Raw genomic sequence first — 65,979 nt, forward strand, 5'->3', positions numbered from 1 at the left:
GAGCCCCCCTCCCACAGAACCCCACGGCGGGACCTTTACATCCTCGGAGGACCTCCTACGCACCCTTCAAAATCCCTCTCCTCCATGCAGCCTCCTAAGTGGCGCTTTTATGTCTGGTGGTTTTTGAGATGGGGTCTCACTGTGCAGCCCAGACTGACCTCCAACTCACAATCCTCCTTCCTTGACCTCCCTGCACTGGGAGTACAGGCCCGCCTTGCCACACCCACGTACCGGTGCCCAGTCGGTCCATCGGGCTCTGCCGCAGCAGCCTGGTGATGAGGTCCTGGGCGTCCCCGGGCAGGGCCTCGTCCCCTTCTGGCCACAAGATTTCATCTGAGAACAAGGAAGGAGGGAGGTTCCTCTCGCGACCTCCGCGCGCCGGGACTACAGACGTGCTCTCCCGGCCCGGTCCGCGCCGAGGGACGACGTACCGCTGACCACCTGGCCGAACAGCTCCTCGGGGGTGTCCCCGAAGAAGGGCACGCAGCCCACCAGGAACTCGTAGAGGATGATGCCCATGGCCCACCAGTCCACCGGCTTCCCGTAGCCCTGGCGGAAGATGACCTCCGGAGCGATGTACTCGGGCGTGCCGCACACCTAAGGGCGGGATGGGGAAACTGAGGCAGCACCGCCACAGCCCCGGGCAAGCTCATTCTGTCTGTCTGCACCTCGTCCCCACGAAGGGGACACACGCAGGGCCACCAACGCCCCGCCCACCTGCTTGTCCACGAACTCCCGCGCGTCCTTCTCGATGTGGCCCTCGTACAGGTTGGTGGCCATGCTCATGAGCCCGATCTTGGACAGGCCGAAGTCGGTCAGCTTGATGTGGCCCAGGGACGTGATGAGCAGGCTGTGGGGACGGGCCGCCAGGGTCAGGGAGGACCCCAGGGTGCAGGGCCCCGCCCACCTCCGGCCCCGCCCACCAGACTCCAGTAAAGCCCCGCCCACACCAACAGCCACCCCACCTGGCCCTGTCCACAGCTAGCCCCGCCCACTCGGCACCACCAGCAACAGGTCCTGCCCACCAGGCCCCGCCCCCAGCCAAACCCCGCCCCCAGCCAGCCCCGCCCACCCTAGACTCCCCACATCAAAGCCCTGCCCACAAAGCCACGCCCAGCCCAGACCCCGCCCACAGCAGCAATCAACCTCCACCTCCCTGTGACTGACGCCACCTCAGCGTCTCTGTCCTCAGCCTCCAGGTTCTGCCCAGTGTCTTTAACTCCGCCCCCAGCAATCAGACTCCGCCCACCCCGTCCCTCCAGCCCCGCCCAGCACTTCAGGCCACGCCCACCCGCGGCATCTTCGGTCCCTCCCCTAGCCACTCTTGGCTCTGCCTGGTCTCTTTGGCCCCGCCCCATCTCTGGCCCCGCCCCGCATGCCAGGCCCCGCCCCGCCTCCCCAGCCCCGCCCCCGCTCACTTGTCCGGCTTGAGGTCGCGGTGCACGATCCCGTAGTTGTGCAGGTACTCCAGCGCCAGCACCGTCTCCGCGAAGTACATGCGCGCCATGTCCACGGGCAGCGGGCCCATGTTCTTGAGCAGCGTGGCACAGTCGCCCCCTGCAGGTGGTGGACAGAACACATGGGCTCGGCCTGGGCTCCTGCTGCCACCCGCCAGGCCACTGTCCCCTGCCACCTCTACAGTGTCCCCAGTGCGCCCTGCATCGGGGTGGGCAGGTGGCGGGCCGCTCTGCCCTGCTCTTTCCTGCAGTATACACAGCTGGCGGCAAATAAGTGCACACTCCCTTCCCTGGGCCACTGCTGCCAGCCGCACCTTCCACGTACTCCATGACCATGCATAGGTGGCGCCGGGTCTCGAAGGAGCAGAACATGCCGACCACGAACGGGTTCTCGGCGAAGGTGAGGATGTCGCGCTCCACGAACACCTGCTGGATCTGGTTCCGCAGGACCAGGTTCTGCTTGTTGATCTTCTTGATGGCGAAACGCTGCCGGGTGTCCCGGTGCCGCACCAGGTACACGGCCCTGTGCGGCGGGAGGGGGGGGGACCCGGGGTCCGTGTGGGGACACAGCCAGGGCCGCCACACCTGGCTCAAGTTTTGTTCGGCTTTGCACTGGCAAAGCAGGTGCTCTATGGCTTGAGCCACACCTCCAGCCCATTTTGCGCTGGTTATTTTGGAGATGGGGTCTCAAAATCCTCCCCATCTCAGCCTCCCAAGTGGCTGGGATTACAGGTGTGAGGCACCCAGCTCCGTCTCAAGTTTGTACTCATCTGAGTGTTTGGAGAACATCCAAGGTGAGTGTGAGTATTGCTCAGGAAACCCCTGCTGGGATAATGGCCACCAGGGCCTCAGCAAACCCCCAAACCCTGAGAAGTAGGTCTGGGGGTCCCCAGGACTCACCCATATGCCCCGTTACTGATCAGTTTGATGGTCTCAAAGTCACTCTCACATGGCTTCCTCCGGGATGGGCCAGCCAGGGCACGGCTCTAGGGGACAGGAAAGGCTCAGGCTCCAGCCTGAGTATACATTTGCCCCAAGTCCAGTCCTAGCCCTGATGACAACGCCCCCCCCCCAAGGTTCCAAAACCACTGTCTGAGTTTCGAGCTTTTGTTCCCACATCTTCGCAAACTCCTATACATCCTTCAAACCCCACATTTTCAGTGGCCTCTCTGGAACAGCTCTGCCCTGCAGGACCTGCCCACTTGAGCTCCCTTCTCCCCAAAGTCCTAGGTAAACACTGAGCACATGCAAACCCCACCACACTCAGCCCATCTTCGGGCCAATAGGACACGATAGCAGGGGTCACAGCACTGTCACTGACCTCTGGAGACTCGGGGGCTGGCAGCTGCCCTTCACTGAGATCACTCAGGGGCACAATCTCTGTAAGGTGACAGGAGAACTGTTTTTGCTTCTGTTTGAGGCAAGGTCTCACTATGCAGCCCAGGCTGCCCTGCAACTCGTGACCCTCCTGCCTGGGTCTCCCAAGCCGCCTGTCCCTTGGTGATGTGGCACTTGGGGACACTGAAGCTCAGGAGTCCCAGAAGCTGGGGGGACGCCCCCGCGGGTGGAGGCTGTGGGTCTGTTTCCCCCACGACTCACCCTCCAGCGGGTCCTTGGCCAGCCCCAGCTGCCCGATGATGTACTGGGGCAGGTCGGCCTTGATGCCCTGGTCCTCACGGGCCTGGCCCTCGGCTGCCTCCAGCAGATGGTAAAACTCCTCGGGGTCGAACTCCTGCGGGACAGGGGACCGGTGAGGCGCAGCCGCATGCCACTCCAGCCCAGCCCCGGGCAGCCCACGTCCCCCCTGCCCCGTGTGCTGGACACGCGTCCGTCCAGGCAGACTGTCCGTCCAGGGCCGCACCAGGCACTCGAGGAGCCGCGCCGGCCGCGAGATGATGATCAGCAGCTTCCGGACCAGCTGGATGATGAAACCCACCTCCTCGCTGTCCGAGCGCTCGTGAGCCTGTCGAGGGGCGTGGCGTCACCGAGACCCGCCCACAGTGGGCGTGGTCTCCGCACCAGGCCAGGCTCACCCAGAGGCTCCACCCCGGGTGGGCGTGACACCATGCAAAAGCCACGCCCCCGCGTCAGAGGAAACGGGCGTGGCGTTTCGCCGAGGCCCCGCCCCTCCCGCCGCAGGCCCCGCCCCCACGCACGTCCTGCAGCAGCCGCTCCAGCTTGTCCTGCATCTCCAGGAAGTAGCGCGAAGTGACCAGGGCTTCGCAGGACTTGGCCAGGCAGTCCCGGGCCAGCTCCACGATCTGGTGGTGGATGAAACCCAGGACGCCATCGGCCAGCGCCAGGCGGCCACCGGGCGCATAGGTGGCCAGGAAGTCCTGCAAGCGACCCTCCATCTGGGCGGTGGCCTGGGGGCGGGGGTGGGGGTGGGAGGACACAGGTCAGGGCCAGGCAGGCACAGTGGGGACACAGGTAGGGTCATCGGGGGACACCTCCGGGAGGCCACACCTGTCCCCTTCCCCCCCCACCCCCGCACTGCCCACCTTGGGGAACCGCTCCCGGTACACGTGGTTCATCATGACGATCTCGTTGTCAAAGGTCCCGGATGTGCGGCCCGGGCTGCAAGGGACACCTGGCCTGGTGACAAGGGACGAGGGCCCCGAGACCGAGGGCTGGGGCAGCAGGGGCGGGGAGGCGGAGGAGCAGGGAGCAGCCCCTGGGGTCAGAGGTCGGGGGTCAGAGGTCGGCGCACCTGAGGCTGCGGGAGCGGGGCCGCAGGCGGGGTGACCGGCCCCCGTCCTCGTCCACCACGCTCTCCGAGCTGCGGAAGTGCTTGGACAGGAAGCGCAGCTCGTCCGCCGTGGGTTGGAAGGGAAGCTGGTGGAGGCGCTCCCGGGAGGACGAGCTTGACTGGTGGGATGGGGGGGTCAGCACCCCCGCCGAGGGACCCCCAGCACCACCCTTCAACCCTCAGCCTGTCTCCTCTGCAACCCTGCAACCCCACTAGCAATGCCCCTCCTTCAGTGCTCGGTTCAGGTCCCGCCCTCCCCTTGTGTCCTCAGACTGCCCCATGGGGGCAGCGGGAACACCGACCTGACACCCCACAAAGCACCAAAGATGGGTCCTCCCACTCCCCACCCACCCACCCACAATCGCCTGTCCTCCCGCCCGCCCTGGGGCTGTGGGTACCGAGACAGTGGAGCTGGGTGTGTTGGTGCCATAGCCAGAAGACGGGAGAGAGGCCAGGGACCATCTTCTGCCGTCTGCCCTGCAGGAGGGGACAGAAGACATAGAAAGACAGCCCACCCGGTCCTCAGGGTTTGTGGGGACCTGGGCAGGAAGTGTGACCAACAGATCCCTGCCCGGTTGAAGGGAAGACCTGCTGTGAGGGCCGCATGGGGACTCAAGCCAACCCGTGCAGTGTGTGCGTCCTGACCTGCAGACGCCTCCTCCAGGCAGCCCTCCCGGTGTGTCCCCGACCAAGCTTTGACCTGTGAGTTGCAGCTGCTGTGGGGGAGGGGGGACACACTGGCCACCTCCACTGGACCCAGGGCTTCTGTTCCCAGGTGTGCTGTGTCCTCAGTCCCCAGCGTGGGGTAGGTACTTAATAAATGTAGCTGAGTGAATATGTGAAGTAAGGTGCCTGGTCCACCACGGCAGCTTTTAATGAGGGATTTTGTTAGTGGGGCCACGGTTCCCATGTCCCCACCTCCCCCGGGGGGTCTTTGTGATTACCTGTCCACGCGGGGGGCCTGACTGCAGAAGGCCGTGTGGGTAGGGACCACCGCCGGGTAGGCAGGGGCCGGGGAGGGGAGAGACAGTGAGGAGGGCGGTCCTGCCACCAAGCCACCAAGCCACTAGGCCACTGAGCCACCAAATTGCACGCCACCCCCACGGGCCACTCACCTCCGGGCGAAGGGGAAGTTGATGCCGGCCGCAGCCGCGAAGTTTCGAGGACTCTCAAGGGGACTGCTGCCTGCTGAGGGATAAGTGGGGAAACTGAGTCAGGGCAGAGACGTGGACACAGCCGCCCAACTGTGGCTCCCACACTCACCGGTGGGGACAGACAGGGGCGACAGGGGCCGGGAGAGGGTGGGCGATGGCGTCCCTACCACCAGGCTTTTACGGTTCCCGCTTCGGCAGCTGTGGGGGGAAGGAGGGAGGGGTTAGAGGGTCAGAGTGGCCCAGGCCACCTGAGCACCTCACACAGAGGTGGAGGACATCAGTCCGTAGCCCCCAGCCGGGTGACAAGTCCCTTCTATCCTGCCTAAGGCCAAGGCCCCAGTCCACCATCGAAATGCTGACCGGTGACAGGAAAGTCACCTACTTCTTCTTGCTCAGCTAACTTGGACCCCAGGTCCCTTCCGGACCTGGAGAAGGGGGAAGTCGGGCTTTGTGGCTCCTGTCCCCTCCCTCCTCGCCCGTCCCCCCCCCCACCAGCAGTCGCCTGGCAACAGCTCCTCCACTCGGTGACAAGTGCAGCCCACACTGTCCCAGCCACCCGCCGCCGACGCAGGAAGAATGAAATGACAACCCTGCGAAGGGAGTGATGCCAGGCACAGAGGGGCCAGGGTGGTGTCCCCAGCCGGGTGCAGGGGGGACTCGACTTGCAGGACAAGGTGTTAGCCTGGTCACCCGAGAGCACAAGTGACAAGGTGGCAAGGGAAAAGGGGGGGTGAGCCCAGCTTGTGTGCAGTGACACCTCCAGCCTCAGTTTCCCCATCCAATGCCTCAAAGGAACACAGCACACACCTTCCCGGGAGCTGGTCACCCACATGGGCCTGTCCCCAACCAGCCAACGCAGGACACCGGGAGCCCTCGGTCGGTGCCACCCATTCCCCAGCCTGGGCAACCGAGGCCTCAGATGTCTCCAGCATTGTCATCTTAGCCTCGGTCGGGTACAGAAGCAAAAGTGAAACGCTCGAGTTCCTTCACGACTTCCTGCTCCCCAGGGCCCCGAAGCCACCGAAGTCACCACCATATCCTCTCCCCGCCCCCACCTGGCTGCCACCAAGGACCTTGAAAGAAGCCATGCTTCTCCCAAGCCAGGCCTTTCACACGGCCATACATTCATTGGGTGCCAACTGCATACAAATATACCCGAGGGCTTGGCATCGGAGCATTTATTGAGCGCCGACTGCATACACACCACACACACAGTGTGTCACCCCTTGGGTCTTGGGGACCCTGGACTCAACTCCCCTTCAGCTGCTGATCCAAACCAAAGGTCAGAGAGGCCAGGGACCTGCTTGAGGTCACACAGCCTGGCAGTGGCTGAAGTGGCGTTTGGGGACATCCACCCCCACACCAGACCCCATTTTCTGGACTCTGGATTTGCCACCCACGCGCCACCTCGTGCATAAATATTTGCATCTGAGGCAGGGCTGGCCACGGGGACAGATGGCTTCAGTGTTCCCGAGGTTCCCTCCTCCCTCCTCCTCCTTGTGTCCGACGGAGTCCGGGGTTCGAATCCCGCCCGGGTCCCCAGTGTCTGCGGGCCCCGTGTCACCACCGCGGCGGCGAAGGGACAGACAGGAAGGGGCAGGGGACAGCAGGGGACACTACCTCTTGGAGCGCTGCAGCAGGGCGCCCTTGGCCAGGCGGCTGCGATGACCGGGGGCGGCCACCGCCGTCCAGTAGCTGGGGTCGGACATGCTGCTTCCCTTTGTGCCACCGCCACCACCGCCACCACCCGAGGCCCGGGACGCGCGGGGGCGCAGCCGGCGGCGGCGGCGGGATCGACCCCGGGAACCCCGCGGAGCTGGGCCGGGCCGGGCCGGGCCGGGTCGGGGAGGTGGGGGGTGGGGGGGGCGGCGCGGGGCCGCGGGCGGGGGGCGCGCGAGGAGGAAGCGCGCGGCCCGGAACCCCGCCCAGGAGTGCGCGGGGGCGGGGCTCGCGCGGGGGCGGGGCTCGCGACCAGGAAACCCAGCAGTCGAGTGGGCGTGGCGTTGCTATGGCTGAGGGCGGCCCGGGCGGGGCGTTGCTAGCGCTACGTACGGGGCAGAGGCGGGGCGTAGCTAGGGAATCGGGTGGAGGGGCGGGGCGTCGCTAGGGCTGCACGAGGCAGGGACGGGGCGTCGCTAAGGCTGCATGGGGCGGGGAGCTGGCCATCGCTGGAGACCCGGATGGTGGCGAGGGGAGTCGCTAGGGACCTGGGAGGCGGGGCGGGGCGTCGCTAGGGCTGCGGGCTGAAGGGCCGGGCGTTGCTATGATTGTGTGGCCGTGGGCGGGGCGTTGCTAGGACTGTGGAGCGGGGGCGAGGCGTTGCTAGGACCGCGGGGCCGGGGGCGGGGCGTTGCTAGGGTAGCGGGCGGCGGGGGCGGGGCGTTGCTAGGGGAGCGGGGGCGGGGCCTTGGCGCACTCCACAGCCCCCTCCCCTCGGGGCGTTCCCCCGTCCCCTCCCGGTGCGCTGTCCCCTACTGGGGCGAGTTCAAGCGGGGACATGGGGACGTCCTCCGCCTGTGCTGGGGGGACGACACCGACCCGGATGCAGCCCGGCTTCCTGCGCCAGCCTCAGTCTCCCCTCCCCCCGCCCCCGCCCCCAATGCAAAATGGGGCCCATGACTCATCTCGCAGCCTCAGTTTCCCCATCCGCACCACGCTGCATGGGAGACCCCAAGAATGCAGTGGGCTGGGGTGCTGCACGCCGTCGCCATGGAGACCGCTATGGAAGGAGAACCGACGCACACAGTAGGCACCGACTGCATGCCCCAAGAAGCCAGGTGGGGTGTCATCCGGAGGTCGGCCCCTTTCCTAAGCCAAATGACACTTGGGGACCCTCCTTGGCCCGCCTCCGAAATGCAGACCCCCAAATACAAGCAAAGGACATAGTTGAGGAAGCAGGCTGCAAAACTCTGAGTCAGCCCAAGTGTCTCCCCAGGTTCCCCAGACCCGGAGCTCAAACACCCGTATACAGTCGCTCATTCACTCGACAAACACTTATCAAGCACAGCTGTTTGCCTGCTCCTGCAGCAAGGACCATGGAGTCACAGGAAGAGCAAGAGGCATGTGATGGCATGTGAGCAGGGGAGGGACGTGATCTGTCAGCTATGGACAGCAGGGACATTAGGAAGATGGAGGTGGCCCTAGAGAAAAGTGAATGGACTTGGGTCTCCGTACCAGGCCGTGACCCCAGGGTGCAGCATGACCAGAGCAGATTGAGGCCTGGTCTCCTGGGGCTCCTAAGCTCTGGACAAGAAAACCAGAGGACCTAGATAGATATCAACTGGACACAGTGTCCAAGCCTGTGAGGCTCAGGAGGCCGAGGTCGGGAGGATTGAGGCGCTTATCCAGCCAGGGCAAAGAAGACCCCATCTCAAACAGCAAGCTAGGCATGGTTGAGCACGCCTGTAATCCCAAGTACAGGGACGCATAGGTCGGAGGAATGAGGTCTGAAGCTAGCCCCAAGGCAAAAGCATGAGACTCCCCCCAGACCCCGCCCCTGCCCAGTGTGAAAAATGACCTCAAGTAAAAAGGGGCTGGAAACCCAACTCAGGGGTCCAGCCCTGCACAAAAGTAAAATAAAGTAAAAGGACTGTGTGAACAGGCCTGAAGGAAAGGGCTGTCAGAAAAAGTGTCCCCGTCCGGGAGCTTGCAGATCTGGCAGAAAGAAAGGACCGAGGGGACAGGGCCTGACCGGTGTGGGGGGGAGGCAGGAGGACAAATGAGCTGACCACTCAGACTACAGTGTAAATGACTGCCATACGGATCCCGGGAGAAGTCCACACTGGTCAGGCTCCTGGGGACCCAGATCCTCCCCTGTGCGGTGGCAATGTGACTCTGCTGCCCCCTGGTGGTGAGTGTGGTGACCGCCACTGGCACCCCAAACCCTATTTGCTCAGCAACCCCCTCCCCAACACAACGGTCCCTCCCTGTCCTCCTGTCCTCTCTCCAGCTGGGACCACGTGCCATGGCCTCTCTCCCAGTCCGACCCCGGCCAGCCACAATCTCCTTCCTGCCGCAGGACCTTGGCACGTGCTACTGCCAGGGCCGGGTGTCCCTCTTCCCCAGCTGAGTCCACACTTTGTCACCAGTGTCACCTCCCCGACACACCTGTTGTCGGCATCCATTAAAAGAAGGCCTCTCTGGGTAGCCGTGAGCAGCTTGTTCATACTACAGTGTAAATGATTGCCAAACAAACCCTGAGAGTCAACAGTACAGGGTTGGGACTCCGGGACCTGCCCTGTCACAGAGGGTCCCACGGACCCGAAAACGGCCCTGGGCCACACCAAATGAGAACAGGCATGTCCTGTGAGCCTCAGTTTCCTTTCTGGGAAACCGGGGTGGGGGGAGCAGGGACCTGGCAGCCTGGGAACGCGACACCTGTGTGGGGGAGTCCAATGGGTCGAGTGGTGGCCTTGCCTGTCCACCTGTCACAAGCTGGGCCTGGAATGGAATTTTCCCGCGGGGCCGGGGGAGGGGGGGCGACTTCCCCATGGACACGCAGCCATATATCCAGGAGGGGTAAACTGAGGCCAGAGGGGCGATGCGGTCAGTCAGTCAGTCAGTTACTTACCTCCAAGGGCGCAGACCCAGGCTGGGGCTGCCCGGGCTGCAGGGACTGCGGGGGCTGCCGGGGCTCCGCAAGGCCGGACACTGGCCACCAGGGGACAGGCTGCAAAGAAGGCGGGGTGACCGGCGGCCCCGAGGGGGGCGCAAGCCGGGCGGGCTCCCCGGAGGTGGCGGACACTCACTCGAGGGTCAGCGCGGGGATGCGCAGCCGGTCCCGGCGGGATTTCATGGCGAGGAGGTCAGGGTGGAGGGCGGACAGGCGCGGGGCGGACAGACCGAAGGACGGAGGCTCCGCCCCGGGGCGGGACCCGCACCTGCGCAGCCGCCATGTGGACGCGGACTGGGCCAGGAGAGCCGGGAGTGCAGAGACCCACCGCCATGGTCACTGTCGTGGTCACTGTCCTCTGAAAATACCTAACCCACCCCCCACTGCACATCTGGGGCGGCGCCTCCTGTGTCCACTTCGAGGGTCCACCCCGGTCATGGTCACCGTCATAGCCACTAGTCAGGGACCCTGCACACTGCGGGCTGTCGCTGTCCAGGATGGAGCCAAGCCAGGTGCAGGACAGGTGGCCGGCGCTGGGTCACGCTCAGGCACCGCCCAGTGGACTTTGTCCTCCCCGTGGATCCCCTGTCCACCTCCTGCCCCCAGCTCAGCCACAGGCCAGGGACACCCGGCCTGGCCTCTGGTCCCTGGGTGTCCAGCACTCAGCTGAGGCCATTCCCACAGCGACAGGACCAGACGGCCTGGGCTTGGGGTCCACTCTGACCCCCTCCCTGTCCTGGCCATGCCGGGTCCCCGCTGTCCCCTGCATAGCACCCCCTGGCCAGTCCTTTTCTCTTTTTAGGGCTCAGCTAATTATCAAATAAATTGACAATTCCGTCCACCCCGGCCACCAGCCCCAGGTCAACTCACCCTCGTCCCCGCCGTGGCAGACTCAACTCCTTCTGAAATGACAAAAAAAAAAAAAAACAGAAAAAGAAAAAAGTGGGGCTCAGCCTCTGGAAGACGGGAAGTCTCGACCCTAGACACCCCAAAGTTAGCCCTTTGTGCCCGCTGCTCCACCAATGTCCGCTCGTGCCCGGCCCCAGGGCCTTTGCACCGGCTGCGACCACTGTGACCCCCCTCCCCCCAGAGTCCACCCCTGACCCTGGCCTGCCCACTGGGAATTTTTTCTTAAATAAACATTCTGAAAGTTTAAAATCTGGGGGTCACTCAGCCCTGCGTCCCCTTCTATCATCTAATGTCCCTTCCTGCCCATGCGGAAGGGGGTCTGCGACTCCGTGCCTCAGTTTCCCCGTCTGGACCACGAGATGCTCTCAGGAGGATGACGTCATCATGACCAACCAAGCCGGCTATAGGATTGCTGAGCTCCGCAAGGGCCTAAGTGGGCGTGTGCTGGGGGCTGAGGTGGGGAACCCCCATAGTTGAGTGCCCACTGTCTACCAGGCATGGGGTTCTTACACAAACTGGGAAACTGAGGCCCAAGATGGGGATGATGAGTTGTGGGTGTGGGGGAAGCTCAGCAGAAGACCTGGAAAAGTGGATCTCGGGACACCCCCAAGCACACACATTGGGGGCGACAGCTTTGGGGACACAAGGCTATTTTTACTCCGGTGGGCTCCAGGCTGCCCACGTCCTCATGCGGGGTGTTCGCCATGGCAACCGATGACGTCAGCGGCCCCCGCAGCCAATTGGAGGCGGCCGGAAACAGCCAGGCGCTGGACCGCGTGGTGGGGAGGGGGAGGGGGCGGTGGGGGTGAGGACAGCGGGTGGGGTAGGGGTCCCCAGCCACCCTTGATCCCCCAAAAAACCTTTGCCTTTTAGGCCAAGCCAGGAGTGACCACCTCGCAGGCCTCCCTGTCTTGCACAGGACAGGGACCTCACTACTGTCCAGAGCCAGCGGCCATAGATCAGGAACTATTGGGGTGTCCCTTGTGCACCCTCCCATCGCTGGGGGGGATCCTATGTGACTCAGTGACAGAGATGGATTTGAATCTGGGGGCCCCTCGAACTGCCTGCTCCCCCACCCTGGCCATTGGTGGGTTCCCTACACCTGCGCTGTGTGACCCCCGCACAGCAACTTAACCTCTCTGTGCCTCATTTGGAAATGGCCCCGGGTGCAGACGACCTGGGGTCTGGGAGGAGAGACCTCACCTTTTTGCTAAGGTAGTGGTGACAGCCACCAGCTTCCAAAATGCACAGGGACAGAGGCGACAGAAGTCCACAGCCTTGCAGGAAGTGGACCCACGCACACAGAGCTCCCTGTCACCATCTGCTTCCGCCCCCATCCTGCTGTCACCGGCTGTTCCCACGGAGTGACTCCCACCAGACAAATGTGACCCCCTTGCCACTGCCTCTTTTTATTTGTTTTTTTTGGCTTTTTGAGACAGGGGCTCCCTATGCAGCCCAGGCTGGCCTTGAACTTGCAAGTCTACACACCTGGCTGGATCTGCCCTTTAAGGGAACATTTAGGGACCTCTGTCCTGCCCTGATCCCCCAGGTTGGAGGAGACAGAGCAGGGCCTGGGTCACTCTATACTGAAGGGAGAGGGACCGACACGAGGGGACCACAGACCAGGATAGAGCGGACCACACTGCTGCACGGAGGGCTTCCTGGAGGAGGAGGTGAACATGTGGGACTGGGTGAGCCACCAGGACACAGAGTGGCAGCAAATGACAACCTTTCAGGGAGCCTCCCCAGCCCCCACGCAATCTCAGGTCACCCTCTCTGGTGACAATGATGGTCTTAGTAGGAAACGCTTGACCCACCCTGAGGAAGACCTGTCCCCAACCCTAAGCTAATGCAAACTGGTGGTTCGAGGGAGAACTGGTGCAGCACGTGACCCCGCCACAATCTGATTGGACAGGATGTCCACGGCTATTGTTTGACTGGCCAATCAGCGCCTGACTTGAGGCCCCTGCTAATTCTCCAGCTTTTATGAATTGACTCTTTGACCTCCAGCAACAGGCAGCCTCCAGGAAATCTGATTGGCTGGCAGAGGCAGCCTGGCCGCTGATTGGCTGGAGCGCTCCCCCAGCCCTTCAGAACTGGAGACCTTGCGTCATTTAATGCTCAAAAACGGAGGCTCTGGGCTGACGGGGTGGCTCAGGCTGTAGAGCGCCAGCGTAGCAAGCGTGAGGCCCTGAGTTCAAATCCCGGTACTGACAAAAAGAAGAAAACAAAACAAAAGAAAACTCCGAGGCCCTAGGCCTTTGTACACATCAAGGCTCCAGACTGGGCTCCAGAGCTGTCTTTCCAGGCCCCAGATATGGGAATGACCTCCCCTGCTCCAGCACCTTCCATGGCTCCCCACTGCCCTAGGGAGAAGTGTAAACTCTTCAAAATGGCACCAGCCAATCACTCCCTCTCACTCTTGCTCAATCGCTAAGAAACTTTGTTTCCACTAAGAAAGACTTTGCTTCCCTCACCACAGGATAGCTGCGTGCCCCCCGGCCTTTGCACCCACCCTACACCTCCCAGGATGCATGCCAGAGCCGGGGTGGACTCTAATCCTGACAGTCACCCACCATGTGAGATTTGGGACGGGTCTGTGATTCTCAGAGCCTCAGTTTCCCCTTTCACACCGCAGGACTTTTTCATCTGGGAATATCTGTCCCCTCCATGGAACAGGGCCCACTTCCTGACGTCAGCAGCGCCCCCATTCGCCTCCCCGGGGGCGGTTTGTCTATTTTAAGAGGCCGAGGCGGGGCTCGCATCTAACTGGGGCTCCAGGCAGGCCTGTCCCCCCACCACAGCCACCCAACAACACCCCAGTCCTCGCCAGGCCTGCTGCACCCCCCTTGCTCACCCACCAGGCCCCCCCACCCTTGCCTATGGTTCCCACTATCCATCTCTCCCAGCCTGGCCCTGGGAGGGGGGGGTCACTGTCCCTGTCCACCCCCACGTGGCTGCCCAGGACCCTTCCCCAAGACCACCGTCCTGGCCCTGCAGCTGGAGTTGGGGACCCTCCAGTGTCCCCCCTCCTCCTCCCCAGCCAGCCCCTCAGCCCCCCACTGGCTCCATCTTCTCTATCCGGGTTCCGGCTGGCTGTTTCATTTCCCCAAACACCACTCCTTCCCCCGCCTTGTCACCCGCAGCTGCCTCCTGTGTCCCAAGGTCAACCCACAAGGCCAGGGTCAGGCCACACCCGCCATGTCTCCTCCCCAGCCGATTGGGAGACCCCAGAGGACGGACACCCCCAAGAGGCTGGAGCACCCCGCTTCCCCTGCAGAGCCCTGCACACAGTAAGCGCTCAATAGATGTTGGGTAACCCGTGCACGCCAGGTCCCCACCCTCCAACCTGGTGGCTTCCTCAGGGTGTGGTGTAAGCGGAGAGACCCAGGCCAGTACTCAACGCCCATTCTGCAGAGGTCACACAGGGGTAAACTGAGGCTGGGAGTGACTTCCTTCCCTTTCCCCAGGTCACACACCTTGTGCCCCGAGGGGCTGACTCTCTCCGCTGAGCTGCATCACTTCCCCAGGCTCAGTTTCCCTATCTGACACCTGGACGCCTGCCCTGCCCAGACCTTGGCAGGTCGCTGCAGAAGTGACCTGAGCAGTGACACTTCGGGTGTCACTTGCGACCTGGTCAACCTGTCACAGCTGCAAGATTTGCACCGCTCTGCACAGATGGCGAGCTCAGCTTGCAGCCTACTGTGGTGGTATCATTAGAGGACCAGGTGAGGAGGGGAAACCCCGGCCCCTTCCTCTCCCCGTCCCCACACCCCCACCCCAAGGCGATCGCTCCCAGCCTCAGTTTCCCCATATGTCAAACTGGCAGGGCACACTCCCTTTCACATAGGTGAGAAGCAGGGGACCTGAGCACAGCCGGCCCTCTGCCTCAGTTTCCCCGCGGGGACCCCACCCCCACCCCTGCGACCCTGTGCACCGGGCCGCGCCGCCCCCCGCCCGTGCGCGCCAAGGCCTCACCTGGAGCCCGCGGCGCCGCAAGAGGCTCGGCTCGTCCATGGCCAGCGAGTCCCAGCCGCTGGCCCCGCCCTCGGCCCCGCCCCAGTCTCCGGGCCCCGCCCCCGCACGCTATTGGCTAGGACGTTCGGATGACGTAGAAGCCACGCCCCCTACCAAAAGAGCCTGGCTGGGGCAGGAAGACCCCGCCCCCAGAACGCAGCGCGTCCACTCAGAGCGGAGGGAAATATTTTGTGCGGTCAGGGAGTGTAATTGAGTCCCATTCGCAGTTAGGGAGTGGAGGGTCAGAGAGGTCAATCCACCTCCCCCCCGGCACACAGCATGACTGGCCAGCGAGGCGCTCACCTCTGCAAAATTCAAGGAGCTCAGCCATCAACAGAACACAAATGATTCTTGCTTAATTGTATTTGAGACGGGGTTTCAATATGCAATCCAGGACTCACGATACGCCTGCCTTAGCCTCCCAAGTGCTGGGCTTACAGGCGTGACCACTGAACCCTTGCGATCTTTTAGCATAATTTAAAAAAAAAATCAGCATTAATGAAGATAATCGTGATAAGCAAAACACTGATTTTTTTGTTTCTTTTTTTGTAGAGAGGATCTCACAGTGGAGACAAGGGTGGCGTCAGACCCTCCATTCCTCTGACTTCAGCTCCTCAGTGCTAGGATGGAAAAGTTAAAGGCAGGGTCAGACCCCAGCCTCACCTGCCTCACCCTAATCGTGGCCCTGGTGCCAATAAAACTTTATTTACAAAGACAGGGGCCACTCAGGTTGCCAGGTTCTGTCTTCAGGACGGTTGTCTTTGCTGAATGCTGACCCTATCCCTGCGTCATGGCCTCCACCTCTCTCACAGGTGTCTGAAGATGATTCTTGCACCCACTTTGCAGATGGGGAAAGCGAGGCAGGGAGCAACCCAAAGTCCCGAGGTCACTCCCACTTTCTCCCTCTGGCTGGTCTCCCCGCTGCTCCCGGGCGGCGCCTGGCTTTTATGCATCCCACCCACTGTGATTGGCTCACACTGGCCACGTGACCCCAGCCCGCAGCCAATCAGAGCCTTCCTTGGGACTTTGGTTGGAGTCCTGGGGGAAAACCGGTTCCCTGAACCACAGGTGGCCATGGGTTCACAGTTTCAGAGGTTTCAGTCCATGCTGGCTTTGCCCCGAGTGCTTTGGGCACAGGACGTCCTGGTAGAAGCCAGTGGTAGAAGCAAAGTGACAGGAAGGAGACATGTCACCCTTAAGGGCCACCACCAGTGACCCTGTCTCCTATAAGTCAATCACCTCCCAACAGGAGCACAGCCTGCATTCTTGGGGGACATTGAAAATCCAGTCCGGGACCAGGCATGGGGGGACCCGCCTGTAATCCCAGCCACCTGAGAGTCTGTAGGTCGAAGGATCAAGGATGAAGACCGGCCCCAGGGAAATAACTAAAGCAGAAGGGCTGGCGGTGTCTCAAGGGATAGACACCTTGCAGCTGCCTGGAGAACCCAATCCCACCCCCCCAAAAAAATCCAGTCCATGAAGCAGCAAAGTTATCCTGAAATGACCCTCGTGGAGTCGCGGTTACATGTTTAAAAATGTTCTTTGGCGACACATGCCTCTAAGTGTATTCATGAAGTGAATAAACCGAACTCCTCCTCATCCTTCAATGCCCTCCTTGGACGCCCCTCAGGAGCATTTTAGAATCTGGGGCACAGGAAGGGAAGCTCAGCCTCTCGCAGAAGCTCGGGGTGTGGGGGGGCGGGTGGCGAGGACATTCTGTGGTTTCTTCTGTCACGGTTTCCGGCCCCTGTGACTTGTTCCTTCCTGCTTCCCCTCCACCCAACCCACAGCCATCAGAACGTGGGGCAGGCCTGGGTGATGATCACACTTTGAGGGGCCCGGGGGGCGCCCAGATGTGACACCCAGCAATCAGCCTGTGGTGAGTCTTGGGGTGCCTCACGTGAACCTGGGTCCTCCCCACCGTCCCACTCACACACCCACCATGGCGCCCCAGTGCCCTTGGAGACGGGCCTCCCCTCGTAAGGCCTGGGGCTCAAAGCCCTGCCCATGTGGCCGGCTGCACGGCCCCTAACACAGCGCCAGGACCACCTGGTGTCCCCAGTACTGAGCTAGGGGGCTTGGTGGGGGGGAGACGCCCTACAAATAATCCCACTTCATTCTCTGCCCAGCTGGAGTGTCCACTTCTCCACCAATGTCCACCTGTCTTTCCCCCCAGCCCTCCCTTCCTTCCTCACTCCCAGGCAGTGACCCTGGGCACAGATGGTGGCCCTGCTGGTGACAATCACGGTGGCTGACTGTGGGGGTGATGTCTCCCCTCAAACAGTCCACTCTGAAGGTGGGGAGCCCCTGGCCTGGGCCCCATGGCCACAGAAGGCCACTCTGTGTGGGGTCACGGGGTCCGGTCCCCACTGTGCCAGGCCGGGGACACTGCCTCTTTGTCCTCGAGACGCTGACCTCACAGTCTTGGGACGCCTGACCCCGGCCAGCCCAGCTGCCCCTGAGGGGGGAGGAGCCACCACCCTGGCCTCAGTTTCCCCCGAAGTCCACAACACAAGCCCCCCACCCTGTCCCCTCCATGGTGCCTTTAGGGGAAATCCCTGAGATAAAATTCACCTTTGATGTCACTTAGGGTTTTCCTGATGGGTCGCTCAGTGGCCTCAGCTGGCCTGGAGCTGACAACCCCGCTTCGGCTTTGAAACTTAAGAAAATGACCTTTAGGGGCTCGAGGTTGGGGGACACAGGGGGTCACCCTGAACTTGGGGACACGTGGTTGGACGAGTGAATATGTGACCTTCCCGGACACCAGCTCCTGGTCACCTCCGGGGTCTCATAGGTTGCTGAGGTCACTGAGGTCCAGTTCCAGTCCTGACCCAAAACCAGAGGTACCCAGCCTCCGAGGCCACCACCCCCGAGCTGACTTCCTGGGTTTCTTTTTCACTTTGACTTGTCCTAGGAGGGGATGTGACACTTTTTTTTTTCCTTTGTCTTTTTTTTTTCATACTCAGCTACAACGTGTTCCGGGGAGGGGACAAGGTGACCGTGTCCTATGTCAATGGGGCTGAGGGCTCCACGTGGACCCGGTGATGAGGTGGCTGATGACCAGGCTGTGTGTCCTCCTTCTGCTGTCCTGGCTGAGTGGTGAGTCCCCCCCCTAACGTGGAATGTGGGGTGCAGACTGGGGTCCAGGGTCACAGCCACCTGTCTGTCCCTTAGCCTTTCTGTCTGCAAAATGTCACATGGGTGATGAGGGTTTCTGGGGTTGAATCTGGGTCATGGATGACCTGACAGACATGGTGACACCATGCAATGCGTGTGTCCCAACGACGGGGACACGGAGAGGACGGGGCGTCCACACTCCTGTGTCTCTCTCCGGCTTAGAGCGTGGGGTCAGTCCACTCTAGTCCCAGGAAGGACAACGGCTTCAGGCCTGGCCCCCTGTGGCCTAGGAACACGTGCGGAAGAGCACAGACGCTGGCAGAACTGGGGATCCCATAGCTGAGGGGGACACTGAACATGGGGAATGTCCCTAGTTGTCACTGCTGGACAGCCAGGCCAACAGAGTGGCCGCAAAACTGCCACTCGAACCCTACCATCTTTCCAAGCCGGGGTTTTCTGGCATCTCAACCTATCCCTGACTCCCAGCACTGGGTCTCAATGCTGAGTCTGCCTGGGGAAGTCGCCACGGGGACCCCAAAGTGCAACTCAGTGTCCACCAGGGGATATCTGCCCAGTGTCCAGGAGTTAATGGGGTAGATGGATGGATGGATGGGTGGATGGATGGATGGATGGGTGGATGGATGGATGGATGGGTGGATGGATGGATGGGTGGATGGATGGATGGATGGGTGGATGGGTGGGTGGATGGGTGGATGGATGGGTGGATGGGTGGATGGGTGGATGGATGGATGGGTGGATGGATGGATGGGTGGATGGATGGATGGATGGATGGGTGGATGGGTGGATGGGTGGATGGGTGGGTGGATGGGTGGATGGGTGGATGGATGGGTGGATGGATGGGTGGATGGATGGATGGATGGATTGGTGGATGGATGGATGGATGGATGGATGGGTGGATGGATGGATGGATGGGTGGATGGGTGGATGGATGGATGGGTGGATGGATGGATGGGTGGATGGATGGATGGATGGATGGGTGGATGGGTGGATGGGTGGATGGGTGGGTGGATGGGTGGATGGGTGGGTGGATGGGTGGGTGGATGGGTGGATGGATGGATGGATGGATGGGTGGATGGATGGGTGGATGGGTGGGTGGATGGGTGGGTGGATGGGTGGATGGGTGGATGGATGGATGGGTGGATGGGTGGATGGGTGGATGGGTGGATGGGTGGATGGGTGGATGGGTGGATGGATGGATGGATGGGTGGATGGATGGATGGATGGATGGGTGGATGGGTGGATGGGTGGATGGGTGGATGGGTGGATGGATGGATGGGTGGATGGGTGGATGGATGGATGGATGGGTGGATGGGTGGATGGATGGACGGGTGCATAGATGGATGGATGGGTGGATGGGTGGATGGATGGATGGATGGATGGATGGATGGATGGGTGGATGGATGGATGGATGGATGGGTGGATGGATGGATGGATGGATGGATGGGTGGATGGATGGATGGATGGATGGATGGGTGGATGGATGGATGGATGGATGGGTGGATGGATGGATGGATGGATGGATGGGTGGATGGGTGGATGGGTGGATGGATGGATGGATGGGTGGATGGGTGGATGGGTGGACGGGTGCATAGATGGATGGATGGGTGGATGGGTGGGTGGGTGGATGGGTGGGTGGATGGATGGATGGGTAGATGGATGGATGGATGGATGGATGGGTGGATGGGTGGATGGGTGGGTGGATGGGTGGGTGGATGGATGGATGGATGGATGGATGGATGGATGGGTGGATGGGTGGATGGATGGATGGACGGGTGCATAGATGGATGGATGGGTGGAAGGGTGGGTGGGTGGATGGGTGGGTGGGTGCACGGTGGATGGTCGCATCCTGCAGATGGCACACTGACCCCAACCGTGCACAACATCACATGTCACTGTCCCTTCCTTCCCTGCAGTTGCATGCGGGAGCAGCCAGTGCTGTTTTCAGGACCTGCCGTATCAGGACACACACTCAGGTTAGCAGTGGCTCCTCTCTGTAGGCGAGTGGCCTCGATGGGTCCCTTCCCCCGTCTGCTCCCCCACTGCCGAGGTTTGGGGTGTCCTGAATGCTGGCACCTGTGTAGCTTCATTGTCCCCAGCACGGTCGTGGGGTTTATGTCCGTGACTTACGGATCAGTGTGTGGACTCAGCCCCAGGCAGGTGTCACTGGAACATTCCTGGTCATTAATGACAACAAGGAGGGTCCAGCACCGAAGGGTATCAGACCATTCTATTTACTGGACTGGAGGTGCAGCTGGTGTCAAGGACTTGCTGTGTGGCTTCAATCCCAGTACTGAAAAGGACCCCAGGACAACCTGGTGAAAGGGTGGCCCCAGCACAGGCCATGGCCTGTGCAAAAGCCCTGAAGCAGGGTGTGCCTGGCGGCTTGGGGACACAAAAGAGGCTCACGGGAGGAGCTGTAAAGGTACAGGGATGGTGAGGGCTGTCACCTATCTGCTTTGTCCCCTAAAATCCGTGGTCTCTTGCAGGCATTACCTCGGGCCCCAGGGACCTGAGCTGCTACCGAGTCCTCAGCGCTGGTCATTATGAGTGTTCCTGGCGATATGAGGGACCGAAGGACGGGGTCAGCCACTTTCTGAGATGCTGGTGAGGACCCAAAATGACCCCAAGGTCTGCATTTAACACGCACTTGCACTCAGTCCACCAGGGTCCACTCAGGTGACCTTGGAGGGAAGATTCCCGTCCGTGGGAGTGGGAGCCCTCCATCTTCATATATGAAGTGAGAGTGGGAAATTATGGGGTCCCTGAGTGACCGTGAGGATGATGAGTCCTTCCTTCGTACTCAAGCTCTTCCTCAAAAACCAACCCACCCACCCACCCACTCATCCACTTTTCCACCCATCCACACATCCACCCATCCGTCCACCCATCCATCCATCCACCCATCCACCCATCCATCCATCCATCCACCCATCCACCCATCCATCCATCCATCCACCCATCCACCCATCCACCCATCCATCCACCCATCCATCCACCCATCCACCCATCCATCCATCCATCCACCCATCCACCCATCCACCCACCCATCCACCCATCCACCCACCCATCCACCCACCCATCCATCCATCCACCCATCCATCCACCCATCCACCCATCCATCCATCCATCCACCCATCCATCCACCCATCGACCCATCCATCCATCCATCCACCCATCCATCCACCCATCCACCCATCCATCCATCCACCCATCCACCCATCCATCCACCCATCCACCCACCCATCCACCCATCCACCCATCCATCCATCCATCCACCCATCCATCCACCCATCCACCCATCCATCCATCCACCCATCCACCCATCCACCCATCCACCCATCCATCTACCCACCCACCCACCCATCCATCCACCCATCCACCCATCCACCCACCCATCCACCCATCCACCCATCCATCCATCCATCCACCCATCCACCCATCCACCCATCCACCCATCCATCTACCCACCCACCCACCCATCCATCCACCCATCCACCCATCCACCCACCCATCCACCCATCCATCCATCCATCCACCCATCCACCCATCCATCCATCCACCCATCCACCCATCCATCCACCCATCCACCCATCCACCCACCCATCCACCCATCCACCCATCCACCCATCCATCTACCCACCCACCCATCCACCCATCCACCCATCCACCCATCCATCCATCCATCCACCCATCCATCCATCCACCCATCCACCCATCCATCCACCCATCCATCCATCCACCCATCCATCCACCCATCCATCCATCCACCCATCCATCCACCCATCCACCCATCCACCCATCCATCTACCCACCCACCCATCCACCCATCCACCCATCCACCCATCCATCCATCCATCCACCCATCCATCCATCCACCCATCCATCCACCCATCCACCCATCCATCCATCCATCCACCCATCCATCCATCCACCCATCCACCCATCCATCCACCCATCCATCCATCCACCCATCCATCCACCCATCCATCCATCCACCCATCCATCTACCCACCCACCCATCCACCCATCCACCCATCCATCCATCCATCCACCCATCCATCCATCCACCCATCCACCCATCCATCCATCCATCCACCCATCCATCCATCCACCCACCCATCCACCCACCCACCCATCCACCCATCCATCCACCCATCCTTCCACCCACCTGTCCATCCATCCACCCGTCCACCCTTTCTGGAATATTCTGGGTCCTTCAGCCGTGTCAGACCTGGATTAATGTCCAGGGCAGCGCTGGCTGGCGATGGTGACCTAAAGGGGACAGAACCATGTACTATGTGAGGCCAATGGTGCTGCAGTGCGGTCAGCTGGGGTCCACCGTGACCCCCGACTCATGGCGCTGTGTCCGTCTGTCCACAGCCTGCACACCGGGCGCTGCTGCTTCTTCCCGGCCGGCCCGGCCACCCAGCTGCAGTTCTCTGACCAGGACGGGGTGTCGGTCCTGTCCAACGTCACCCTCTGGGTGGAATCCTGGGTCGCGAACCAGAACCGGACGGAGAGGTCACCTGAGATCACCCTGAGACTCTACAACTGGGGTCAGCTCTGCATGTCCTCCCTGTCTCTTTGTCCCTTGTAGACACCCAAGTCCCCGAGTCCAGCCCTGGGGGGGTCCAGCAGTTTGCAGTCAGGACCTCGGTGCCGGCTTTCCTGGCTCCCCGACTCATCCCCCAGAGCTGGGCATCCCGGTTGCTATGGGTGGTGGGTGTCTGGCTCTGTCCACCAACTCTGCGGACAGCAGTGGACGTGCCCTGTGTGTAGCACGACACGGGGGACGTGGCCAGGCTCTACCGTGATGTGCACTGCTTCTGATTTCCGGTGTGGGGTGCAGCACGGCCTCTTGCATGCTAGGCAAGCACTCACCCCGAGTGCGGAGGTCCCTAAAGAAAAGAAACCAAATTCAAGGCCAAAATAAACTCTTCAGATACAAAACGCCCACTCGTGAAAGACCCTGAGGTGGAACCAGTTGTGGTGTCTGGGGTTCCCCATAAAACCATCTGAGAAGATCTTAGGTGCGCTCAGCAAACACAGAGAGGAATTTAAGTATCGAAGATGAGGGATGCACCCTCGATTGCTTCTGTATCCAAACCAAACGTGATGTCCTTAAATTTATTTTTGCTCCAATATGGAAAAAGCCCGGGGTTCATTTGTAGATCCCCAATAAAAGGGGAGTCAGGTATGGCGTGATCAAGGCACAGCAGGAATCCTTTTTGCTTCTCCTCAGCTCAGGCTGCTGATGATGGGTGTAAAAACTTAGTAATATTTCTGTCATAATTGTCTCCCAAAAATACACAATTACCTTCGCACCGCACATACACAGGTGCCTATTTCACCTCAAACTCACCCACCAGGACTGTCACTGTTTCCAGGGGATTTTCGCTGACCCAGTGCTGGATAGAAATATCTGTATTTATTCTCTGCATTGTAGAATTCCCAGCCTGGCCGGACCCCCAAGGGTGACCCTGACTCCCAAGGGGGCCTCAGTGGGTCGCCCCTGGTGGATTTCACAGAATTTGGGATTCCTAAACACACACACATGAGGCTGCTCTTCTGAACCCCACATCTGCTTGCAGTTAGGTACGACCCTCCCCTGGGGGACATCAAGGAGTCCAGGACAGCAGGACAGCTGAGGATGGAGTGGGACGCCCCTGAGGACATGGCCGAGGTGCAGTTCCGACGGCGGACAGCCAACAGCTCATGGGAGGTGGTGAGTTGATTCCAGGTTATGGAGGACACGCCAGGGTGTGCTCAATGACCGTCTCACTGTCACCAAGGTCACCACATTCACAGCGGCCACCATGACCAATTGATCCACTCCTGTCTCAGTGCAGCCCAGGGGGACTTTGAACACTCAGACCTGACTCGGCCTCCTTCCTCACACAGCAGATGTGGCGCCAAATTACAGCAGGTGGCAAATTCATTCCAGCCCTGGGGACAGCTCTGCACCCTGCAGTAAACTCCCAAACTCACTTTACAGCATTCATTTATCCAACACCCACCCACCCATCCACCCACCCATCCATCCATCCATCCATCCACCCGTCCATCCAACCATCCACCCATCCAACCATCCACCCATCCATCCACCCATCCACCCATCTATCCACCCACCCATGCATCCACCCATCCACCCATCCACCCACCCATCCACTGACCCATCCACCCATCCACCCATCCATCCACCCATCCACCCGTCCATCCACCCATCCATCCATCCACCCATCCACCCACCCATCCATCCACCCATCCATCCACCCATCCACCCACCCATTCACCCACCCATCCACCCATCCACCCATCCATCCACCCATCCATCCATCCATCCACCCATCCACCCATCCATCCATCCATCCACCCATCCACCCATCCATCCATCCATCCACCCATCCACCCATCCATCCACCCATCCATCCATCCATCCACCCACCCACCCATCCATCCATCCATCCACCCATCCACCCATCCATCCACCCATCCATCCATCCATCCACCCACCCACCCATCCATCCATCCATCCACCCATCCACCCATCCATCCACCCATCCACCCATCCATCCACCCATCCATCCACCCATCCACCCACCCACCCATCCATCCATCCATCCACCCATCCACCCATCCATCCACCCATCCATCCACCCATCCACCCACCCATCCACCCACCCATCCACCCATCCACCCATCCATCCATCCATCCACCCATCCACCCATCCATCCACCCATCCATCCACCCATCCATCCATCCACCCATCCACCCATCCATCCACCCATCCATCCACCCATCCATCCATCCACCCATCCACCCATCCACCCATCCACCCATCCACCCATCCATCCACCCATCCATCCACCCATCCATCCATCCACCCATCCATCCACCCATCCATCCACCCATCCATCCATCCACCCATCCATCCACCCACCCATCCATCCACCCACCCAACCATCCACCTATCCACCCATCAATCCATCCACCCATCCATCCATCCATCCACCCATCCATCCATCCATCCACCCACCCACCCATCCACCCACCCACCCACCCATCCACCCACCCACCCAACCATCCACCCATCCACCCATCCACCCATCCACCCACCCATCCACCCATCCACCCATCCATCCACTCATCCATCTGTCTTTACCACTGGTTTTGATGTGACAGAAACATGACAGCCTCGGGTGCAGAATGAGACCCAGGGTCAACAGAGAGAGAGAGAGAGAGAGAGAGAGAGAGAGAGAGAGCAGCAGCAGTTGTGTGTATATTCTGTCTCTTTCCAGGGCGACTGTGGACCTCAGGACGGCAGCAGCGGCTTAGGTGGGCATAATAACAGCAGAACCTGCTGTGAGTCAGCATCAATTGGACGCCTACTGCGTGCGGGGCTCCATGCTAAACTGTTTACCTGCAAAGAGGATTTTGTCCCTCCCGTCCCTCCCCAGAGTCCTGCCTGTGCCCTCTGGAGGTGGACGTGGCCCAGGAGATCCAGATACGGCGGCGACGCCTGGTGGCAGGGTTCCCGGGAGGCCCTTGGAGCAGCTGGAGTGACTCGGTGTGCGTCCCCCCTGGTGAGAATGGGTGGACAGACGTTAGGAAGATGGACGAGTGGCAGTGCCCACCTGAAATCCCGGTTCTTGGGAGGCGGAGGCAGGAGGATGGCACCCAGCACCTGGCCAGCGGGGTCCTCCATTTCCTTCTGGATTTCCCCTCCTTGCAGACCCTGTCTCGGTCCCTGAGGTCACCTTGGAGAAGGAGCCACTGGGCCCAGACGGGAGACGGCTGGTGGCCCTGCTGGGACAGGTGACAGGGGATGGGGATGGAGCCGGGAGCAGTCACTTACGCCTGTAATCCCAGCTACCTGGGAGGCTGAAATCGGGAGGATCAAGGTTCAAAGCCAGGCTGAGACCCCATCTCTAAGTGGAGTGGCGGTGTGACTCAAGCCATGGGGCACCTGCAAAGCCCTGAGTTCAAATCCCATCCCACCAAAAAAAAAAAAAAACATCGGTGCAAGTGACCTCTAGGGCACCCGCTCCCGTTGTCCCCACTGCTGCCATGTCTGTCCTCCCACAGCCGCCGCAGCTGGCACTCCCAGAAGGCTGCCGGGGGCCAGCGCCGGGTGCCGCGGTCACTCACTTCGTGAGAGTCCATATGCTGTCCTGCCGGTGCCAGCCCAGGGCCACCAGGACCCTTCGCCTGGGGAAGCCCTTCTTCCTGTCGGGATCCGCCTATGACGTAGCCGTGTTCTCCAAGACTCGCTTCGGCCCCGGTCCCAACCGCACGTGGCACCTGCCCGCCGAGGACCACGCAGGTGACACACGGGTTCCGTCATCATCTCCGGGTAGCTGGCATACAGCTGGTGCTCAATTAATGCTAGACGTCAACGTGGTGATGTCGCCAATGGGGACCAGCTGGATGCTGGGGCGGGGGTTGGATTGGCTGCTGCACCGGCCCCAGCGTCCAGTGTCCCCCTGACGCCTGTGTCCTTGCAGAGCCCGGGTCTCTGAATGTCACTAGTGGAGCCGATGGCACTGCCCTGAGCTGGGCAGCGCGGCCTCCGGGCACCGTTTATTGCATTGAATGGCGGCCACGGAGCCAGAACGAGAGCCAAGGTCACTGCATGGTGACCACGCCCCAGGACGGGGACCCTGGTGGCACAGGTAAGGGTCAGCACCTCATGGTGGCTCAACTGGCCTCTGTTACGGTGTCCGGCAGGCTGCAGCCTCCAGGGACATGAGTCCCAGGGAACTGTCACCACTTTCAAGAAGTCACACCCTCGTAATGAGTGTCACCTCCAGGGTGTTTGTTAAATATCCAAGGTGCCACTTAGCATAATGCTGGTGGCACATTAATGAGGCCTCAGAGCTGGGTGTGGTGGCTCACGGCTGTAATCCCAGCTACTAGGAGGCTGAGATGGGGAGGATCGTGGTTCGAGGCCAGCCCTAGGCAAATTGTTCTGGAGACCCCATCTTCAAAATAATCGGATGGACTGGAGGAGTTGCTCAAGGTGCAGGCCCTGAGTTCAAATCCTGACCCTGCCAAAACCAGAAAAAAAGATAAGGAGGTGTCAGGAAGGAGAGGGAGGCGTGCGTGACCCTCCTGTCCGGCTGCTGGGCTCCACCGCCTCCGTAAAGGGCGGGGGGAGGGGCTTCATGAGGGGGCGTGGCCTAAGCTGCAGTTGGCAAACTGGTTCTGCATTGCCTATGAGGCGTGGTCACCACGACGGGCGTGGCCTGCATCTGGGGGCGTGGCCTAAGCTGCAGTTGGGAAAGTGATACCTCACTGCCAGTGGGCGGGACCGCCGGAAGGGGCGGGACCTGCGTCTGGGGGCGGGGCCTAAAGTGCTGTTGGGAAGCTGGTACTTCAATGCCCGTTGGGCGTGGCCTGCACAAGGGGCGTGGCCTCTACGTGGGGGAGGGGGTAGGAGCAGAGTGGGGGTGTGCGAGGGAAGTGGGGCCCCCTAACTCCAGCACGCAGGCTTTGTTCTCTTCTCCCTTTGAGACCAACCTGGTTTTGGCCTCCAGGCTGCGTGGACCTCGCGCTGGGGTCACAGGCGTGGCCACAGGGACAGTTTTGAGTGGCGGCTCCATCAGTGTCACAGTGAGATATAAACCTCGGCCTTAGGGAGCCCCATGGAGGACAAGGGCGTTGCAGTGGGTGGGGACGGGCTGGGGACGGCACAGGGAGGAGATCCAGGAGGGGGGCATTGGTGCGAGGGTTTTGCAGCATGTGTAGGAGTTTCCTATGAGCTCTTAGTGCGTAGGGACACAGATGGACTTAGTGTCCTGTTTCCTGCTCTTCCTTCCAGTGACCCACGTCTGGAATCCCACGCCTGTGGCGATGGGACGGGAGGAGTGCTTCCACGTCACCATCTTTGCCTCGATGCACCCAGACAAGCCCACATCATGGTCGTCCGTCCTGTCCTCCTTCTTCTTTGGGGGCAATGGTGAGTGGCCCACACCTGAAGGTCTGTGTCCCCAGCAGGAGGGAACGACAGGCCATGTGGTCCTGACCCGGGGGACGAGCCAGAGCGATCCGGCCCACCGCCTCTGTGCAGTGCATACAGGAGGTGCTCAATCTGTGCCCGTCTGTCCCTTGCAGCCTCGGTGGCCGGGACACCACAGCACGTGTCCGTGAGGAACCACAGCCAGGACTCCGTGTGGGTCACCTGGACGCCGTCCCCCCTGAGCCACTGCCCCGGTGTCCTGCGAGGCTACGTCGTCCAGTGCCGCGAAGAAGCTGGAGGCCGGGTGTCAGGTGCGCGGGGACAGGCGCTCGGCTCCCTTGTTCAGATGGGGTCTCCCTAACTCTTTGCCCGGGCCTCCAACTGCATTCCTCCCCATCGTGGACTCCGAGTGGCTGGGATTACAGGTGTGAGCGACTGTGCCCGGCCCTGGTTGATGAAGGTTTTTTCCTCCATGATCTTGAGGGGCTGGGGTGCCTCAGCAAGGTGTCCTGGCCCCCATGTTCCTGGCCTCCGGGACCCACGTCTGCCTCCTCCCAGCAGAGTGGCAGGTGCGGCCCACCGAGACCCAAGTGACCCTCCAGGGCCTGCGTGCGGGTGCGGCTTACGTGGTCCAGGTGCGTGCGGACACGGCATGGCTTCGGGGCACCTGGAGCAGACCCCAGCACTTCAGCATCGGTGAGCGGGGTGCACAGGGCTGGCCATTTACCCAGCATGCACTGCTTCACCCTTTCCATAGTGACCACCCCAAACCCTCCCTGGTCCCTTAGACCCTCAGGAGAAAATCCCAGTCAGATTTACTCTCCCCCTTCACCAACCTCCCCGGGCCTGTTTGTTTCCCCATTGTCGAACTCCTACTCATCCTTCAAAACCCAGCCCCAAATCTCCCTCCTCCAGGATGCCTCCCTCTGACCCACGGCCACTGTGGATCCCAGTTTGACACCTTGGGGTTCAGCCTCTGCCTCCCCCAGCCTGAGGGGGGGTTGGGGGTTGCATGGAGCAGGGGTGACCCTCCTCCAGCCCGAGCTCTCCCATCCCCAGAGGTGCAGATATCCCAGCTGTCCATCGTCTTCGCGTCCCTGGGAAGCTTCGTGAGCATCGTCCTTTTGGGCACCCTTGGGTACCTAGGACTGAGCAGGTAACGCGCACCTCTCCCCGGCCTGGGTCGTTATGGGGAGGCCATCATGATGGCCTCCCCCTGGTAGGCATCAGGAGGTGACACAGAAGGGGGCAGACGTTGGATTCGAACCTGCATCTATGGGGTCCTCCCTTCCCCCAGCCCGTGTCCTCACAGCCTTCATAACCTAAGAGCAATGGAAAAAAAACAAGTGAGGACAATAGAAAGGGAGGAAGAGGCAGCGATACTGCTTCTCTGATGTGTCCCCTTCTGTCCCCAGGGCCGCGTGGCACCTGTGTCCACCCCTGCCTACACCCTGTGCCAGCTCGGCTGTGGAGTTTCCTGGCGGCCAAGGGGAGCAGGTAAATTCTCCTCCTCCACTTGGGACAGCCCAGTGGCCCCGAGAGAAATCCACTGGAGGACGCTAGCGGCAGCCACAGAAGTCAAAGTGGCTTCCATAACAGGAAAAAAGAGAAAAATCCCACTAGGCGGACTTCAGGCATGGCTGGATCCAGGGACCAGGGGCTCTGTGCTCTGGGTACCACTCTCCTCCCTGTAGGCTCAGGGTTTCCGGGTCGCCTGGAGACAAGGTTCAGGGCCTTCACTGATTGGTCCACGTGGTAGGTCACATGCTCACTGCTCAGCCTATGGGTGAATCAGCTGCTGCGATGCCCTAATTGGCTACGTCACATGCTCCTGGCTAGAAATGGGGCGGAGCCGCGCTCTGCCCAGAAGTGGGGGTGTCCTGCAAGAGGGGCGAACGAGGGTCGCTGAGGCCAAGCCTATCCTCAAGCCGGGCTTGGGGTTTGGGAGAATTTACCCGGTAGGGGCCTGGTCCCTTTCATCCTCTCCTGGATGGAGGCAGGGCCCCGCCCACAACCTAGACCCCTCCCACGGGCCCGGCCCCGCCCACAAGCTAGACTCCCCCCACGTGCTCGGCCCCGCCCACAGACTCCGCCCCGCCCACAACCTACAGGACTCCCTCAGTCCCGGCCCCGCCCACAGTGTTGGCTCCTCCCATAGCTTTGGCCCCGCCCACACCCTCGACCTACCCACAGTCTCCACCCCGCCGTCAGTCTCGGCCCCGCCCACAGCCTTGGCCTAGACCACACCCATAATCTTGGCCACGCCCACAGCCTTGATTTCTCAGTCGTTACCCCGCCTACACTCTTGACCCCGCCCTCCGTTTCCAGGCTTGGCAGTGGACCAGCCCGGTGGACATCCCGGAGGAAGTGTCCCCGCAAGAGACCCTGATGGTGACATCCTGGGACCAGGGCGACGGCCCCGAGGCTCTGGACGGAACGACAGAGCTGCCCCAGGTCGTCCCTGAGCCAGGCGTGGACGCAGCGCTGTGCTCGGAGGACAAGGACCAGGTACCAGGTGACAACGCCAAGGTCCTGGGGCTGCACAGCCGCCCCGCGCTCTCGCCGCTCCTGGCTCAGCTGCTGCAAGGCTTCCCCGAGCCTGACGACCCTCGGTGGCCCTGGAGGGCGGAGGAAGAAGCTGGTTCGAGCCCCGAGCCTCCCGGCCAGGAAGACCGACTATTGCAATAGCGATGGCTGATGATTAAGCGCTTACTGTATACGCCGCCTGCTCCTGTAGACACCGGGGTGGTCCCCAGCCCCACCATCGGCCATCGAGGTTCAGCGGCTTGCCTGAGGCCACACAGCACGGGCAGGATGGACCCCAGGCCCTGGCGACCCCGAGATCCCTGCCACCTCCCCCTCCCCCTCTCCCTTCCCGGTGCCACCTGTTACAGCACTTCCGGCCGTGGGAAGCCTGGAAACCGCTGGGAACGGCAGGAGGCTCCCCGGCCCTGTGATTGGTCCGTCTGCTCTGGGGGCGTGGCCACGGGTGCGGCGTCACGTGGGGGAGTGGCTCCTCCCACAGCGGAGGGGTCTCCAGGTTTGTGGGATTCGCAGGTGCGCAGCCAGGGGGCGCTAAACACTATGGGGGGAGGAAGTGAGGGGCCCCCAAATCTCCCCCTGGGAAATGGGGTGAAGGCAGTGGACTCGAGCTTTCTGTGGGGTCTCTGTGTCCTGATCAACACACAATGTCGCCCTAAACCTGTATTGGCCGTTCAAGATACGCTCGGTTAGTCATTCAACACATCTTCATTGGTCTGTCCTTTGCTCCTCCCTCCGGAATGCCCGTTTTCGGGGAGCCCGGAGGTCAGGACTGGGCAAGGGGGCCGACTGCGAGGACCTGGGTCCCCATAACCAGGCTGACCGTGCTCTTCCTGGTCGGCCACCAGGGGGCAGCAGCGCACCCCAGCCCCAGCCTCTTGGGGAGCAGAGCTGGCCTCGCAACGCCCCGTCTCCCTGCACCCCGGATTAGCCACCTCCTGTGTGTCCAGCGTGGGGACGCTAGGGACTGGGGGGTGGGGTCATGTGTCCTGCTCCCCTTAGATGGCCTCAAAGTGCACAGTTTGGTGACATTGTCACAGGCACAGTGTTGTGCAAACCCCACGTCTGCTTCCAGAATCTTCCATCCCCCCAAAAGAGAGCCTCCATCCCCATCAGCAGTCACCCCCGACCCCTGCTCTGTCTGGGTGTTTGCTGTCCACGGCTCTGACCCCGTGTGGCCTCTGTGTGTGGCTCTGTCACTCAGGGTTGTAACAGGGACCAGAGTTTCGCTCCTCTTCCGGGCTGCGTAATATTCCACCGCCCGGCCCTCATCCCCTCTGGCCCGCCGATGGACATCGCGTTGTTCTCTTTTCTGGGTGTTGTGGCCTGGAAACGGTGCTCAGGTTTGTTCACAGAAGGGGAAACTGAGTCACAGGGTCGTCCGCTCTCCCAGACAAAGTCTGAGCTAAGGCATCCCACGGACACTTTCTCACGGGGACAGGGACAGTGGCAACCGGCTGCACAGAACCCCAAGGTGGCAGAACCGGCTCCACTTGTCCCAGGGGGAGGGGACACGGTCACACGTCCCCCCCCTTCACCCCCGCCCCAAGCCCTGGTCCCCACCAGGTCCCCCTCGTCCTCGGGCCACAGCCGGGCTGGGTGCCTATTCTTGACAGGGTGTCGCTGGGCAGCCCTGGCCGACCTCGAACTCGTCACCCTCCTGCCTCGGTCACCCGGAGTGCTGGGGCGTCAGGTGAGGTCACCTCGACTTTCAACCCGCTGCTGTTTGAAGCCACCAGGTCGGGGTCCTTTATATGGCCGCCACGCCCCCGTCCCCGCACCCCAAATGATTCCTGCCCCTCCCCTCGGAGGAGGCAGAAGGGCAGACAGACAGGTTTGTCCTCGGGGACCGTGGCTCTGACACGCCCAGAAACGCTGGTGGCTGTTTTCTTTATCGTGGGTGTCAGCTCGGATTCTTTCGGGTTTTGCCGTTCGTGTCTCACTCCCCGATGCCTGCTGTGGAGCTGCCTCGGTTTCCCCTCGGTGACCGTCTGCCGCTGTGCTCCTCCGACACTTCGTAGGTGTTCTTTATGGACGTTGGCTACTAGTCCTTCAGCCCCCCCGTGTTAGCAGGACCGGGCACACGGGGGACAGGGGACATCGTAGCCGTCTGTCCTCCCCATCTTGTGGTCCACTGAGACGTGCAGCTCACACAGAGGACCTTTTTCTTTCTTTTCTGAATGCTTTTTTATCATGAAAATCTCCAAAAGGAAATTAACCCCCCCCCAAGCTGACTCACAAGTGGGGGACAGCTCGTGAGAATCGCAAATGTCTCCCAGAAACTCCACCTGGCCACCTCGGCCCTGCGGAGGAGGCGTGGTCACCGGCTGTGTCCTCGTCACCCGTCTCCTAAAACTGGCACTGCCACCACCTCCAGGGAGCCCCGTGTCACCCGGTGTCCACGCTCCAGGGGGACAGGCCAGGGTCCTGCAAGGGCCACTTCCACGGTGACTGTCCCTGTGCTTGTGACAAGGGGACAAGTGCCTCATAAATTGGTGTCCCCGGACCCCCTCCTCAGGTTCTGTCCCTTTGAGCCCTGGATCACCCCCGTCCTGAAGTTGCCCAGGGCTGCTGCCGCTCATTAGCATAGATGTCAGCTCATTAGCATGGGGCGTTGCCTCATTAGCATACGGCGTATCAGCTCTTACCATAGACGGCTCATTAGCATACAGACTCATCCTCATTAGCATAAGGGAGCTGAGCTGGGAGGGACCCAGGGTTTTGGCGCAGTGATGGTGCAATGCAAATTTCCCAGGTTCAGAGCGTCGCACCTTTCCCACGGGGACATCAGGGGACATCGGCGGTGGGGCCACCGCAGCCTCTGGGCCTCCGGCAATGGGATGAGGCCCCCAGGTCCCCTAAAACCTGAAGCCATCGCTGCTCCCACAGACCCCAGTGTGGGGTCCCCAGCACCTCCTGTCGGTGACCCTTGTGCCCTGCGTGCTCCTCTGGTCCCCCATGACCCCCTGCCCGGCCTCCTCGCCCCAACACGGCTCTGGAACAGAAGTCAGAAGTGGATGTTGTGCTGGGGACGCGACCTGGAACCGGCTGGTACCGGCCCATTGCCACGACTGGCCACTGGGTGACAGGGACGGCCTGGAGTGTCCCCTCACTGGTACTGGTGACAGCGTGATGGTGCATCTGTCCTTTAGGTCAGCTGATGTCAGCTTAAGACAGACAGACAGGGTCAAGCAGACAGAAGGCACCGCCCAGCCGGGTCCACCTGTCCCTCCTGGTGGCCGCTGGGGCCCAGGCAAGGGACAGAACCAGGCCCTGATTGTTAAAGGGGATCCACCCCCAGCCGCACCTGCCAGCCCACAGGGCACAGAGGGGAAACTGAGGCTAACCTTTGTCCGTCCCGGCCCAGGGCCGGAAGTCCCATGTGACCCAGGGGACCCCAAATTTCATGAGGCCCCCGCCTCATGGACTGTCCCCTGCAAATGTCAAGGGACTTCGGGTGCCATGAGGTGAGGGTGGCCTGGCACCCCAGGACCTTTGCACGAGCCGTGCCTCCCGCTGGGGACCGGGAACATGTGGAAGTCACCAGACCAGGCTGGTCCCCTCGGAAATGGCTGGCCCATGTCACTGTAAACAGTCAGTGTCCAGAGACGTTGTCACAATGTCCAGCAAGGTGCCAGCCTGACGTGGCTTCTCCGTGACCCCATATCTGGTCACTCGATCCTCGGTAAACACCGTCCTGAGGCGGTGGACGGTGCTGACGGCGGTTTTGTGACACCCAAGGAGCCTGGCGCTGGCTTTGCCCTGTGGCTCTGTAAACCAGTCACTTGTCACCGACCAGTGTGGCCACAGAACTGGGTCACTTCTCCCTGCCAAGTCCAAGCTCGGAAAACACCAGGCTGGCGATGTCACTGTCACCGGCCCGGGTCCCAGGGAGCGTCCACGGGGCCTGCATTGTGAGGAACTGAAAATTCCTCATGTCCCATCTTTCCTGTCCCCTGAGGACTCTGCGACATTAATCAGTGTCACAAATAGTCTCATTGGTCCCCCACGAGCCTCCTACACCTCATGCAAGGCTGGGAAGGCAGGGAGGCCAGGGTGAGGCTGGCACGGGGGGAGATCAGGTACTGTCCCCAAAAGTCACTTTGTGGCCCCGTAAGCCACCAAAGGCCAACAAGGCAGCAGCTGGGTTGATGCTTCCTCTGTGCACAGCAGACAGGGACATTGCAGGTGGGGTTTTGAAGGGTGAGTAGAAGTTTTGCTATCAAAAGCCAGGCATCCTAGGAGGCCCACACTGGGCCCAACGTCCTCTGTGGCACTGACCGGGGGGTCAGGGGTCCCTGGACAGTCAGTGTCCTGTTCCCGTTGAGGCTGGAACCGTGACCCCCTGGGCCTTCTTGCCTCTGGGGTGACCTCCTCTCCACACATCAAAACCCAAACGTCTCAAGAAGCCATCCCGGAGCCCTCAGTCCCCATCCTTCCCTTGGAGAGGTCAACATCCCTCTCTGTCCCTTACCAGTGTCACCTGTCCATCCAGTGTCACCAGTCCCTACCTACTCCATCTCGAAAGGCTCACCTTGGCCTAACCACAAAGTGGACAAAAAAGGGGGGTGGTGGGGGAGGACGCCCCGCCTAGACCCCTGTTTAAGGACCTCGGTCAGATCCCCTTCCTGCCCAGCCTTGGACACGCCACCGTGCCTCAGTTTCCCCACCTGTCTCGGCTCAGCCATCCTCGCCTCCCCCTCCCCCAGGCCCTGTGGCCTGAGTCATCGCTTCTGGAAAGGTTTGGGGACTTTCCTGAGAAGGGTGGGGTGACTGCAGCCTGTGCCAACTGGTGTACCCAGGCAGGGGCGGGGTTAAAAATGGTCACCCAGCGCCTTCCTGTGTGCGGGGGACACTGGCGACACAGCCAGGCCCACACAAACCTGGTGGCCGCAGGACCACGCAGGCCAGGCCGGACCTGGAGCTCAGAACGAGGGAGGCGGGAGCAGGTGCAAAGGTCCTGGGGTCCGTCGCTCTGGAGGGGTCCAGGGGCTGCGCTGGAGGGGACAGGGCCACCGGACAGGCCATCCCGTAACCCGAGCCCAGCAGGGACATGTGCCCCTCCCTCCCGCCCACAGCCCAGTGCTCGGGACAGAATGTGCCCAGGGGACAGCGGGTGGTGGCTGTGCCTGGTGGCCCCGTGGCTGTCGGGATTCCTGAACAGCAGCCCGGCTGGGCCACCTGCCAGTGCTGGAGGGAAAACAAGTGACCGGGGGTGGCCGGGCCACAGCCAGGCAGGCAGGGTGGCCCGGTGTCTGACCGCATGTGTGGTGGGTCTGAATTCAAGGGGGTCCCTTGCCCATCAGGATCTTCGTCTGTAACGTCAGTTAGTCAGTCCACAGCTTACCTGGTGCCAACTGGGGACAGAGCCGTGGCCTGGCCCTGCACTCACTGTGTCAGACAAAGAAGTGGATGGATATCTAAGTGGGATCGCATAGTGGAAGACCATGGGGACAGTGGAAGGGAGGGTGGAGGGGTGGGTGATGGCTTTAGTCAGGAGAGTGGGTGACACTGGGAAGGTGACGCCATTGTGCAAAGAGGAGCCGGCTATAAGGCACAGCGCGGGCAAAGGCCCTGAGGTGGGGCTAGAAGGGGGCGGAGCCAGATGGGCGTGGCCTCCCGCAGGGGCGGGGCCTGAGTCTCAGCTTGAGGAGCGGATACTTCCGTTGTGGGTGGGGCCTGCATTGTGGGCGGGGCCTAGACACAGGGGCGGGGCCTGAGTCTCAGCTTGAGGAACTGATACTTCCTTTGTAGGTGGGGCCATCATTGTGGGCGGGGCCTAGACACAGGGGCGGGGCCTGAGTCTCAGCTTGAGGAACTGATACTTCCTTTGTAGGTGGGGCCTGCATTATGGGCGGGGCCTAGACACAGGGGTGGGGCCTGAGTCTCAGATTGAGGAACTGATACTTCCTTTGTAGGTGGGGCCATCATTGTGGGCGGGGCCTCGGCTCAGGGGCCGGGCCTGAGTCTCAGCTTGAGGAGCGGATACTTCCGTTGTGGGCGGGGCCTGCATTGTGGGCGGGACCTAGACACAGGGGCGGGGCTTGAGGCCTGAGCGTTGGGCCTGGCCTCCAGCGTGCAGGTTTTATTCACTTGTTCCTTTTGGACCTGGCCTCGCTGGACCTCATGCCCAGGGTCACAGGCGTGGCCGCCAGGGCCGGTTTTGAGTGGCGGCTCCATCAGTGTCACAGTGAGACACTGTGTCATCTCATTCTCTCCTGCTCACTTTGCCCACGTGAGCCGTTAAACACGGGGAATATTACTCAGCCTGGAAAAGGGAAGAAGCACTGATCCAGGCGGCCGCGTGGGTTGAGGGGAAGCCCCTTTGGAGGATGGAAGGTGTGGAATCATTTTGAAATACGGAGACTATATACGGGGGGTGGGTGAGGTGTCCAGGGCCTGGTTTATCCCCCAGCTGGGCCTCAGTTTCCCCCTGTGAAGGCTCGGCCCCTTGATTCTCACTGGGCAGGAACTCTGTCCCTCAAATGTGGTCTGAAACCACACACTAACAGCTGCGCACAGAACCTTTTATTTTGTAAAAAAAATGAAATAACTGTAAACGAGAACACATCTTAACATCTTAAGGCCTCTCGGAAATGCAGGGCGGGGGGGGCTGGTCCAGCTCCCCAGGGCACGGATGGGGGGGGTCCTCCAATGTGTCACCCCAGGCTGGTCCTGCCTGTCCCGTCCTGATCTGGGGTTTCCTGTCATAAGTCCTGGGCAACCGATCTGTCCTGAGGGACTTGGAAGAAGAAGTCCCTGGGCCAGGAGTCTGTCCTCTTCAATCTTCAAAGGCCACAGCCGCTGTTCTGGCCACCCAGAGGCCGGACAGAGCTCCAGTGACCTGCTTTCCATAGTCCCTTTCCCCAGGCCGACGTCACTGCCACCTGCCCTCTGCGCCCCCCGTTCTGAGGCTGCCAGCCTCACTCAGCTCTGAAGTCCTGCACCGACTTTCTCCACTTGTCTGCTTGCCGAGCTCCTATTCATACGACAAAGGTCTCAGGCAAAATGCCCTTCCCCTCATTCTTCTTCTGCTTTTTCTCCTTTCTCCCAGCCTGGGTCCCCCTGGTTCCACACGACTGGAACGGTCTATGCCTGGGCACAGTCAGTCTGGGACTCTGCTGGACATTGGAACACCACAGGAGGACAGCCAGCCTGGTATCTCCTTGTCCCGTGTCACATCAAGACTGCTTTTCCCCAGGTTCAATGCAAAGTCATCGTAAGTGGACACACAGCTGTAGCCTAGCTTGTCCAGGCATCCTCTAGCCACTCAGCAGGTCATGGCCTCCGAAGACGGGTTGGGATCCTCCTGAAGGGGACATGCCCATGAAGCCATCACGCGCCCCCCCCCACTGCCACCCTCACTGTGCCCAGGAATATACCTGGCAGACAGGGGCACCAGGAGGGCATGGGTTCCGAATGTATGCATAGGAGTTCGGTTTTTCTTTTGTTTTGTTTTGTTTTTTCTGGACACAGGGTCTCACCGTGTAGCCCAGGCTGGCCTGGACCTTGGCACCTCCTCCTGCCTGGGTCTCCCCCGTGCTGAGGTCTCAGGCTGGGTAATTTAAAATCCCCCTAACCAGGCGTGGGGTGGGTGGTGGTGGGGACAAAGTGACACGGTCCCACCCCGGGGCACTGACCTCGGAGTAGAGGGGCGGCGGGCGCAAGCGGAATTCCTGGATGTAGAGAAAGTAGGAGCCGTCCAGGCACAGGCCGGGGTCCTGTGGTGGGAATGGGCTCGGCACGGTGGCCGTCACCTCCTCTGTCACCACGTCCGTGTACTCAGGAGGGGCTGGAAGCAAGTGGTGGGTGAGCAGGACAGCTGCGGGGCTGTGGGGCTCTAGATGACCTCATTATTCCTTTTTTGGTGGCCCTGGGCCACCCAAACCCAGGGCCTCAGGCTTACTAGGGTTGCTAGGCAGGGGCTGTCGCCCCCGAGCCACTGTGCCAACCCCTGTGCCTGGTGACCTTTCCCATAGGGTCTCACATTTCTGCCCTAGGTGACCTGGACCCTTGTCCTCTGCACTACAGCCAGTGACACAGCTGAGGACGTGGACACTGGAGGTGAGGGGGGCACCTCTGCCCACTGTCCACCCGCCAAGGCATGGCGTCCTCACCCTCGGGGGGCTCAGGCAGCGCTCCCGGCCCCCAGTCGAGCAGGAAGGCGGCCTGGCTGCCCACGCTGGACGAGCGGCTGCTGAAGGGGTGCAGGGGGACCGTGCCGACCACCAGCGGCAGCTCCAGCCGCAGCTTGGACGCGCCAGGGATGTCCACGCTGACCTGGGGACAAGGACGCACGGTGGGCGCACGGCCTCTAGGCCGCCTCCTCACCTGCACCCCGCGTCCCCTGCGCCCCTGCGCGCCCCGCGTCCCCTGCGCACCCCGCGTCCCCGAGTCCACTGCGTGCGCCGCGTCCCCTATGCGCCCCGCGCACCTGGAGCGAGTAGGCGACGTGCAGCACGCGGCAGTGCAGGATGGACGGCGCCAGCGGCGGGATGCGCAGTGCGGGGCCGCGCCACGGCGTCCTCTGCCCCGCGCCCACGGGCTCCCCCGCCACGCTGGCCACCACCGCGTGCTTCTGCTTGCGCGCGCCGCGGGCCACGAACGTCTGCGTTTGCACCAGGGCGGCGCGCGGGAGTACGGGGCGCACGCAGCCGTTGTCCACCTCGGCGACGATGGCGATCACCTCTCCTGCGCAGACGGCGGCCTCAGTTTCCCCCCCACGCCTCCTTCCAGAGCCCCAGCCGCCCTCCGCCCGGCCGCTCGCTACCTGGCGTGAAGCCCTTGCGGTCGATCTTGGCCGACAGGGACACGAGGCCGCGGGCGCAGTACCAGGGCCGGGCCACCTTCTCGCGGGTGCCCGCCTGAGGGGCCTGCGGGTGGGGGACAGGGACACGCATGCGTCTCTTGGTGTCCGCTAGGCCCCTTGCGGTTCCTAGCGGCCATGGCCAAGCCTGCGGTCACCCCAGGGCCTTTGCACCTGCTGAGCCCTCCTCCCCAGGGACTCGGTTTTTTTCAACAACCCTCGTGTCCCAGCTTCTAAACTCCAAAGCGCGCGGAGCAGCCCCGGCATCAGAGAGGGTGAAACACCTGCCCAGAGCCACACAGCACACAGGTGCAGCCGGCATTGGCACCCAGCTCATCAAAGGTCCCACTCTCCTCGTCACATCTGCCTCCGGGAACCCCAGTGACCCCCACTTTGTGGCGGGAGTGACAGCCGGCCCTTCTCACCAGCAGGGCGGGCGTGTTGATGTCCAGGGGCTCAATGACCGTGAACGCCTTCCTGGCCCGGCGCACAGGGAACCAGGGCCGGTGCAGGGTGGCCTTGACGCAATAGCGGACATGGCCATGCTTGCCCTCGAAAGATGTCACCAGGGCGCTGGGGGACGGATGGAGGGACACGATCTCAGGGCAGAGACCTAGGTGAAGCGAGGTCCCCAACGTGTCGGGGGAGCCCCGGGCACCCCAACTTACAGGGGCAGCTGGAAGCTGAACGGGAACTCGTGGCGCCCCGCAGGCAGCGTCGTGGTGGCCCCGGTGTCTAGGTCGGAAAAGGTGGGGGGTGGTGGCTCAGTGGCTGCGCGCGGGGAACTCGGGGTGCGCCAGGCGCGCGCGGGGCGAAGGGGGGGGTGCGGGTCCCCCAACGTGTACCTGGCGCCAGCAGCGTGGCGCGGTGGCTCAGGAGCTCCACGCACTCGCTGTAGCTGTGCGTGTACGCGGTGCTCGCGCCCGCGCTGCGCGACTCGGTCCAGTGCACGTGCGCGCGGCCCCGCGCGCGCAGCCCCAGGGCGCCCACGCGCGCCGCTCCCGTCAGCTCCAGCCACACCCGGCCCGCCACGACCTGGCCGCCGCTGAACACCGGCTCGGCGCCCGCACTCGCGCCATCCAGTCGCACCGCAAACGCCTTCACCTGGCCGAACACCATCGCGCGCCCACCCTGGCTTCGAACCCGCGAGCGGGAGAACGGCGACGGCCCCCCAAAACGCGAGCGTAAACGCATGGGGTCCACAGCGCCAGAGACTGACTCCGCCAAGAGTGCGGGACGCCGCTTATATAGACCCAGGAGTGGTGGGCGTGGCCTCACGCGAAAGCCTCGCCCCCGCGGAAGGGATTCCACCAATAGCACTACGAGGAGGCGTGGCCTCACAAACAGCGTGGAGTCTATAAAACGCTGGTGCGCGGCCGCGCTGCGCTCTTAGCTCGCGCCCTCGCGGTGCGCGCGGGGACCCCCAGGGTTAAGAGGGGAAACTGAGGCCCTGAGGCCGGGCATGGATCACCGCGCAGCCCAGCTCCACCCCTCCAAGGCACCGCGCTCTGGATCGTCAGCTCGCCCCAGCTGTCCCTTGTCGCCTGCTGTCCCCTCCCCACCGCTCGCCTGCTGCAGACTCCTTTTCCCCGCGCATCCCCAGCCTGCGTCCCCAGGCAGAGACGGGCGCAGGGCGGGGACGCCCAGCCATCCTCGGGTCCCTCCTGGGCCTCAGTTTCCCCATAAGAGCCTCTTGGGGCTCCGCCATGCTCCCCACCCCCTTCCCCGTCCCCCGGGTGACAACGGGGACCCCAGAGGCCTCGCCACCACCAATCGGGTCATAAAAAGCCAGGTCCAGCTGCAAGAGGCGCAGCGGAAAGGGACCCCGGAAAGGGGGACTGAGACGCTTCCCAGGGCCAGGTGGGGCCTGGAGAGGGAGGGACGAGGACACAGTGGCTCTGAGGGGACCAGTGACCCCAATTCCTCTCTTGCCCCTTCCTTTGTCCCCATGCTTGGTGAGGGGCGTCCCCCCCAACCCTCCCGTGGCCCCTTGGACTGCGTGGCCGGGGGATTCGGGGAGATGCTGGCCTTTGTCCCCCCATCTCCTCCCCCCTGGGGCCCAGTGGCACCGTCTTCTTGTGGGGTCCAAGCTGGTGTCTGAGGCTGGCCACACCCCGCTATCTGCGGTGGACAGACGTCCGGCTTGTCACAGGAGGCCAGCGTCCACCCAGTATCGAACCCACGACCCACAGGGGACCCTTGTCATTCTGTCACAGACGACCCGTCCCCTCTCCCACCATTTCCTGCAATCCTGGCCACCTCCCTCTGAGCCTCAGTGTCCCCCACCCCAGCCCTGGACACAGTCCGAAGGCCAGTCACAGTGGTGGTTGATTGAATCATAGTCCCTGTATACAGCAGGTGCTCAATATGTGTGCAGGGAACACAGAGGGACCTTTGCAGGTCACCTGCCCCTCTGGGCCATGACCCGCCAACCCGGCTGGACACTGGCACTCCGGGGTTCATGGTGACCAATGGCCGAAAGCGACAAATGTTCCACTTATCCTCTGGCCACGTCCTCTGCTCTGTGGCTCCCAGGTGCGACCGGCACCGATGTCACCAAGGAGCTGTCCACATGGTGTGGTGGTGACCGGAGTCCCCGGCCCAGTGACAGGGGACACTTGGAGGTCCAGCCCGGCCACTCGGGTCCCCTGGGCCCAATTCAGCTGAGCCTCGTGAGCCGCGTGGGACATGGAGGTGACGGCCACACGAAGGCCAGGACACAGGGTCCAGCGGTGGAGGGACCCCGGTCACCCGCAGTCCGAGGGGGCTTCACGTGGCCGCTGGGGACTCTGGGCCTCGGGTCCCGGCCCTGACACTGGACACGCGTGCATGGCCTGGGCGAGGAGGCCAGGCAGGGCCTGCAGGGCGGTGACCAGCGTGTCCAGGCGGCACTCGCCTGCCTGGTTGTCACACGCGGAGCCTGGGGACAATTCTGGGCCCTGGCGGGAGGGAGGGACAGACAGACAGACAGACACAGCAGAGAAAAAGCAAAAGGGAATTTTAGGCTCAGCGCAGGACGGTGACACAGGCCACCTGCCACCTCCCGCAAGTGCCACCAGGGCCAGCCGGGGACATCCCTGCCTTGTGTCCCTTCTGGCTCCAGAGGCCCAGAGAGGCTTTGCTGGATGGGGAAACGGAGGCAGGAGGCTCGCTTGCTCCCATAAGGAGACCTGGTCCCCCCCAAACCCCTAAAGCTGGGGTGTGGCTCTGAGGCCCTGGGTTCATCTCAGACCCACAAACATGTGGGTGGGACCAGGACACAGGCAGCAGGGGACAGCGTGTGGCAGGGTCCAGGGCCAGCACTCAGGGTGGTGTTTGTTGAGTGACTGTATGAGCACATCGGGATGGCTGTGACAATGCCAGCTCCCACGTTTACAAAGTGTCAAGATCCACAGCCCAGGGCCTGGTGGGGACCCAGTCTTCAATGCTCGGGTCCCAGTGTCACCGGGGGTCTCGGTGGGGGATACGGAAAAGTCAGGGCAACGGGGTGCCAGCCCCCCCAGGCACCATTGCTACATGTGGGAGAACTGGGGTGTCACCCAGTTGTGCAGTGCTTGATGGGTACTCGGGAATGTCTCCCCGGTATCCAGGTGCTGCATCTCACGCCTGTAATCGATTGCATATTGGGTGGTGAGCTTCCTGGCGGCCAAGGTGAAAAGGGGAACGTGGCTTAAAGTCTGCAAGTCGTTTTGTTATACCCATTGGGAACGCATGACCTGCTACCCGGACCAGAGTCTTTTTGTCCTATGCAGCGTGACTGACTGACTGACTGACTGACGGACACGGGAGGGGAGGGCGCGAGGCGCGGGACTCAGTGGTGGACGGCTTGGAAGAACTGAGGCAGCGTCTGCGGGCCCCGACCGGGTCCGGCCGCCTCGCGTGTCTGTGCGTGAGCCACGCTTCCCTGAGGGCGGTGGTGGCCGCCTTTTTGACCTGGAGACGGACGGACGGACGGAGGACAGTTGCTCAGGTGGCACACAAAACCAAGGGAGCTTCTGGAACGTGCCAGAAAAAAACTGGCGTCCCTAGGGTTCTCTCCGCGCAGGGGGGAAACTGAGGCACACAACGTTCCAACCGCCAAGGTTACAGAGTTTGTGACCAGTGGTGGGGGGGGAGGGGGACAAGCGGTGGCCACTGTCCTCACCCGCTTGGTCAGTTTTGCGAGTCCCTCGTGAAGTTGTGCGTGTGCTTCTCGGCCTTGGTCAGTTCCAGCTTTCGGGCCACCACGGCCACCACGGTCACCACCAGTGCCGTGCAGCCGGCGCCCTGTGTGCGGAGGTGGTGGGGTGGGACTGATCAGTGGCCGGCTCAGGGCCGCCTCCTCCTCCTCCAGGAAGCCCGCCGTGATTTCTCCTCCCTCCTGCTTATGACCGGGGGTCTGTCCCCAGCCCTGACCCCCATCAGCCCCAGGGTGGACTTGGATGCCACCAAGGAGTGACCAAGGCGACTCCCTGAGGACCTCAAAGCTACTTTTCAAGCAAAAACCCAGAACAGAGCAAGCTGCTAAGACGGGTCCACGTGGAGTACAACACAGCCAGGAAAAAGGACAGGAGGAGCCCACAGACGCGCACGGTCCAGGCGGCGAGGACCCAGGAGGACGCGCTGAAGGCCAGCAGCACGGTGCCCGGGCACACGGTCGTGAGTTTGCTGGTGACGAACCGGGCCTTGAAGGTGACCCTGTCCAGGGCCACCCACGCCGTCCACCTGCACCGTGGTGCACGCCTGTAATCCTGGCCGCCCGGGAGGCTGCACTTGGGAGGATCGTGATTTGAGGCCGTGTTTTTTTTTTTTTTTGAGGCGGGACCGGGATTTGAACTCAGGAGCCACATCCGCCGTAGGCCTGGCGCTCCGTCCTCCCGGCGTCCACCTTGGGCATCACTGGGATCACAGGCGTGAAGCCCAGGCCCTGGCGTGAAATCGGCAAAACCCGGGGACCCCGGTGGCCGGCAGCTGGGAGGGACGGAGCTGGCCGGGGTCCTTTCCAGGGGACGATGGGGACCAGACCTGTAATGAGGCATTACAGGGCACGGCGGGGGGACAGTGGGAGCTGACCGCGGGGGTCCCCATGGCTGCCCCTGTCCCCACACTGAGCCCTAATAACCCCAATGTCCCCAGGCTGCACCCTGGTGTGACAGTCAGGATGGACAGAGACCACAGGACGCTCCCAGCTGGCCAAGTCCCCGTCCCTGTCCTTGGGCTGGGGTGACCGCTGGGGGTGACAGTAGCCCTGACGTCCGTCCCTGACCCCTGTCACCTGACCCCAAATCCCGGCCCTGACTTCCTTCTCCAAGCTGAGCCTCAGCCAGTGTCCACTGTCACCACCACCCACAGTGTCCCAGGAGGACGGTGACGTCCACGCTTGGACCCTCTGACCGTCTTCCTTAGCCGGGCTGGAGCCTGGGGACATCAGAGACCATGGGTGTCCACTGAGACCCCCTGCGTCATTCAAAGCCCCAAACATGGAGGCGGTGAGCCAGGGCCGTCCACGGCAAGCCACACGGCCTGGGGGCGTGGACACAGGTGACAGGCGAGGCTCAGAGAGGGCCAGCACCTGGTCCAAGGATGCACAGCCAGAATTAAAGTGGTTCCAGCACCAAGGTGGACGCCAAGCAGAGCAGCCCAAGTCCCATGCCGAGGGTCACAGCGGTCCCCGCACCCCATGTCCCCCGCGCGCCCAAGAGCGTCCCCTGCTGCCCAGGGCGCGCGGGGGGGGTGGGGGGAAGGGAGGGGAGAGAAGGGGGCGTGGCGACGCCGCTGATTGGCCGAGCCCGGCTGGCCCCGCCCCCGGCGACCGCTCAGACCCCGCCCCCTCTCGCCCCCTATTTAAACACAGCGTCGCTTCTCGCACGCATTTTCAGACCAAGCGGTAGGGGTGGGGAATTCGGGGTTCCCCCAAAACGCCGCTCCCCAAAACAGGGCACCCCGACTTCACGGCCCTGCGTCCTGGGGGACTCTCACTGCGGGACACGGGCACGGGGTGCGGCAAGTGGGGTTCCCGGGCATCTTCTGGGGTGACCACTGCAAGCCACCCGGGGACATCAGGACCCCAAATGTGACCCCTAACAGCCAAGCACGTACCAGTGGGGTCACCAGGCCTGGGGTCCCCAAAACAGCTTCCCCAGCACCCAGGTGGCCAAACCTCACGTGTCCAACGCCACCGCGACTGGCGCCACCCGCCCCGTGCCCAGCGCTGGGCACCACCAGCCTGACCACCGGGGGACCCGGGGACGCCCCCAAACCTGCCCACATCCCTGCTGTCCTCTTGGGAACATTAGTGTGCGCTTGTCACTGCCCGGCACCAGGGTTCCTTCCCTGAGCCCAGGAAAAGGTTCTGGGAAGGTGGAGATGGACAGATGGACAGATGGGCAGATGGGTGGGTGGGTGGGTGGGTGGTTAGGGACGCTGGTGGCCCCTACTGAGAGACACAGGACCGGACCTCTTCCCCATCTTCAGAGCCTCATCCCAGTGCTGACCGCCCTGTCTTGTCCAGGTAACAGTGGCCTGCATGGCCCCTATGGTGTCCACACGCATTGGCTGGGTTCCTGTGGCCCCAGGTGACAGAAGGAGGTTCAAATCCCAACCCCACCAAAATAAAGTAAAACTTTTTAAAGGGCTCGGAGCGTCGAGCTCCGTGGTACAGCTGCTCCCCTCCCGGCCTCCCTCATTTTGTTCCAGTCACACCGGCTTCCCCCTGCTGTCAGCCACACCAAGCTGGCCGTCACCTCAGGACCTTAGCACGTGCCGTCCCCTCTGCTGGGCACGGTGTCCCTCTGCCTCTTGCCTCCGTCATTCCTGCTCTGCTTTCAGGTCTCGGCTGCAGGGTCACCTCCCTGGAGAGGCCCCCTCTGTCCACCACAGGCAGGGGACTCTCCCCTCCCCTGGTCACGCACCGCCGCGTCCCACTTTCTCCCACCTTCTTCACTGACATCCCATGAAACTCCACAAGGCTGCACACACAGCTGTCTCAGTCCTTGTATGTCCCCAGTGTCCAGCCCAGGGCCTAGCATGCAGGAGCTAGCTGCTGAGTGTTTGTTGATTGACTAAATGATCACCGCATTGTCTGGGTGACCCCGATGTCAGTCAGTGATGGAAGAGAAAGGAAAGGGGTGAAAGTGCAGAGGGGAGAGGTCAGGGCCACTGCTTCCCACCTGGTCACCTGCTTCAACTCTGCCCTTGTAAGCTGTGTGACACTGGGCAGGACACCCAACCTCTCTGAGCCTGTCTCCTACCCTTTGGTGACAGGAGGAAAGTGACAGTGACTCCTGTGAGCCCTAGAATTGGATCATTGCTATTATTGACATTTTTTTTTTTTTTGAGACAAGGTCTCATTGTGCAGCCCAGGCTGTGCTGGAACCCTTGGTCCTCCCACCCCCACTCCAGCCATGGCCACCACGCCCGGCTGTCACAATTCCCAAAGGTGGCCTGGCCATGGCCACACTCACCCTGGGGTGCTGAGGTCCCCCCCGCTGCTGGCTGCCCGGGGTCCTGTCCCGGTCACTCCCGCTCGGTCACCGCTGGCCTGTGGTCCTGTCCTCTCAGGACCTGCAAGGACCCGACTCTGTGTGTCAGGTGGAGGCGGTGGCGGGGACAAGGATCCCACCCACCAAGGCCTAAGAGGCTCTGGAAGATTTAAGGGACGAAAATCAGTGCAGGGCCAGGTGACGGTGGGCACGCCTGTAATCCCAGCCATTCCTGTCGGTCCCCCTGGCTGTCCACAGTTCCTCCTGCTTTGAGGCTGGAAGGGGACACGGCTGTGAACTTGAACGTCCAGCTGTCCTGTCTCTCACCAGAACCTGGGGAGGGGGCAGTGGATGGCTTGGGGTCTCTTGTCCCCGTGGCCCTGGGGAGGGGACCTCGGGCTGTCCAAGGTCACCAGCAGGTGCGGGGGATTGGTTCTGGCTGGGTTCATTTGCTCACTCAGCGAGAAACTCCTGTGACCTTTGGGGATCCCTTTTGACGAGACCTGGGGCTGATGGAGAGGGGACAGAGGAGGGGACACGAGGGGGGGACCAGATCCCAGAGCCTAAGGGAGGACACGGGGCCGGCCAGGCTCCCCAGTGCTGTTCTAGCTGGGCCTCTGGCTGTTGGGGAGACCGGAGTTGTTAAAATCTGGGGCCAGCCAACCTGCAGGAAGCTGCCCGGCGCTGCCCAGCTGGGTGACCTCGGGCAATGCCAACCCTCTCTGGGCCTCAGCCCTGCGTTGTATAATGGGGTGGGGGGACCCCGAGAAAGAGCAGCGGGGACCGCACAGGGGAATCCCCGCTGGCCAGCCTCAAACCTGCGCGGGAGGACAGGAGCCAAGGGGGAACAAAGGGGTGGTGGCCGCCAGTGCCCCCATGCAGTGAGTCCCTGTCCCTCCCCTCCTGGGATGTGGACAGTGGGGACTCCAGTTTAGGGGTGCGGACCTCTGGTGCATGGCCAGCCGGTCCCCTGGAGGAGGTGTCCGCGCCGGACCCCCAGCCCTGCTGCCCGTGATGTCCACTCACCGCTGGAGTCCCGCGCGCAAAGCCACAGAGCTGACCCCCGCCCCGCACCCCGACCAGCCAGCCAGGCAATGGACACGCAGCGAGAACCCAGCCTCTCAGCGCTGTCCCCAAGCCAGGACAGCAAACAAGGCCACTGGCGGGATTCCCGACTACCGCTGGCTCGCCCCCAGGCGCGTGTTTTACAAACGGGGAAACCGAGGCACGGGGCAGCGGGGGCGGCAGCCAGAGGGAAAGAACGGGGCCGAGCCAGGGACGCGAGGACGCTGAGGACAAATGAAGCCTACGCCCGGCTCGGGGCTCTGGGGACTGGGGGATCCCGGGGAGGCAGGGGGAGGGGGACACTCGGAGGTTCCCGCAGCTGGCGGGTGAGGCCACCTTGGTTGGAAGGTCCCAGCAGGGGGGACAGGGGACTTCAGACGGTGGGAGGACGAAGCATAGCCAACTTCACCATCTCAGACTGGGCTGGTGACGCGCCCCTGCCCACCTCTCCATGTCACCTGCGCCCCAGGGTCCCCATTGCGCCCGGTGGCCCAGGCCACTCTGCAAATTAGAGCCACGTGGTTCCTGGGGACGGATAAAGGGACCCTTCCTTGGGCGACATGGCCGTGGCCAAACCCCTCCCTGAGCCTCAGTTTCCCCCTGGCGCATCTGTCCAGCTCTGAGTCTGTGCGCCTTGGCGTCCTCTTGCTGTTCTCCTCCTCCAGTGTCCCCCCCAAACGGGGCGCCCTCCCAGGACACCCGCACAGTCCCGCCCCGCATCTTTCTGGCCCCCACCCACCTTCCACCACGGTCTGGGCAGGCAGTGCGGGGTCCTCCCCGCAGCCGGGGGGCTTCTGTGATTCTCCATCGTCATGCTTTTTTTTCTCGTTGTTTTCCCCACCCCGCTGTCTTCTTGCATAAATTCTAAAATTAGGGCTCCCCTCCCCGGCCCCCCGACCCGGGCGCCGTGACTGGCGCCGCGCTGCCCCGCGGGCGGGGATTCCGGGGTGCGGGGGGCGCGCGGGGCTGCGCGCAGACGCGCATTGTGCAGCTAGGAGCCGTGGCAGGGGGGCCAGGGAACAAAGGGGACAGACAGGGTATGGGGTCTGCACAATCGAGGCACAGCGCGGGGGCCGTGGATGAGGGGGTGACTCTCTGTCCCCCTAAAAAATCTAGTGACCCCTGCTGTGGTCAGATATCCTGAAAAAGTGGGAGCCGGGGGGTCCCCCACCCCCCGACATGGAGGGAGTCTTTGAACCCCGCAGTCACCCTGTCACTTGCACCCTCCCCAGTCACGAAGGTGGCAGTGTCCCCAGTGTCCCCTCCAACCTCTCCGTGACGCATCTATAGATTTCCGTCCTCACTCGTGTGGCAGGTCACATCCCCACCCCGAACCCCTCCCCGGTTCCCAGAACCTACGGGAGGACCCCGACATCTCGCAGACTCCATTGTCTGGTCCCCCTACTCCTGTCCTTTGTCCCTGATTGTCCCCCCCAACCCGCCCCTCTCCTGGTCCACCCACCGCCCTGAACACACCCAGCTTCTCTCTGAACGGTCCATCGGCAGGTCCTTCTGCCACAATGGCCGCCCAGGGGGGGCTGTCCCCACCCCGACCCCTGCCTCCTGTCCTCTTCCAAGGTGACCGCCCCCCAGGAGGCGCATGGCCCTGGCTCGCTGTCCTGTCACTCATTCCTCTCTTCCTTCCCCAGAGGGACGAGGGGACAAGTGGCCCTTGGTGTCGCTGACAAAGGAGAGGACAGGGCTGCTCCTGAGGCAGCAGGGGCTTCCCGGCCCCAAATGAAGGTGGCCAGGCCCTTTGGGACATGGCACCGCTGACCCGCGCAGGGGCGTCGCCTCCTAGGACCACCCTGATGGCCGAGCCCAAGTCCACAGTGCCCATCAGGACCTGAGGATGGGGAAGGAGTGGGGGCGGGGAGGCAGGGGACAAAGGTGTCCCTTGTCCCCACTAGGGTCCCCTTGGCTTCCGAGTTCCGGGCCCCATGTCCCCCAACCCCTGCGGGGCGCGCAGCTGACGGTGCCGCCCCTCCCCTCGTGTCCCCTTTGTCCCTCCCGTCCCCCTTGCTGCACCCCCTCCTCCTCCCCCTCCCCAGCCCCGCACTGTCCCCCGAGGGCGCACGCGGGGGAACCCCGGCCGCCATCCCGCCTCCCGCGCAGGCGCGGAGACACCCGGCTTCCCCCAGGCCCCGGCCCGCGCGCGCGGTCGTCATGGCGACGGCGGGAACCTCGGGAAGACCCCCCTCTCCCCGCCTCCCAGGCCATCCCCACTCCGGTTTGAGCCGGTTTCCGCACCCGGCCCGCATGCGCTCGGCGGTGGGAGAGAGGATTCCCCGGCCCCCGGGGCGCAGGGGGAGGGGAAGGGGGGGGGTCCACGCATGCGCATGCGGAGTGGCTTCCCTGCCCCAGCCGGTGCCGCGGGAAATCCGCAGGGGCGGGGCCGGAGAGAGAAAGGGGCAAAAGTGGAACAAACGCTGTCGCCGTCGCCTTTGTGACTGAGGGCGGACCTGCATCCTCCCGCGGGACTTTTATCACCACTGTGCTCCTCTGGTTGTCCCTTGATGGTCCCCCTCCCCCCCTTGCCCTCCCCTCCGACTTCGCTCCCAATTCCGCCATGGCTCCCCAGTGCCCCAAGGGGAACTCCGGCCTCAGTCGCCAGCGTCCAAGGCTGTCCCTCCCGCTCGGTGGACCCCGACCACTGCCCGCCGTGAGGGTCCAGACACCGTCACGTGGGAGGCTCCTTTGCCAAAACGTCAGGACACGCCCATCTCGGGGACGAGGGACTCCACGTGTTTGGCTCTATTTTATAGGGACTGAGGCACTTGCGACCGGCCTTCAGGCAGCGTGGGACTCGAACCCGGGACGTTCGTGGGGAGCTATGTGGACCCACCCCCTTTCTGGCTGGGGCCCCTCAGCCAGTCACCCTTGCCGCTTCTCCCGCGGATTCCCAGCTGTGTGTGACACAGAATGGACGCCTGGCGGTGGCTGTCACCCCCTCCTCAGTGACGCACTCGGCCCGCCTGAGATGCCAGGACGTGGGCACGTGCTGGCTGGGTGTTGGCCCCGAACTAAGGCCGGGGGAGTGCGATCAGCCATTCATTCCTTGCGCAGCTGGTACAGGCTACGCCCCACCCTACGCTGGGTGCTCTCTCGGCCACTGTCATTGTCCCCCGCCCCGCGCGCACGCTCTTCTTCAGCGGCGCCCAGTGATTAATGGCACCCTACCCGAACAGGGAGAGCCGGGACTGCCGGCCTTTCCGTCCGTACCCGGCTGGGGAACTCCTACTCATCCCTCAAAGCCCTCGGCGGTCCACCTGGCTGCCTGTGGGCGGGGCCCAGGTCTGAGCTCTCGGGGTGTCTGGGGGTGGCGGGCTGCATGTTTCGGCAGGCCGAGCCCCTAATGCAGGAGGACCGGAGGACAAGAGGTGCGCCGGGAGCTGGGCGGGTGGACCCGCCTCATGCCTCAGTGTCCCCCATGGCGGGTGATCTCAATTCCTGGCGGGAACGAGGCCGAGGCTCATCGCGCACTGGCTCATGTGACCACCATGTGTGCGGGTCCCCTACCCCGGGCAAGGCCAGCGTGGACACAGGAGAGGACACAGCGGCGTGGCCCTCGGCCATCGCCCTCCCCGTCCTTCGGAGCAGGATCTGAGTTCGAATCCCGCCGTCCTCCCCGTGCTGGGTGACCTCGAGTCCCAGCTGACCCCGGGGAGGTCACAGGTCACCGCCCCCCCACGCGGGGTCACGCACGCACACCGCACGCGGCGTCTCCGCGGGGCCCCGTTTATTGCGCTGGCGGGGATGGGGAAGGGGATGGGCACCGGGACGGGGACAGGGACGTGGACGCGGCCGGTCACTTGGGCGCGTTGAAGGGCAGCGCCCGCTGGTTCATGGGGTTCTCGGGCGCCCGCAGCCACTCCTTCTTCAGCAGCTGCTTCAGCTGCGACAGCCGCATGTTGGGGTTCTCCTGCTTCAGCCGCGGCAGCTGCGCCTCCTCGAAGGCCGTGAAGGCCGCGCGCATGCGCCGCTCGGGGTGCCGGTCCGCCTCCTCCGCCACACTGCGAGGGACACAGCGACCTCAGGGCTGGGCTGCTGGCAGGGCAGCGGGGCTGGTCCCCGAGACCACGGACACGCCCCCAGAGCCAGCCCCGCCCCCGAGACCAGGACACGCCCCCAAGCCAGCCCCGCCCCGAGACCACGGACACGCCCCCAGAGCCAGCCCCGCCCCAAGACCAGGACACGCCCCCAGGACCAGCCCCGCCCCCGAGACCACGGACACGCCCCCCAGAGCCAGCCCTGCCCCGAGACCACGGACACGCCCCCCAGAGCCAGCCCCGCCCCCGAGACCACGGACACGCCCCCAGAGCCAGCCCCGCCCCCCGAGGCTCCTGACACGCCCCGGAGGTAAAGCCCCGCCCCCAGGCGTCAGCCCCGCCCCCGAGGCCAGGACACGCCCACAGGCCTAGCTCCGCCCCGGAGGCCACGCCCCCGCACCCGAGTGCTGCGATGGCGTCCTCGATCGTGCGAGCATCCACGCTGCCGTCCTCGGGTGCGCGTCGGTTCAGATTCTCCTCCAGCGGCACCTCCAGGTGACTCTTGGCTTTCTCGGCTGCAGAGGCGACACGGGGAGGGAGGGGGCGTGAGGGGACACGCAGGACGCAGCCCACGGCACCCCGGCCGCCCCCCTCGGGGAACCACGGCCACACCTGGCTCTTCGCGGGGTGCGTGTTCGCGGCGCAGCGTGTCCTCGATCTGCGCGCGAGTGACTTTGCTGGGCGCCGCCCCGCGGGCCTTGCCGCCCTTGAGCCGGGAGTCCTCCTCCTGCAGCAGCCGCTGCGCCTCCTTCCTGCGCTCCAGCTGCTCCAGGCGCCGCTTCTCCTTCTCCTCCTGTGCGGCACGCGGGTCAGCACCACGACCGCGCAAGCACCCGGGGCTGCACGCGCGCCAGCCCTCACCCCACCCCTCCCCGCGCAGGTGCGAGGACCCTGCGCCAGCGCCGCGCACTCAGTGAAGCCCAGCTCTTCATCGGCGGCCCTCCCTCTCGGTGCGGGAAGAACAGACGGGCCCAGACACTTCCATGGACTGCAGAGGACCTGCGGCCATCAGCGCTGTTTCCGTGAAGTCGGGTTTTAGGGGCGCGCGTCTGGCTCTGCAGCCCAGGCCCGGCTCGAACTCGCTGTCCTCCGGCCCCAGCGTCCCGAGTGCTGGGGTCACTGGTGCGGCCTCCAAGCGTGGCCGGGGTTTCAGTCGGCAGCCATGCTCACCTCCCACTGTGACCGCAGCCCTGGGAGGCTGGGGAGGCCCGGGCCTGGGCCGTATTTCTGAGACACACACTGGACGGTCTGTGCTCGGCCCTGTGCACATCAGTGCGGGACGGAAATGGATTTGCCCTGTGGCAACATTTGATGCCTCCCCCCAAAAAACAAATAGCCAGGAGGAAGCAGGCGGACAGCAACGTCCAGCGGGCTCCAGGGCCACCGGAACCACAGACACAAGTCCACCTACCCAGGACCTTCTGGCACCACGGCCACCAGCGCTGTGGCTGGCAAAGGAGGACGGGAGCCACCTGTTGGGCAGAGCGGGTCAGCAGGAGTGGGAACCTAGGACACCAGGGGCCCCATCTCAGGTCAGCACTGCTCGGTGGGCTCGCAGTCCCAGGCCTCACCCACAGGAGCCATGGGCACCTGTCCTCACTACGACAGCCCCAGGCCCCAGGGGACACAACTGCTCCCTGGCAGGGGCATCCGTCTAACCCAGACGAAGACCCCAGGTGCAAAGGTGCAAAAATGCAAAGGCCACCTTTGGCCCCGCCCACCTGCGTCAGTCTTGGCCACACCCACACGGGTCTCAGCCCCGCCCGAGTTCCATTACCCGCTCGCCCTAGGCCACGCCCATCTACGTCTCAGTAGCCCGCCCCACAGCCACGCCCACATCACGTCTCATTGGTTCTCCCCCTACCCATATGCATATCATAGCCTCGTCCCACAGCCCCGCCCTTGAGTCCATGGACAACACCCCCCCCCCCCCCCCGCCCCGGGCCACGCCCACCCGCCTCTCATTGGTCCCTGCGGCCACGCCCACCTTGCGCTGCTCCTTCCTCATGACGTGCTTGTCCTCATCCCTCCAGTAGGCATCTTCCAGTTCCTTCTGCTTCCGGGCATCGGCCGCCGCCTTGGCCTCCGCCCGCCGCGCCCGGGCCGCTGCCGACTTGGTGTTCTCGCCCTGGAACTTCTTGGGCATCCCTCAGCAGGCTGCGGGACAGCGGGGCGGGTGGCTCTCGTCCCCTAAAACTCCTTCCCCTCTCCCAGCCCCTGATCATCCCTGCCCCGGATCACACGCCATGTGGCCCTCGTCTCTGGCTCTGTCACTCGGCGCTGTCTTTTAAAGCTGCCACCACGGCCTAGGAAATACCAGTGCTGTTTGTGCTCCTTTTCCTGGCTGAGTAATACTCCTCTGCAGGACGGCACGTGTCCTATCTGCTAATGGACATCCGTCCAGGGTGGCTCCTGCAAGTCACTGAGAGGGACCCCTGGGTGGCCTTTCCCACTTCCCCTCCTCAGGCTTCACCCCAGGCTCGGTGGGCCTCAATGGGTCCCTGAATCTAGGAAAGCAGCTGCTGGTGTGGGTCACAATGGACATCGGCCAGTGGCCGCACAGACGGACAGCAGGCGCCCCATTCCACAGATGAAAGTGGGGGCCGGGCTCCCCCACTGTGCCTCCTGACTGTGCTCCTGACCTAGGGACATTAGGACACATGACGACTTTAGGCCACCAGGGCAACTCGGCCAGAAGACTGGTCGGTCAGGGTAATCACGAGATCCGCCTCCCCGGGTGTCCCCGCTGGACACGCGACCCTGACCCCATTTCAAGTGGACGGTGAGGTAGGTGTGTCACCTGTGCCCAGCTTTGTCCCTACAGCTGGCTGGACCACTGCACATGGCTGTCGCCTGCACCTGGCTATTTCCCCAAGCCTGCCTATACCAACACTGGGTCCGGCTATGTGTAACCCTGGGGACCCGGATGTCGACCTGGGGACCCGGATGTCAACCTGGGGACCCGGATGTTCCCGTCGGACCTGGCTCGGGATGGATACCCAGTGCGATCACCTCCCAGGACCTCGAGCTCCGGGCCCGGGGAAACGGCACAGCCCCGAGGCGCCGTCCAGATTTCGCGCCGGAAGCACCCCAACTCCAGTACCCTAAGTCCAGCCCTCGGGGAAGGTGTGGGGAGAACCCCGGAACGAGCAACACCCCCCACCAGCCGCCCGCACCCCGCACTCGGCTCCGCCCGCGCCGCGGCAGCTCCTACCTCCTTCCCCCGGCCGCCGGGCCCGTCGCACCTTCGTGACGTCACGGCGGGCCTGCGCACTGGGATGCGTCGGCGCACGCTCATGACGCACAGCGCCTTCGCCATCTTGGTAAAGGCAATACCTTACAGGCTTCTGATCCAATTCAAAGTGAACAATCATTTCTCTTTAGTTTTTATAAAAGGATCATTTATAGAAGTGTATTCTTGTTACTCAGTTCATAGCATGGGGAACCAGGACGGGTGGATTGAAGCTCTGGTCTAGGACATTGCCTTTACCAAGTTGGCCGTTGCCCTTATGAAAGATGGCGGCCGCGATTTCATACTTGGGTCCCACGGCGACCGCCAGCACTTGCCCGGCCGCCAGGGGGCGCCCGAGCTCCGTGCCATATGCTCCCTGCAGGAATCCTAGGCCACCTCCTGTCAATCACTTTATGTCGCAATCCTAGCGGGGTCTTTGCGTCCCACTCACGACTCTCGGGCACAGGAGAGAAGGGGGCGTGGAAAACACCCCCTCTTTACTGTGCAAAGGAGAAACTGAGGCACAGACAGGGCAGGATGTGAATTTGGATCTCATCCCTGCTGGTCCTTCCTGGATGGTTGACCTCATCTCCTTCATGTTTGTTTGTTTTTTTTTTTAATATTTGTTCTGTTCCTACGCATTGGTTGATTGACTAACGGATGGATTTTTGGGCATTTAGGGTTGATTCAGGGTCCCATGCTGCACTGATGAGCTCGGTGGTCTCAATGGTAAAATGACGGGGTCAGGATTCGAACTCAGGACCTGGCCATTCCCAGTGCACCATCCCCGAGGCTGCCGCACCCCTGGGAGGTCACCCCGGGGCTCTGTGACAGTCGCAAATCCGGTGACACCGTTCCCGGGCTCCCGAGCCCCGTGGGTTTAAGTCCGGATCCCCTCCCTCGTCTCCGGGGCTGAGGGCAGCGCCGCTGGGATTTGAACCCACGGCCTCTCGCGGGACCCTGCGCCATCTGCGTCGTGATGGGCTCTCCAGAGCCTCGTGCTCAGCCAGGGACACAGGCACGGGGACACGGCCACCCGGGGCTGCGTCCTGCCTCTCTGTCCCTGTCTGTCTGTCTGTCTGTCTCTGTCTCTCTGTCTTCTCTCTGTCTTTCCGTCTGTCTGTCTCTGTCCCTCTGTGTGTCTGTCTCTCCCTCTGTCTCTGTCTGTGTCTCTCTGTGTCTGTCTGTCTGTCCCTCTGTGTTTCTGTCTGTCTCTGTCTCTGTCCTCTGTCTCTGTGTCTCTCTGTCCCTCTGTCTGTGCATCTGTCTGTCTCTGTCTCTCTCTGTCCCTGTCTCTATGTCTCTGTCTCTCTGTGTGTGTGTCCCTGTGTCTGTCTGTCTGTCTCTCTGTCTCTGACTCTCTGAGTCTGTCTCTGTCTGTCTGTCCCTCTGTGTTTGTCTCTGTCTCCATCTGTCTGTCCCCATCTCTCTCTGTGTTACTGTATCTCTGTCCATCTCTCTGTCCCTGTCTGTCCCTCTGTCTCTCTGTGTCAATGTCTCTCTATCTCTGTCCATCTGTCTGTCCCTCTGTCTGTCCCTCTGTCTGTCCCTCTGTCTCTCTGTGTCAATGTCTCTCTATGTCTGTCCCTCTGTAAGTCCCTCTGTCTCTCTGTGTCAGTGTCTCTCTATGTCTGTCCCTCTGTCTCTCTGTGTCAATGTCTCTCTATGTCTCTCTATCTCTGTCCATCTGTCTGTCCCTCTGTAAGTCCCTCTGTCTCTTTGTGTCAATGTCTCTCTCTGTCCCTCTGTCTGTCCCTCTGTCTCTCTGTGTCTATGTCTCTCTATCTCTGTCCATCTGTCTGTCTGTCCCTCTGTCTGTCCCCATCTCTCTGCGTGTGTGACTGTCTCTCTGTCCTGTCTCTGTCTGTCCCTCTGTCCCTCTCTCTCTTTGTCTGTCTGTCCCTCTGTCTCTGTCTCTGTCTTTCTATCCCTGTGTCTCTGTCCCCCCACCCGTATGAGTGGCACCTGGCCTCGCCCTCCTGCCTGGTGACAGGTCAGATGTCACCGGCCCCTCCCTGGTACGGGCGTGGTTGTAGAGTGACTAAACGTGACCCGCTGCTGCGGGGGCGGGGCGGGGGGCGGGCCGCGGAGGGGTCCGTGTCCCCACACCGTGCGCAGCGTGACCTCCGCCACCGCGATAAGCTTGGCGACTCCGAGAGCCAACATGGCGTATCTTGTGTCAATGTTTGCCGTGGCTCCAGCTCGATTAGCGCACGGGGTTCCCGCGGGGGGGTGGCGGGGGACATTGTCACTTTTCCGTCCCCAGAGGAAACTGCAAGGGTTTCCCCAATTTCTGCACCATTTTCAGGAAGCTCACCTTCTCACACGCTGGGCTTCGGGAGCGAGTGCAGCTCCCAGGCAGCCCCGAGGTCACGGGAGGAAACGAGCCAGTCGGTGAGCGCTGGCCTAGCCAAAAATAAATTAATTACGAATTGATTTTGTACCACGGCCCTCCTTTTTCAGGGTTGACTACTACTCCACCGCGGGGACAGTGCCCCCGTCACTGGACGCTTGGGGCCTTCCATCTCTGCCTGTCACACGCACTGCATCTGTGGGATTTGAACTCAGGGCTGGTGCTCTACGGCTTGAACCACACCTCCAGTCCGTTCTGCTCGGATTATTTTAGAGATGGGGGTCCCGGGTAACCGTTTGTCCAGGCCGGCCTCGCACCGCGATCCTCCCCATCTCAGCCTCCCGAGTGGCTGGGATTTACAGGCGTGAGGCACCGGCTGGGCTGGGTTTCATTTTGAAGCCTTGCTTGGTGACAGTGACACCAGCCTCCCTGTCTCCCGTGCCCAGCACCCCTGTGACCCCAAAGTCCCCGGCCTCTGGCCTCTACCCGGCCTCCCTGCCTCCCCTCTCTGCTCCCACACCATCCATGGCTCCCGAGCGCCCTGGTCCCCGACACCGAGGCCACACAAGGAGACCCCAGGTCACAGAAGGAGGGCTGTCGGGAGGTGACGGCGGTGGCAGCTGCCCCGGGCCAGGTGTGTCTGAGCTGGGCGTCCTCCCCCGGGATCCCAACCAGGCCCTTGTTTGATGAAGGCAAAGGGTCCCCGAGATTGTCACTATCGCGGTCACCGCCGTCCATTAGGAGCGGTCAGCCCCGACTGCAAACAGTCCCGTCCCCCACCCCCACCCCGCTGGCTTTTGTGTCCCCAAAGGGGACACTGGGGAACCTCGGCCCCCGCCCAGCCTGCCCGCTGTCCCCTTGCTCGGAGGCCCAGGGCGGTGCTGGACTCAAACATTTGCCCTGGAAACCAGAGGCCCACGGGTGACTCAGGCCACCACCACCGTGGGCCTCTGGGGACACTACACGAGGGACCCCCTGACCGGTCACCTGTAGCCATCCCCAGAGGAACGGCTGACGGGGCCTCTTTCTTTGGGGGACCGGAAGCTTCTGGAAGCAGACAGAGGTGGGGGGGGTCACACAGCACGGTGGTGACAAATGTCAGTGAGTCGGCGAAGTTCAGGAACAAAATTGCAGCAGGGCGCCGGCACTCACCCCTGTAATCCCAGCCACTCGGGAGGCTGAGATGGGGAGGATCGCGGTGCGAGGCCACCCTCGGACAAATAGCTGTACCCGGCCTCTGGGTTTCTAGAAGTCGGACCGTGACATGGCCTGGGGATTGGCGTTGCCGGGGTGACCGAGCCACCGCTAAGTCCCCACCTTGCACAGAGAGGGTGACCGGGGGGGAGGCACCCCAGCTTGAGGGGCGGCTGTGGGGTCGAGAGACTCAGCTGCACCTGGAGCCAGCCGAGCCTGATGTCCACCACCCCACCCACGGTGGAGCCCCACAGGTGCCGGTCACCTGCTTCCCACCCGGCCTGACCCGGCCTGACCCGGCCTGGCGTCCACCGGGTGACAAGTCTCTGGAATTTAAAGCCTCGTTCTTGGCTTCATGTTGGATTCCAGCATCAGCAGGGGGACGGGGGGGGGGTCCAGCCTGGCTTTGGGGGACAGCGAGGGGGACAAAGACGCCTGGCAGGGGGAGGGGCATCTGCAGCGAGGCCACCAGGGTCTGAGGGACAGCAGCCCCGCAGGGGAGAGAGCTGAGGACAACACAGACCGCGTCCAGCTGGGCCCGGAGGCCGCAGGGGACCGCGTCCCCCCGACGAGATGAAAAGGGAAGAAATACCACGAGGGCGGCCCGCCCTGCGTGCCGCACAAACATCGGAAAACTTCCTTTCTGTTTGTTTTTCTCTAAAAAATGGGGGACGAGGAAGCGGCCTGGTGCAGGGCGTGGGAGAGGAGACTCTGGTGACGCCGGCCGGCCATCGGGGACAAGGACATGACCATTCGTTCCCGTGTGAAAGAAGTCCACCTGGGAGGCCGCGAGGTGGAGGATGAGGCCGTGAGACCCCATCTCCAACACGGCCGCGGCGGCCGAGCGCGGTGCCTCACACCTGTAATCCCAGCCCCTCGGGAGGATCCCGACCACCGTGCACAGCGCCCTCTCCTCTTCCACACAGAGACCTGCACACCGGTGTCCTCGGCAGGTTTATTCGCCACAGGCAAAAGCTGGACCCCAACCCCGGTGTCCACCCCCCCACGGTGGATGAATGAGCCACGGGGTGGAGTACTACTCAGCAGTGAAAAAGAGCGAGTCGCAGAGAGAGACCTCTACGCATCAGCCTCCACCCGGCTCGGCCTCCGCCCGCGTCTCCCCGGGGCCTCTTCGCGGGCTCTGGGCTCCCTCTCTGTCCCCCCCACTTTGTAAAACTTATTTTTTGAGGTGCTGGGGTTGAACTCAGCACTCCCCACTGACTCCCACCCCACCCCGTCCCCTGTTGTTATAGGACAACGGTCACTGGGTCAGTCAACACACAACCTCTTTCCCGTTAGCTGTGGGGGGCTATGACTTGGGGGGTGACGGGGTCACGGCAGGTGGGTGTGACTCTCCCCCCCACACACACACTCTGGGCCACCCGGGGAGGTAAATGGACAAACAGCGAAGGAGGCAGGGCTGGTGGCCTCCAGCTCTTTCTTGGCGATGGTTGCTTGGCTGTGTGACCTCGGCCGAGTCGCTGTCCCTCTCTGGGCCTGGTTCTGTGCCCGCAGAGGGCTCAGGCTGCAGACCAGGGGAAGGCTGGGGTCCTTTCTGTCCTTGGATCTTGTCCTGGGATCTGGGACAGCTGGGGACATCTTTCCCTTGGGCACAGAGAGGAAGCCAGCCTCATTTTGGGGGCGCAGGTGGGGTGCAGCGTCTAAACCCAAGGGGGGGGGCGGCAGCAGGAGAGTCACTTCCTGGAGGGCGGGGCCTATGCGGCCCCACGCTCATTTGCATATGCTGTCCGTCCAGCCAATCGCTGTCTGAGGCTGGCGGCCCGCGGCCTGGGATTGGCTGCTTGTCCCAGGTTGGGACCCGGGCCCCCGGCCTGCGCTCAGAGCTCAGAGGTTTGTCTCCTGGTCGAGGTTACGGCCAAGGTCACGGCCAAGGTCACCGTCAGGTCCACGGCTCAGGGTCCAGGGGTGGCCGCCCTGTCCCTCCCGCCCGGGGACCAGCAGCTGCTCCTCGTCTGCGGGCTGGAAGCCCGGGGGCTTCTTGGACGCACGAGGGATTTCTTCAGGGCTCTGGGGGGCAAAGGAGGAAAGACGCACTGAGGTTCTGTGCAGGGTTGCGTAATATTTCGTTCTCTTTCTGCCTCGGCCTCCTTCTGTCCAGGAAAACAGACCTGTCCCCCAGAGCGGCTGCAGGGACACTCGGGCCAGACCCCTGCCCTGCCCTGTCCTCCATCGGCCAGCCCCCCGCTTTATGATCTCAGCTGTCAACGGCTGTCACCGGCTCCAGCCAGAACTGGGGTTCACCACCTCTGTCCCCCCATCGTTCTTGAATCTGGGCCGGGCTTTGGCCACAGTCCCTGCTGTCCCTTACGTAAGATTTGCCCCTAAGCTCGGTCCATTCGTTTTGTCTTAAGGTCAGGCCAGCTGTGTGTCCCCCCCCCCCCACTGCCCGGGGTCACAGACAGGAAGCGATCGAGGTCACAGTGCGGCCAGGACAAACTCGGCTGGCCCCAAGGGAGGGCCAGGACGATGGCTGGCCTGCCTCGCTCCCATCCGAGCCTGTCCACGCCATCGCGCCCCCCTCCCTGGACATGACCAGCAGACCGACCTTCACCAAGCTGTCACCCAGGCCGGCCATGTCCTCCTTGGGGGCCACGGACGCCGTCTGTCTGTCCAGGTCCCACCAGAGCAGCCCGGGGCCGATGGCGCTGCGTTTGGTGGGGCCTGAGGAGTGGGGGAGAAAAGATGGGGGGGCTTTGGTGACAGGGACCCCCCCATGTCCCTGAGCCTCAGTTTCCTCATCTGTGCGCGGAGCCAAAGCCCCTACCTGGGCGGCCCCAGGACCTTTGCACCTGCTGTGCCTCCCTGTGGCTGGCCGGGAAGACCACACCCCCCTCCGGTCAGCATGATGGACACCCCTCCTTTAGGCCACTCACCCGTCAGGTAGCTGACCAGCGCCCCGCACAGCATGGTGGTCACTGTGCCCAGTGCCCCGTAGTACAGATAGGAGATGGCGTAGAAGCTGTCGGCTAAGACTGGCCAGCCGGGGTCCACTTCTGAGCTGGGGGGGTGGGGGACAGGCGGGCGTGAGCCTCCGTCTGCACCCCCACTTCCTTCCATCTGTCCCCTCTCGGGGCGTCTCCATTGCTGTGCTTGGACGTGTGCAGTAGCCAGCCGCCCTGGCGTGGCCGCCACTGTCCACCACCTTCCACTGACCGAACCACACATCCAGTGAGGGTCTGGCATCCAGACTAGCCAAAGCCAGAAGCACCCCAAATGTTCATCCACTGAGCAAGGGAGAGGAAAATGAGGGGCCAGTGGAATACTACTCGGGCATGAAAAAGAATGAGGCAGAATAACTGATAAATACTGCGATCGTGTGACCCTCGAAAACACGCAGAGACACAGAAAGCCACCTATGCCACATGCCACGTAGAGGAAACGACCAGGGGACGCCACCCAGGTCCCCAGGTGGAGGGCACGGCGCTGCCCGCAGCCTCAGGACCTTTGCACGTGCTCCACGCCCCTGCGCAGCCCCAGTCCAGCCACTTACCTGGGGGGACCGGCTGAGGCATTGGTGGCGAGGAGCGGGTCCAGCAGGACAGAGGCGTTGGCAGAGGGAGCAGGGCAGCTGGCCGCCGAGGTGGGCAGGACCCCCATGCTCTTCGCGCTGGGCGGGTACAGCGTGGCGCCCAAGGCCACCCATAGCGAGAGCGCCAGGCCGGCGCCCAGCCCGGAGAGCACGCCCTGGGGGCGGGGCCATCGAGGGGCGGGGCTTGTGACCTGCCCCGCCCCCTGTCCCCCACCTCCACTCCTCACTCGCCCTGGCCCAGTCATTGTCCCGCCCCTTGTCCTGCCTCATCCTATCAGCTATCTCCTCGCCTCTCGCTCCTCCCACCAGCTGACCACGCCCAGCATCTTCCTTATCTCAGCTATCGCCCCACCCACCGACCAACCACACCCTCACCTTCCCTGTCACACCCTTGTCAATCCCACTAACCACGCCCATCTTTTCCCTGTCACCTGTCGCTCCACTGCGCAACCACACCCTCACACGCCCTGGCCACGCCCACGACGAGTCCCGCCCCTCACGCCTCCTTGCCACGCCATTTGTCCTGCCCACCAACCAACCACACCCCGCCCTCCATGACACGCCCACCTGTTAGCCACACCCCTCACATCTCCCGGGCCCGCCCTCACCCCGCCCACCACTTCCATCAAGCCCAAGCCACGCCCACGCCGTCTCGCCCGCCCCGCCCAGTACTCGCCCACCAGCCAACCACATCCTCGCCCTCCCTGCCCCGCCCCTGTTAGCCACGCCCACCTCCCGGCCCCGCCCCCTCACCGGCGTGTTGCATGCGGGCAGCAGGATGCCCAGCGTGAAGGCTCCGAGCAGAGGCCCGCTGATGACGCCCATGACCGTGAAGGAGCCCTGCCGGACACGGGGGTCTGAGGGCGGCGCCCCCTCTCCGGGGCTCAGCTCACCGAGATGCACAGACTTTCTCCTACAGTCGGGGTCCACCTCCCTCACCTCCCCCGCTGTCCCCTGGCAGGCTGGCCAGCCCGACATCGGTGACTTGGGGTGCACGGATGAGGACTGACCTGTAGGACGCCGCCCCCCAACAGTGAGGACAGAGCGGCCACCGTGAGACAGGCCGAGCCGTAGATGAGCGCTGTGACGGCGGGGACAGCGTGGTCAGCGCCACAGGTCACCCCGGCCAACCCCCTCCGCCCCGGGACCCCCACCCCAAACTCACAGAGCCCCTTGGAGATGACCACGAGCTTTCGTGGCGCCAGGCCGGGCAGCCGTGGCTTGATGAGGTCTTCCACGGTGACCGCCGCCATGGCGTTGATGCTGGTGGACGCCGTGCTGGGGACACGAGGTGGACGGCCCACTTGGATCCCGACTTCGCCACCATCCACACCCATCTTACCCAGCCCAGCTGCACAGACGCACGGAGCTGGGCTCTCCGAGGTCCCCGTGCCCACCCTGTCCACCTGACACCCTCCCACGGTGACCACGGACACCCAGGACCCCTTCTAGCGACACGTGGGACGCCATCATGGCAGGAGGACAGGAAGAGGAAGACACGCTGGCCCTGGGACTGCGGTCCCTGTGCTCAGTTCCTGCACTCGGCCACAGCTGGCCACTGGACATGAATGGTGGCCTCCCGTCCCCCACAGATGCAGCCAGCAGGGACAAGGTGGACCCAGGTGCTCACCTGAGGGTGCCACTGTACGCACAGGCCAGGAAGAGCCCGGGGACTCCAGGCAGGTCCTCGAAGATGTCCAACACCAGGAGGGGCATGTACTGTGGGGGACCGGGGTCACTGTCCAGATCACAACACCGCGGGGACAGGGGCTTCTGTCTGCCCTGCCCTGCCCATTCCCCTGAGCACAGGACAGGACAAACAGGGTTCCCACAGGACACTGAGTGTGTGTTTGTTGACTGACTACGTGAACACGGGGCTTGTCACTGAGCCTGGGAATTCCAGTGAGGCAGGGTCCCACGATGTGGTCATTTATAGAAATGAGTGCCCAGGATGGCCCCCATTGCCTCCCAGACTGTCACTGTCCCCACTCCACTCTGAGTCTCCTGCCCCAAGACCTTGGCACAGACCACTCATATTTTACCAGCCTTAATTCCCAGACCTGGGAGGGCAGAGGGGGTTGGGGACACGGCCAGGGGCGGGAAGGAGGGGACCGACCTGGTCTGGGGCAGAGATGCGACCGGTGAGGAGCGGGTCACAGTCGCTGTAGAACACAAACATGACAATTCCACAGCAGGCAGCACTGGTCACGATCAGAATCAGCCCCAGCTGGTTGATGAGCAGGGCCCTGGGGGAGCGATGGCTGGCCTCAGTTGGGGACAGGACTGGGGACAGAGGCCTCCGTGTGTCCCCCCGCCCCCGGTACTCACAGCTTGGCCTTGTTCTCCGTCTGGCAAGCCACATAGCGCTGCACCTGGGCCTGGTTCACCCCATACATGGACAGCCACACCAGTGTGCCCCCCACCACGAAAGTCCAGAAGGTGTACCGGCTGCGAGGATCCGGGTCGAAGCTGCGTGAGGACACCACGAGTCAGCCGCGTGGGGTGTCACAGGGACTTCACGCCTCCTCGGTCCCCCACCTTGGCCATCTGCCTCTTGTGAGTCTTTAAGGGAACATTTGGACTGGGTTTTGAAGCATGAGCAGGAGTTTGCCAGACTGGAAATTCTTTTTGTTTTCTGCCACATCCCCTGGACGCCCCGCTCACTCCATCAGGTTGATCCGAGAGTGGTTCTGGGCCAGCTGGAACACTCGCCAGGGCCCGCCCATGAGCACGGTACCGCGGGCCAGAATCACCCAGAAGCCACTCAGCATGACCGCGACCTGGAACACGTCCGTCCACACCACCGCCTTCATGCCGCCCTGCGGGTCGGAGTGGAGCGTGGGGGGTCAGCTGGGGGGACAGATGGGCCTCTGAGTCAGGATGGAGCGGGGAGGAGGAGGCCTGGCCCTTGATGACCCTGGCTGGCCCCTGGCTCAGATCCCCCGTCGGTGCAACGGGTTAAGAATGGGGAGGGCATGGGGCCCCAGGAAGCAGCCATGCCTGACCTGGCCTTCCCCTAGACTCTGCAGTAGCCTTGCATCGTAGGCAAGGGGAAACTGAGGCCCAGCTGGGGCTGCAGAAGGGGGACGCTTTCCTCACAAGGGACTCGGGTCGGGGGGCGTGGAGCCCCCGCGCGGGGTGGGGTCACGGGGCCACTCACCACAGTCGTGTAGATGGTGCAGATGACGCCGGTGGACAGCAGCGACGCCCAGATGTCCAGCCCGGTCACTGCAAAACGACCCCCGTCCCCGCTTAGGCGGCGAGGCGAGGCGGGTGCAGACCCCGGCCCCCGTGTCCACGCGTCCTGTGGACCCCGCCCCGCGTCCCGCGGTCACACCTTGGTTCAGGATGAGCGCAGGTGCGTAGATGACGATGCCGGTGTAGAGCACCTGAGGGGAGGGGGCGGGGGCGGGGCGAGCGAGACAGACAGGTCAGGGGCGGGGCTAGCGGCGCAGGGGGCGGGGCCGTGCAGGATAAGAGCTGTGCTGAGTGGATGAGGCTAAGTCAGGATGGGGATGGGGGCGTGGCTAGGCAGGATTGGGGCGGGGCTAGATGGGGAGGGCGTGGTCAGGACGATGGGGCGGGCCACACAGATGAAGGCGTGGTCAACGAGAGTGAGGGTGGGGTCGGCAAGTTTTCAAGCAGAGGCAGCGGGTGGGCGGGGCTAGGCATAGGAGGGCGGGGCTAGCCAGGATAGGGGCGGGGCTGCGGAGTGAGGGCGTGGTCGGGGCGAG

General features: G+C 62.8%; 5 protein-coding genes across 24 annotated transcripts in view; 1 reads left to right on the forward strand and 4 right to left on the reverse strand.

The window, feature by feature from the left end:
- Window positions 1-48: 48 nt before the first annotated feature.
- On the reverse strand, window positions 49-14,934 carry LOC109686276 (microtubule-associated serine/threonine-protein kinase 3). Of its 19 annotated transcripts, none has more exons than XM_074064514.1 (19): window positions 14,860-14,929; window positions 10,843-10,874; window positions 9,931-10,029; window positions 5,470-5,558; window positions 5,322-5,391; window positions 5,151-5,171; window positions 4,605-4,683; window positions 4,168-4,325; window positions 3,959-4,034; window positions 3,614-3,823; window positions 3,319-3,420; window positions 3,057-3,189; window positions 2,779-2,837; window positions 2,358-2,443; window positions 1,772-1,980; window positions 1,419-1,557; window positions 718-850; window positions 432-597; window positions 49-333 (listed from the first exon to the last, which is right to left on the reverse strand). In XM_074064514.1, exons 1-19 carry the CDS (start codon window positions 14,896-14,898, stop codon window positions 137-139), a joined length of 2,097 nt encoding a protein of 698 aa, XP_073920615.1. In that variant the 5' UTR covers window positions 14,899-14,929; the 3' UTR covers window positions 49-136. The 19 variants fall into 19 exon arrangements, with proteins under 19 accessions (XP_073920615.1, XP_073920614.1, XP_073920620.1 ...); XM_074064513.1 differs by having other exon boundaries at window positions 5,322-5,394; XM_074064519.1 differs by lacking the exons at window positions 10,843-10,874; window positions 14,860-14,929 and adding an exon at window positions 10,109-10,170.
- Window positions 14,935-16,670: 1,736 nt separating this feature from the next.
- LOC109699530 (interleukin-12 receptor subunit beta-1) lies at window positions 16,671-30,866 on the forward strand. Of its 2 annotated transcripts, none has more exons than XM_074064545.1 (17): window positions 16,671-16,777; window positions 17,865-17,997; window positions 19,950-20,009; window positions 20,523-20,640; window positions 22,417-22,592; window positions 23,628-23,761; window positions 25,336-25,372; window positions 25,495-25,620; window positions 25,770-25,852; window positions 26,123-26,360; window positions 26,542-26,709; window positions 27,858-27,995; window positions 28,151-28,306; window positions 28,554-28,691; window positions 29,055-29,151; window positions 29,411-29,492; window positions 30,324-30,866. In XM_074064545.1, exons 2-17 carry the CDS (start codon window positions 17,943-17,945, stop codon window positions 30,681-30,683), a joined length of 2,166 nt encoding a protein of 721 aa, XP_073920646.1. In that variant the 5' UTR covers window positions 16,671-16,777; window positions 17,865-17,942; the 3' UTR covers window positions 30,684-30,866. The 2 variants fall into 2 exon arrangements, with proteins under 2 accessions (XP_073920646.1, XP_073920647.1); XM_074064546.1 differs by having other exon boundaries at window positions 28,557-28,691.
- Window positions 30,867-37,049: 6,183 nt separating this feature from the next.
- Window positions 37,050-40,533, reverse strand: LOC141420280 (arrestin domain-containing protein 2-like). The gene is made up of 8 exons (XM_074064549.1): window positions 40,188-40,533; window positions 40,011-40,077; window positions 39,768-39,915; window positions 39,307-39,409; window positions 38,971-39,227; window positions 38,654-38,816; window positions 38,177-38,328; window positions 37,050-37,845 (listed from the first exon to the last, which is right to left on the reverse strand). The coding sequence occupies exons 1-8, from the start codon at window positions 40,459-40,461 to the stop codon at window positions 37,807-37,809; spliced, it is 1,203 nt and encodes a 400-aa protein (XP_073920650.1). The 5' UTR covers window positions 40,462-40,533; the 3' UTR covers window positions 37,050-37,806.
- An 11,058-nt stretch (window positions 40,534-51,591) lies between these two features.
- On the reverse strand, window positions 51,592-55,201 carry LOC109697602 (coiled-coil domain-containing protein 124). The gene is made up of 5 exons (XM_020181296.2): window positions 55,131-55,201; window positions 53,904-54,073; window positions 52,529-52,709; window positions 52,317-52,431; window positions 51,592-51,880 (listed from the first exon to the last, which is right to left on the reverse strand). The coding sequence occupies exons 2-5, from the start codon at window positions 54,060-54,062 to the stop codon at window positions 51,676-51,678; spliced, it is 660 nt and encodes a 219-aa protein (XP_020036885.1). The 5' UTR covers window positions 54,063-54,073; window positions 55,131-55,201; the 3' UTR covers window positions 51,592-51,675.
- Window positions 55,202-59,636: 4,435 nt separating this feature from the next.
- Window positions 59,637-65,979, reverse strand: part of Slc5a5 (solute carrier family 5 member 5) — a 7,483-nt gene continuing 1,140 nt past the window's right edge. The window contains exons 3-15 of the mRNA XM_074064548.1: window positions 65,583-65,634; window positions 65,406-65,473; window positions 64,910-65,064; window positions 64,574-64,714; window positions 64,362-64,491; window positions 63,876-63,964; window positions 63,411-63,523; window positions 63,256-63,326; window positions 62,999-63,085; window positions 62,207-62,400; window positions 61,590-61,714; window positions 61,262-61,377; window positions 59,637-60,723 (exon numbers count right to left, since the gene is read on the reverse strand). Coding sequence (XP_073920649.1) covers window positions 60,541-60,723; window positions 61,262-61,377; window positions 61,590-61,714; window positions 62,207-62,400; window positions 62,999-63,085; window positions 63,256-63,326; window positions 63,411-63,523; window positions 63,876-63,964; window positions 64,362-64,491; window positions 64,574-64,714; window positions 64,910-65,064; window positions 65,406-65,473; window positions 65,583-65,634 — 1,524 coding nt within the window. The 3' untranslated portion in view covers window positions 59,637-60,540. The remainder of the gene's footprint in view (window positions 60,724-61,261; window positions 61,378-61,589; window positions 61,715-62,206; window positions 62,401-62,998; window positions 63,086-63,255; window positions 63,327-63,410; window positions 63,524-63,875; window positions 63,965-64,361; window positions 64,492-64,573; window positions 64,715-64,909; window positions 65,065-65,405; window positions 65,474-65,582; window positions 65,635-65,979) is intronic.

Source organism: Castor canadensis, unplaced genomic scaffold (genome assembly GCF_047511655.1).
Source record: "Castor canadensis unplaced genomic scaffold, mCasCan1.hap1v2 HAP1_SCAFFOLD_88, whole genome shotgun sequence".
In the NCBI taxonomy this organism is placed as follows: domain Eukaryota; kingdom Metazoa; phylum Chordata; class Mammalia; order Rodentia; family Castoridae; genus Castor; species Castor canadensis.

Excerpts from the sequence above, each read along its gene's own strand:
- LOC109686276 (XM_074064513.1), bottom strand. The coding sequence starts at position 14,898 with ATGGACGAGCCGAGCCTCTTGCGGCGCCGCGGGCTCCAG. Across the intron at positions 3,421-3,613 it reads TGGAGCGGCTGCTGCAGGAC|GCTCACGAGCGCTCGGACAG; the intron begins GTGCGTGGGGGC and ends GCCCCTCGACAG. Across the intron at positions 598-717 it reads GGGAGTTCGTGGACAAGCAG|GTGTGCGGCACGCCCGAGTA; the intron begins GTGGGCGGGGCG and ends TCCCGCCCTTAG.
- LOC109699530 (XM_074064545.1), top strand. The coding sequence starts at position 17,943 with ATGAGGTGGCTGATGACCAGGCTGTGTGTCCTCCTTCTGCTGTCCTGG. Across the intron at positions 17,998-19,949 it reads TCTGCTGTCCTGGCTGAGTG|TTGCATGCGGGAGCAGCCAG; the intron begins GTGAGTCCCCCC and ends CCTTCCCTGCAG. Across the intron at positions 25,373-25,494 it reads GGACGGCAGCAGCGGCTTAG|AGTCCTGCCTGTGCCCTCTG; the intron begins GTGGGCATAATA and ends GTCCCTCCCCAG.
- LOC141420280 (XM_074064549.1), bottom strand. The coding sequence starts at position 40,461 with ATGGTGTTCGGCCAGGTGAAGGCGTTTGCGGTGCGACTGGATGGCGCG. Across the intron at positions 39,916-40,010 it reads TTCAGCTTCCAGCTGCCCCT|CGCCCTGGTGACATCTTTCG; the intron begins GTAAGTTGGGGT and ends TCCGTCCCCCAG. Across the intron at positions 38,329-38,653 it reads GCTGCCTGAGCCCCCCGAGG|CCCCTCCTGAGTACACGGAC; the intron begins GTGAGGACGCCA and ends ACTTGCTTCCAG.
- LOC109697602 (XM_020181296.2), bottom strand. The coding sequence starts at position 54,062 with ATGCCCAAGAAGTTCCAGGGCGAGAACACCAAGTCGGCAGCGGCCCGG. Across the intron at positions 52,432-52,528 it reads CGCACCCCGCGAAGAGCCAG|CCGAGAAAGCCAAGAGTCAC; the intron begins GTGTGGCCGTGG and ends TCGCCTCTGCAG. Across the intron at positions 51,881-52,316 it reads GACGCCATCGCAGCACTCGG|TGTGGCGGAGGAGGCGGACC; the intron begins GTGCGGGGGCGT and ends TGTCCCTCGCAG.